Source organism: Impatiens glandulifera, chromosome 4 (genome assembly GCF_907164915.1).
Source record: "Impatiens glandulifera chromosome 4, dImpGla2.1, whole genome shotgun sequence".
Classification (NCBI taxonomy): Eukaryota; Viridiplantae; Streptophyta; class Magnoliopsida; order Ericales; family Balsaminaceae; genus Impatiens; species Impatiens glandulifera.
Window position 1 is genome coordinate 58,275,719 of NC_061865.1, and position 70,466 is coordinate 58,346,184.

The 70,466-nt window shown below is 30.9% G+C and overlaps 9 protein-coding genes across 14 annotated transcripts in view; 7 read left to right on the forward strand and 2 right to left on the reverse strand.

The window, feature by feature from the left end:
- LOC124936192 (rhicadhesin receptor-like) overlaps positions 1-413 on the forward strand; it is a 1,238-nt gene extending 825 nt beyond the window's left edge. The window contains exon 2 of the mRNA XM_047476670.1: positions 1-413. This exon is cut by the window's left edge and continues 183 nt beyond it. Within this exon, the coding sequence (XP_047332626.1) occupies positions 1-356 (356 nt within the window). The 3' untranslated portion in view covers positions 357-413.
- A 2,271-nt stretch (positions 414-2,684) lies between these two features.
- Positions 2,685-3,667, forward strand: LOC124935540 (rhicadhesin receptor-like). The gene is made up of 2 exons (XM_047475969.1): positions 2,685-2,802; positions 3,003-3,667. Exons 1-2 carry the CDS (start codon positions 2,685-2,687, stop codon positions 3,614-3,616), a joined length of 732 nt encoding a protein of 243 aa, XP_047331925.1. The 3' UTR covers positions 3,617-3,667.
- A 6,258-nt stretch (positions 3,668-9,925) lies between these two features.
- Positions 9,926-19,711, reverse strand: LOC124936065. The gene is made up of 14 exons (XM_047476521.1): positions 19,213-19,711; positions 19,040-19,124; positions 17,679-17,718; positions 17,336-17,584; positions 16,554-16,650; positions 16,267-16,341; positions 15,696-15,794; positions 14,919-15,035; positions 14,726-14,841; positions 14,456-14,555; positions 13,403-13,761; positions 11,484-13,233; positions 11,013-11,150; positions 9,926-10,826 (listed from the first exon to the last, which is right to left on the reverse strand). The coding sequence occupies exons 1-14, from the start codon at positions 19,342-19,344 to the stop codon at positions 10,164-10,166; spliced, it is 4,020 nt and encodes a 1,339-aa protein (XP_047332477.1). The 5' UTR covers positions 19,345-19,711; the 3' UTR covers positions 9,926-10,163.
- A 2,856-nt stretch (positions 19,712-22,567) lies between these two features.
- LOC124936648 lies at positions 22,568-28,003 on the forward strand. 4 transcript variants are annotated; one of them, XM_047477164.1, is made up of 14 exons: positions 22,568-22,792; positions 22,942-23,027; positions 23,145-23,364; positions 23,458-23,587; positions 23,689-23,791; positions 24,358-24,481; positions 24,883-24,957; positions 25,393-25,431; positions 25,579-25,659; positions 25,774-25,821; positions 25,911-25,961; positions 26,050-26,118; positions 26,340-26,588; positions 27,454-28,003. In XM_047477164.1, the coding sequence occupies exons 3-14, from the start codon at positions 23,215-23,217 to the stop codon at positions 27,691-27,693; spliced, it is 1,359 nt and encodes a 452-aa protein (XP_047333120.1). In that variant the 5' UTR covers positions 22,568-22,792; positions 22,942-23,027; positions 23,145-23,214; the 3' UTR covers positions 27,694-28,003. The 4 variants fall into 4 exon arrangements, with proteins under 4 accessions (XP_047333120.1, XP_047333118.1, XP_047333121.1 ...); XM_047477162.1 differs by having other exon boundaries at positions 22,568-22,767; XM_047477165.1 differs by lacking the exon at positions 22,942-23,027.
- Positions 28,004-28,857: 854 nt separating this feature from the next.
- Positions 28,858-32,948, forward strand: LOC124934176 (MLO-like protein 13). Of its 2 annotated transcripts, none has more exons than XM_047474662.1 (14): positions 28,858-29,132; positions 29,597-29,654; positions 29,764-29,990; positions 30,630-30,746; positions 30,923-30,983; positions 31,092-31,186; positions 31,270-31,344; positions 31,418-31,506; positions 31,596-31,645; positions 31,778-31,818; positions 31,919-32,128; positions 32,204-32,271; positions 32,362-32,422; positions 32,579-32,948. In XM_047474662.1, the coding sequence occupies exons 3-14, from the start codon at positions 29,769-29,771 to the stop codon at positions 32,804-32,806; spliced, it is 1,317 nt and encodes a 438-aa protein (XP_047330618.1). In that variant the 5' UTR covers positions 28,858-29,132; positions 29,597-29,654; positions 29,764-29,768; the 3' UTR covers positions 32,807-32,948. The 2 variants fall into 2 exon arrangements, with proteins under 2 accessions (XP_047330618.1, XP_047330617.1); XM_047474661.1 differs by lacking the exon at positions 28,858-29,132 and adding an exon at positions 29,231-29,386.
- A 1,148-nt stretch (positions 32,949-34,096) lies between these two features.
- Positions 34,097-36,223, forward strand: LOC124936534 (glutathione S-transferase zeta class-like). The gene is made up of 10 exons (XM_047477041.1): positions 34,097-34,245; positions 34,328-34,424; positions 34,526-34,582; positions 34,692-34,777; positions 34,845-34,919; positions 34,997-35,050; positions 35,139-35,214; positions 35,341-35,402; positions 35,660-35,719; positions 35,889-36,223. The coding sequence occupies exons 1-10, from the start codon at positions 34,243-34,245 to the stop codon at positions 35,994-35,996; spliced, it is 678 nt and encodes a 225-aa protein (XP_047332997.1). The 5' UTR covers positions 34,097-34,242; the 3' UTR covers positions 35,997-36,223.
- Positions 36,224-38,876: 2,653 nt separating this feature from the next.
- Positions 38,877-40,680, forward strand: LOC124936535 (glutathione S-transferase zeta class-like). The gene is made up of 10 exons (XM_047477042.1): positions 38,877-38,934; positions 39,022-39,118; positions 39,226-39,282; positions 39,434-39,519; positions 39,585-39,659; positions 39,736-39,789; positions 39,867-39,942; positions 40,044-40,105; positions 40,178-40,237; positions 40,324-40,680. Exons 1-10 carry the CDS (start codon positions 38,932-38,934, stop codon positions 40,426-40,428), a joined length of 675 nt encoding a protein of 224 aa, XP_047332998.1. The 5' UTR covers positions 38,877-38,931; the 3' UTR covers positions 40,429-40,680.
- A 418-nt stretch (positions 40,681-41,098) lies between these two features.
- Positions 41,099-42,743, reverse strand: LOC124936111. Of its 2 annotated transcripts, none has more exons than XM_047476572.1 (5): positions 42,419-42,743; positions 42,185-42,348; positions 41,599-42,118; positions 41,426-41,517; positions 41,099-41,340 (listed from the first exon to the last, which is right to left on the reverse strand). In XM_047476572.1, the coding sequence occupies exons 1-5, from the start codon at positions 42,728-42,730 to the stop codon at positions 41,202-41,204; spliced, it is 1,227 nt and encodes a 408-aa protein (XP_047332528.1). In that variant the 5' UTR covers positions 42,731-42,743; the 3' UTR covers positions 41,099-41,201. The 2 variants fall into 2 exon arrangements, with proteins under 2 accessions (XP_047332528.1, XP_047332529.1); XM_047476573.1 differs by having other exon boundaries at positions 41,192-41,335.
- A 4,323-nt stretch (positions 42,744-47,066) lies between these two features.
- LOC124935541 (uncharacterized mitochondrial protein AtMg00810-like) lies at positions 47,067-47,816 on the forward strand. Its single transcript, XM_047475970.1, has 3 exons — positions 47,067-47,198; positions 47,243-47,440; positions 47,523-47,816. The coding sequence occupies exons 1-3, from the start codon at positions 47,067-47,069 to the stop codon at positions 47,814-47,816; spliced, it is 624 nt and encodes a 207-aa protein (XP_047331926.1).
- The last annotated feature ends 22,650 nt before the right edge of the window (positions 47,817-70,466 follow it).

The window sequence follows — 70,466 nt, forward strand, 5'->3', positions numbered from 1 at the left end:
CCGGAGGCATAAACCCTCCTCACACCCACCCTAGGGCTACTGAGATAGTCTATGTTCTCGAGGGAGAGCTCTACGTCGGATTTATCACCACAGCCAATGTTTTGGTATCAACGTCAATCAAGAAAGGCGAAGTTTTTGTTTTCCCGAAAGGGTTGGTCCATTTTCAGATTAACAACGGTTATGTGCCCGCGGCCGTGATTGCTGCCTTTAACAGCCAGCTTCAAGGGACGGTTTCAATCGCAGTGACACTGTTTGGCGCGACCCCTCCAGTACCCGATAATGTTTTGGCAAAGGGCTTTCAGATTGATACTGCGGATGTTGTGAAGATTAAGGCCAAATTTGCACCCAAGCCCTAAAATGTAATATTGTGCTTTGATTCTTCTTTTGAATTTCATATATGTTTGTTTGTAATTCTTCTCAATTGCATTGTTATGTTCTTCTCGCATTTTGAAGTGGGAGAAATGAAATAAAGAATTCGTAAGGAGAGAAATTATATAATATTGAATGAATTTGTAATTGGCCAATTTGATATCCAATATTTCAAATATAATGTCATATAAAATTTTATGTTCTTCAATATATTATTGGTTTTTGAGATGTTATTTAAAGGATATGGATTTTTGGGCATTTTGGGTAAAGACATAGTAGTCTAACTTTACATGTTTTGTTGATATGAATAGAAGGATAATGTTTTGCTTTATAAGAAAATAAATTGAATGCAACGGAATCATCAAAACATTGTGCCACTAGCTCGATGTTAATGTTTAGTTTGATTCATGGTCTTTCTAGTCGTTAAGGAAGGTTTGTAGCCAATGGAACAATGTTGCACTAACAATATGGTGATGAGGAGAATAAATTTATACAAAATGTTTTTTTTTGGGGGGGAAAAACGACTTAGCGTCATTTCATTAAAAATTCTCAAAAACGGGAAAAAAAATCACGAGTTTAAGAGATCATTCTAGACAGGCCTAAAATAATTTTGAAGTCGTGACATTATGAATAAAAGCTAAATTTATACAAAATGTTTCTTTGTACTATTTGAGACTACGATTTGTCAAGATGCAAACGTAGAATAAATATTTCATCTCGGATGACAAAAGGTCGGTAAAAAAGATGAGATATGTTCAAAGACAATTTATACTTTTCCATACCAAATTTGATCATGAGTACTCTTTGAGATGGAGCGACTTGGATTCCTTCTGTTAGTTGTTGTGACTCATCCTCAAAGGCGAGCTTGACGTCGGTTTTATCACCGGAAAGGGTTTTCTCATTGATATTGCGGATATTCTAAAGATTAAGTCTAATATTGCACCCCAAATTCTAATTGTGATTTTTTTATTATGGACTTCCAATGGTTGTTTAAGGTTACAAGTCAAAGGAGTATGTCATCAAATGTCTCATAAACAACCAACGAGGTTTAGAGTTTCTAATGGGACGAATTTGAATTTCCAATGTGTTCCTATAAATAAAGGAATGTAAATGAAAATCGAATCCTTTAGGAATTTTTAAATATACGTGATAAATGTTTAATGAATGATTCGTTGATGAGCATGCCCATCCTTCATGTGTGCATAGGTGTGACAGAATGAGGTATTTTATCAGATAATGGAGATTAATGTGAGTCTTATGTTAACAACAACTATCACTATCGGATCTATGAGATGATATTCATTATTTTCACTTAGAGGTGAGGAGACTCATAGAATTTCGGGAAAATCTAATTTAAATTCTATAATGGGTTGAATCAAATTGTGAAATATGATAAGGAAAATGGATAAATATTGAAGGTGATACATTTACAAATAGATATGAATCAATGAATTGTAAATGAAGAATATTTCTCAAGTTGACCTGGAATGGTAGAAGAAGGTGCATATTATAGGTGAGACTTAGTCACCATTAAAATTTATTAAAAATTTAGATTCAAATAAGATCGATTTGATCAATCTCAGTTTTGATTAGTTGACTTGAAAAGTTCTTATTTTTATGAAGACCCTCTTAATTAGTTACATGCATAACAACCTCATGATTAAGTTTGTCTTAACTTACATAAAGGATATATATTATACTTAAGTCAACTATTTTTAAAAAAATGAATATTACTAGTTGAACCCTAAATTTCCTATGATAAAAGAAAAGATTTAAGAGTGTTTTATTTGTATATTTAACCTTTTTAATTAAAATAATATTAAATTTTAATACACTCATTAAGATCACTTAAATGGGAAGAGTTTTTGTCTCTTAAATTAAAACCAAAACTACAAATTATCAAAAATGTCTAAAAATACTTAAAGCAATTAACGGTCTCTAAACAAGCGCCGCTACGCATATACCGACGCTTATTATGTGTCACAATAAGTTTGGCGTGACATTTATTCTTACATATGAGAAAAGAGACTTGGTAAGTTAGAACCTATAACATCAACATCAAACATTCCCCATTCACACCAGCAATATCAAATTATAGTAGACTTTGTAAGGATAATAATAAAATAAAAAGGTTTTAAATTTGGATTATTGGTTGTTTCTTAGCATGAATATTGCCTTGTTTATTTTTTAAAATTAAATCTCACCTTCTCCCCACCACTATATAAGGAGGCCTTGATTCTCTTCCTCCATACCAAAACAAGTTCTTTGAGGCTCTCGATTAAATCTTTCTATTGCTTCGATCGATCTCTTCGGCTATGGCAATTGTTGGTAAGATGGGTATGTTTATGATGATGATGTTGGTGGTGGGCATAACTATTGTTGTTGCTGACCCCGATGCACTTCAAGATGTTTGCGTCGCCGATTTCAACTCTAGTAAGTCGACAATCTCTTCCGAACACTCAAATCATATCGTTTTTTATATTATTTTCTTTTAAAAGAATAAACGCGGGTAAAAAAATTATGATAACTACAATTAAAGTTGACTTGCAAAGAGATTTTTCTTTTGTTTCTAATGATTGCTACTTAAACATCTATATATGTATTAATTTATTGTTACTATGACTTATAAATAGACACATTGATTAAAATTACTATTTTCAATAATTTGTTTAATACTCGTTATAATACATTATTACAAACAAATTCAGCTGTGAAGGTGAACGGATTTGTGTGTAAGGCTGCATTCAACGCAACTGATTTCTTTTCCGACGTTTTGGCCAAGCCCGGGCTCACAAACAACACGAATGGTGCGGTTGTAACCCTAGCAAACGTTATGAAAATACCGGGACTCAACACCCTCGGAGTCTCTCTTGCCCGTATCGATTATGCCCCCGGAGGCATAAACCCTCCTCATACTCACCCTAGGGCTACCGAAATTGTGTATGTTCTCGAGGGAGAGCTCTATGTCGGATTTATCACGACCGCTAATGTTTTGGTATCAACTACGATAAAGCAAGGTGAAGTTTTTGTTTTCCCGAAAGGGTTGGTCCATTTTCAGATTAACAACGGTTATGTTCCCGCGGCCGTGATCGCTGGCTTTAATAGCCAGCTTCAAGGGACCGTTACGATCGCTACGACCCTTTTCGGTGCGACTCCTCCTGTGCCGGATAATGTTCTGGAAAAGGGTTTTCAGATTGATACTGCTGATGTTGTGAAGATTAAGGCCAAATTTGCACCCAAACCCTAGAAAGATATATTGTGGCTTTAGTTCTTCTTTTGAATTTCAATAATGTTTGTTGGTATTGTTATGTTATGTTCTAATTAAATAAAGAAAGAGAGAGTGATACAGAAAGATTATAATAAATGATATTGAGTGGTAGTTTAATTACATATTAAATTATTTCAAATACAATATAATATAATGATCATATGATGTGTTTGTGTTCTTGAATCATTCTATTCAACCATTATTATTGGTTTTCAACTATTTTTCAAGTAAGTTAAAACTTAAAATGAATTAGTTGTAGAAGCTTCTCTAAATTCTTAGTCACACGATAAACATGATAAAAAATAAAAAATATATAATTGATTATCCTCAAAAACTTCTTAAATTATTAAAAATGATTGAATGGAGGTTATACATTGAAAATTATTAGCTAGAAGGAGGTTATATTAGATTAAGTCGTTTGATGAGAGTTTTTGGGATAAAACTCAGTTTTTATCCTAAAAATCAAATATCTTATCGACCATCAAACTATATAATTTTATTATTTAAATATTAAAATTATCCTCTAATTTTAACTTCTCTCTAAACCATCATTCTCTTATCTACACCATATCCTCTAAAATCAAAAGATAAATTAGTCTTCAAAATTTAAAAACCATTTTTTCCTAACTTTTACCAAACAAGGGTTTAGAATAAAACTCAAGTAAAACCCAAAAAACTCTTTCATTAAACAAGCCCAAAAACCCGTCTTAAATTATTGAAAGGAGGTTATATACTAATTTAAATTATTTTTAATATAAAAAAATCCAACTTAAAGAAAAAATAGTTTAAATGATATATGTCAAAACATTAATATGATGATAGGAAGAAAATTAAGTAATGATTTTGATTGTGAATAAATTATTAATTATTTAAATTTTAATACAAATTCAAATATATATAGAGAGAGAGAGGAATAGACTATGAAGCTCACATTATTTGGAATAAATTTATATAAACTCTTCATCAAAACAACTTAATAGTTTATTTGAGTTATTAATCTTTTATATTATTCTCATCAACTAATTAAAATATTTACTATTATCTTAGAAAAAAATATTTTTTAATTATATAAATGCTTTGTTTTATTTATTTTCACTCAAATAAATTCACATTTTTATAATTTAAGTTATTTGTTTGTTTTTATTTTTATTATATTTTTTTAATATAGTTTTCTTTTCTTTATCCTCGTTAAAAAAAAATATCATTTCCAATAAAATATAAGTTTTTTTTCACACACTCGAGATAAAATAAGATTAATAATTCAAATTAAAGAAATATAAACAAAAATATTAATCAACAAACATTAACGAACTCCAAAGTTCTCAACAAAAATTCCAATAATTTATCCATAGGTAATGATTTTTCCCATAAGACTTCTCCTCCCTAGGGATGACAATAGGGCATTTATCATTCTTGTTATTGTTATTTTTAACATTCCTACACAGTTTGGTTTTAGGAATTCTCGTAGATACAGTTATACTATATTCTCTAAAAATATATATATATATATATATATAAAATCAATTAATAGAATTTTATAAATAATTTTTTTAATATTATATTGTAATATATTAAAAATTTATATTATTATAAAAATAATAAACTTAAAATTTTTAATATTATATATATTTAGTTGTGTTTATTAGTGCTGGTAAAAGTACCGACACAAATTTGGTAAGAACAGTACCAACACAAATATCTCCCTTCCATATCCAATCGCATAGAAGATTATAATTGATGAAATAAACGAATTGATTCATAACTGAAACTTGTTAAATTTCTTTGGAACTAAATTACCCATCAGGGATAAGACTTCATGGACTCAATTTTTTTTTAACATATAATAATAATAACAATAAATTTTCCTTTCTATCAATACAGCTACCCATACCCATATATCTTATCTTCATCATGGGAGAGGAGATAAAAAAAAGTCCAAAAAAATGCCCAATATCCATACTAATTTCCTTCAAAAACAGATTCTTCATCAATCCCACATTACAGATATCCAAATATCATACTTACTTCAAATGATTCTTCCCAACGAGATCATATTCCTCATCCTTCTTCATCTCCCCGCCCAAATCCTCCACAACACAATGAAACTCGTCAGCAAAACATGGAAAAACATAATCAAATCTCCCCATTTCATCCAACATCATCTTCTTTGTTCAACCCCTGTAATTCTCCAACATAAATGGACTCAATCAGGAAACCTCAACTTCCAATTCATCACCATTAAGGATGATAATTCACTTGAATTTATCGATTTGCCTAATATTAAATCTAAATTAACAGCTCAAGGAAGCTGTCAAGGTCTTCTTTTGTTACATTTATTTGAAAATGTTTATTGTGTTATGAATCCAATCACTGGAGAGAAAGTAGTTCTTCCTTGTCATCCGATCGGTTCATTGAATATTAATCTTTCGGTTAATGGGTTGGTGTTTGATTCTTTGTCTAGGAGATTTAAAGTGGTGCATTTTTATGAAGATGGTGAGAATTTTTATAAGAGGTTTTCGATTTTGACGGTTGGAGTTGATGATCAATATTGGAGAGATATTGATAGCCGGAATCTGATTGGAATGATCGGAAAATTGTTCAGACGGCCGGGACATATCTTTGCCGGAAGATTCTTTTATCTATTTACAGAAGGTTTTTGTGATGTTAGCATAAAAAAGATGACTTATTTTTTTTTTTTTTTACCAGGGGAGGGGTTAAAATAACTTTTTTTAATTAAAGTTAATTTTTTGTTTTTAGCGAAAATTGAACCTTAAACATTTGATTTAACCTAGAAAGCGTTACCAATGTTGTAAGAACAAAGTATTGTAGAAGGTCGTGTTTTCCTAAATCTAGAGTTCTAACTGGAGTTGAGACTAGTTAGTTGAATTGAAATTAGATTAACAATATATTTAAGCTAAAAGACTATAAGTATTTTAAAAGGAACATTTTTAAGGCATGGATTGTAGATAGCTTGTTTTATAAGTTATTTTTTTTGTTTGTTTTTCTCACAATCGCTTCATATCCCGGTTTAAAACATTAAATTTAGGGCATAGATTGTAGTTTGGTTGTTTCGTATATTATTTTTAGTCTATTTTTCTCACAATCGCTCTATATCTTGGTTTTAAGTCTTCAAATTTAGGGCATGGAGGGTAGGTCAGTTGTTTCATAAGTTATTCTTAGTCTATTTTTCTCACAATTGCTCTATATCTTAGTTTTAGGTCTTTAAATTTAGGGCATGGAGGGTAGTTCGTAGTTTCATAAGTTATTTTAGTTTATTTTTTCATCATTGCTCCATATCCCGGTTTTAGGGATTTAAATTTAGGACATAGATGGTTGCTCGATTGTTTCATAAGTTACTTTTTAGTCTATTTTTTCACAATCGCTTCCTGTTTTAGGGCTTCAAATTTTGGGCATGAAATGTAACTCGATTATTTTATAAGTTATTTTAGTTTATTTTTTTAACCATAGCTTCATATCTCAGTTTTAGGGCTTTAAATTTGAGCCACAAATGTAACTCGATTGTTTTATAAGTTATTTTTCTCGTAGTTGGTTCGTATCATGGTTTTAGGACTTTAAATTGACCCAATTACAAGAATAAAGTGTGCAAAAGTCATTTCAAATCTAATGGGGAATAAAATGTCACTTTATTTTTTTGTGCAATAAAGTTAAGTACTTTTATTTGTACTTTTTTAATACATGGGTTATGAACTTATGGTGCTCATTGTTATCCAAGTTATTTATAATCTATTTTTTAGTTTTGAGATTAATAGATTATAAATAATTTGATGGGTTTTACAGATTTTGAATACCAAGTGATCCTGGACGTGGAGACAGAGAAAGTCCAAGTTGTGCCGGCGCCGGAAAACTGGCGGCGGCAAAGGCGTTTAGAGGTGGCGGCATTAGTGAAAGGGGAGTCTTTGAATCTTGTGTTCTTCGTTGAAGAACATTTATGGGAAATATGGGTTTTGGAAGATATAGAAAATGGGATATGGGTAAAGAGTATGGAAATTGATTTGAATGGAAAGAAGGTGAATTTTGATGGCCGGATTTTGAACGTCGGCGCCGGAGGGAATTTGATGGTTCTTTCTCCTCACCGGAGAGATTTAGGGTTTGATGATGATCATGTCTATATTTGCTTAAATGTCAAGACAGGGGAGATATGGAGGTGGAATGCTGAACCAGAGGTTTTGTTTGGATGCAGTCTAGTCCATGTTAATAGCTTGATTTCTTTGAATAGTTCAAATAATAAGGTTTAACCAGAACTATTCGAATCCAAAATACTAATTTGAACCGTAACTAAAAAAATAGGAGGTTAAAAAATTTAAATTAGTATTTCAAATTCGAATCGAAATCAGATTTTGTTGAGTTTAAATTGTACTAAATTTGGATTCAATTAAAAATATATAAATCACTCAAATGTATTCAAAATTTAGAAATAATTTTAGCATCAGTTTCTATTATTTTATTTTTTACTATCAAATTTTCTATTTAAAATATTCATCAATAAATAAAATTAATATTTATTTACTACGTTATCCTATCATTATTATAATATAAAATAATTAACTATAACATAGGTATTATTAAAAAAAAATAACAATAATTTTTTTCCTTGAATGAGGTGGTTTATAAAATATATGAAATAAAGGGAGACAAGATTAATTAGAAAAAAAAGATTTTCTTTTTTAAGTGAAATCCCTAGAGATAAAAGAAAATTGTTAATTGAACTATTTAAACCATAATCAATTCAATATTTGAGTATTTATTCATTTACTTACCTAATTGTTGAAGAGTTCATAGAATTTAGTTGTAAATTTTAGTGTATAAATATTAATGGGAAGAATGTCAATTTTATTTATAAAGTTGGATTGAGATGTCAAATTTATTGATAAAGTTGTAAAATTCTATTTTTATGTATAAAGTTGTCAAAATGGGTCAAAAATAAATAAAATAACGAAAGTCATATAACGGAGTTAAATTTGTATCCACGTGTCATCCATTTTTTTTAACTATTTTTCTTTTTCATTTTAAACTAACCTAAACTTAATAAATAAATAAATAAAATTACTTTTTTCTTTCTTTTTTACGGAGCTAACTTATCTCTTCCTCCTTCACCCGTATCTGTCGTCGCCGACCTCTTCACCAAAGTCGCAATCGCCAACCCCTCTTCACGAGCAAGGCATCTCCGACAATTGCCTCTCTACACGATTTCTTCCGATTATATCTCCGACAACTGCCCCTGCACGGTTCAGTTCCACCGGAGATTACTTCCTCTCCTCTTCAATCGCTGCCTCCAGATTCATCTTTAGCCTCAGATAGACTTCTTCTTCTTCCTTGTTCTTCTTCTACAACCTTTAGACTTTGAGAGGCAATGTCAATGTTCGAATTGCTACCTTTTCTTATTTCTTCTTTACAATTGTCGTTCTAGTATTCAAGTGATTCTCCGGCCCATACAATAGACGAATTGATTCAGATATTGTTGATACAGTTGGTGACTGTTGTGGTTTTGGAGATTTTTTTGGCTGAACCTTAACAACTTTCCGAAGTCAATGAATAACTGTCCTCCCTTGATTTTCACCGTCACAAGAAACAACATTCTTTTCTTTATTAACAAGTCCCACCCGCACCCGTCCAATTTTTGCACATCGAGTATATATGTTTGATGAATTCAAAACTGTTAGATTCTATATGGGCAAAATAGGAGGAAGATGTTCCTTTTGTAACTGTACTAAATCGTCAAGATCAAGTCCTAATTTGATGTCTGTGAGGTGAGTTTGGAAACGAGATGGTCCGGAGACAATGGTCGTTGGTGAAGAGGGCGGCGACGGGCGACTACCGGTGAAGAGGAAGAGGTCAGCGACTGATGTTGGTGAAGTAAAAAAAAAATTACTGGGTTAAGTTTGTTTGAAATGAGAAAGAAAAATAATTAAAAATATATATATCAAATATATACGTGGATACAAATCTAACGGAGTTAGATAGCTCCCGTTATCTTATTTATTTTTGACACTTTTTAACAACTTTATATACAAAAATAAAATTTTGCAACTTTATAAATAAATTTGACACCTCGTTCCAACTTTATAAATAAAACTGACATTCTTTCCAAATATTAATCGGAATTAAAATATTTGCGACATTAATTCAAAACTAGAGAGGACCTTGGACTAATTTTTATAATTTATAATAGTAAAACCAGAAAAGAAAAAACAATATAGTGAGTTTGTTGAATTACAAAAGTTATTTTAACAAATAAAAAACCACACAAAGTACCTATAATAATACAGATTTAAGATCAAACAAACTCTCTTAAACCAAAGAATACAACTTTAAAGTCATAATATCACTATTATAGTTCCAAACAAACGTACTAAAAGGATGGATTTTTTTTCTGTTAATACAACAAATGAAACCGTGTTCCTCCACTCTTATCATCAATACACAATACAAATAGCAAAACACAGTGAAATGTTCACCAAATTTCATAAACCCTAAGAAAAAATAACCAATCTTCGAGAATTACCCGTCAAGAAAAATCGATCATCGGTGACATTACAGGATTGCTCGGCCCTGGCCCTTGCCCTTGCGAATGCTGAACCTCTTGTGGGGCCTCCATGATAACCGGAGCACTCGCAGCTGAAGTCAGAACCGATTCAATAGAAACACCTGCTAAGGTCAGATTAGGATCGGAATTTGAATTACGTTTACTCGACTCAACCGCCAACGAAGAGCCCAATTCGGAAGGTGGTTCATTAACCAACTCTGCAGTTGGTTGACCGTTTGCTTCTTCAGGACCTGAAACAGGCTGAGGGCTCGTGGTGGTATCTGAAGGAGGTGCTGCACCAGATTCTACTGGCGGAGTAGCTGCTGACGTGGTGGCTGTCGGAACTTGTGGTGCTGCTTCTAACAGCATGGGCTTCCCAGGTTGCTGCGATGATCCTATTGCGGCGGGAATGGGTTTCTTTGTCTGACCAGGATTTGGTCCGTATAAGGATGCCATTCCTGGAGGAAGAATTTCGATTGGAGGTTTCTTAGCAGAATCGGCTAAGCTTGAAAGCTTTGTATCTTCGAGGGAAGCTAGAAAAGCGGATGCAGCATCTGTTTTTGTGGATGGTGTATGTTCCATTTCCTTCTGCAGGACTTTGTTCCATGTTTGAACTAAGGTTCTTAACGACGTGCGCCCATGAGCCTACAAATGAAGATGACTTCTCATTTATCAAATCTAAAAAATATGTGTTCGAAAAGTGGTCTAAATCTTAGGTCTACATTCAAATCATCAACCATAATGAATTTTTACCTAAAATACCTCATTTTCAATAACTTACGTCAAACAAGATTATTTAGAAATAATCAAACAGATTAAACAAGGGCTTACGTGGGAGTGAAGAACAGCCTCTGCAAGCATCCCAGTTTCCTGCCAGGCCTTCTCCATTAGAGGATTGTCGCCCAGCACAGCAGCGGCAAATGCTGCCTCTCTTCCCGATCCAACTGAGATGAGGTTATTAACTAAACTCTGTAAAACCAGGAAAGATGAACAGTTAAATGCCAAGCAGAATGCAGAAATTGTTATAGAAGGAATATAACAGATTGACTATGTCACAATAAAAATATATGGGTGGTACTTATTTGATTAATTTCAAATAACCCACCACCCAATCATCATTCTACTTTCAATCACATCATTTAAATTATCGACCACTTGATTGAAAATTGCCACTTGGTTATTCAAATAACCCTAGATCAAACAATGCCGCATTTTTTTCAATCAAATGGACCCTCTTAGTTTAAAAAGAAGAAGGAATTTAAACAGAAAACCAATTAATTGAATAATAAGCAATGTACATACACCGAGTCTTGTTAACTCTCCATGATTCGCAAGGCGCAAAGCAACACCTCTCAACTCTTGTCCACGTAAAGCTCCTTTCAAAGAACCAGCAGCTGCTAATCTCTTAAGAGCTTCACGAGCAATGTCAGCTTGAGCAGTTGCATCGGCCGCATCAATAAGATCCATAAACTCCTTAACAAACTTCACAACCCCTTCAACCGCATCCACCACAGTTTCTTTCGTCTTCTCCTTCAAATTGAGAATATCAGTCAAGTCCAACCCAGTAGCTTCTTGCCCTATATTCCTACTGTTACTCATCGTCAGAAGACACTGAAGCGCTCTTTTCAAATCATTACTCTGCATTGCCAAATCAAACTCCAATCTCTTTGATATTCCCGGCAAGTGAAGTGCTTCGGTCGCGTAACCCATTCTCAGCATAAATTCTGCCAAATCATCGTGATGTTCTCTCCCGAGCCTACTCGCCCATTTAACCGCACTGACAGCATCTCCATAAGCAGCAAGACAACGACAACGAATACCTGGATGGCTAAGTGATATCGCGTGAGCACACATGTATCTGTCGATCAGCCATAACACCCCATCTCGAACGCCAACAATAACAAGAGGTCCGATAGGTCGTTTCTGCTCATTCGGGAAACGAGTAACTGCCACCGAAACCCCTCCACCGCCAACAGCTATCTCATTCACTCTTCTTTCCTCCGTCTCCTTCGAATCATCGCTAACAGCTCTAGACTGTTTAGGCATCGTCAAGAACGGAGGAATAGAAGGAGAGTGTTGAAAAGAAGCCAACCGGACCACTTGTAGCATAGGTGGCCTCAATTTAATCCTCTCATTTTTAGCTGTCTGTGGACCGTCAACTGTAATTAACGCCAACTCTCCGTGTTCTGCAATTGCGTTCGCCTGTAAAGCTCGTAACCGCATCTCTTCTTTCCTCTTTCTTGTTTCCACGTCAACCTGAGCGATTCCCGCATCCACGAAAACACATTCGATAGTAGTCGGCGTAGCGACAAACAGTTGCCTCCGTTGCCAAACAGCCCCAGTAGCGTGGGGGATCGCCACGTCACCCAAGTAACGATACTGAGGGCGTAAAGACGATATAACAATGTAATGCTGATAGGCGAAAGCACAATACTCGACGGTTTGATCCCAAGCAGTCCAGTCTGGCTGAGGAAGAAGACTACCAATTGGTTCAAAGGATTCCCAACTGTATAACTGAAAGTTCTGCACAGAAGCTTCCGTGGGAGACTTCTGAGAAGAAACTCCATCGTCCAAGGCTGTAAAAGACGAAACTCCGCTGCTTCCGAATCCTGATAACGGCATGGATTGGATCGTAGAAATAGCTGTTGCGGTAACAGGGCTAATTCTTCTAGACATTCGATAGGCAATCCCGAGCAGAGCGCCACCATGTAAACCCACGACTGGTTCACTTCGGCTACCTACAGATCTCATCAGTATATTAGACGTGCCATCGTCAAGCAATATTCGAACCTGAACACTAGCGGAAGATGCAGCATTTGCAACTGCTGCTGCAGCAGCAGCTTGTGCAGCAGCTGCCTCTTTTGCTTTTCTCGATGACCCTCCCTTGGGAATTATGGGCATTCTTGGAGGTAATGCCGATTCCAGTATTGCAAATCTGTCCTTACATGTATCCCAAGCCAGAAGTCTGGCACTACCTGTATCAACTATTGTCCAGTCACTTACCTTATAGATAGAGAAGTATGGAATATCCGGCCAAACAATAGCCACATACCTAAAAATTGAAAAGCACAAGTCAGGAATTAGCTGCATTAGTAAATGAAGGTATAATTGACCCAAACACGAAGATAAAAAAAACTAATCAGAGTTTCTTATCCAAGAATCACAGTAGTTAAGACGGAACATAAGCAGGTTTTTAGTTATGATTTAAGGTGCCGACTTACTTTCCTGAGGCGCTAACCGACACAACTGAATATGAATCATGTGGAACCGGTGTACTGATATGCTTTTTAATTTGTTTAACATGAAGTTGTTCAATTGCATCTCCCCTGATTCTACCAGTCTCTGATAAAGAGCCATTACTTCCAAGAGATGGATTTGCAGTGTTAGACAGCTGGAAGCGTAGCAACTTTAGTTCCCTTTCAACAACATAAACTGCAGAATGTTCTCTGCTATCTAATGGTGTTGGTAAGGGAGCAACAGGAGGAAGTGATCTAGCATCAAACTCGCAGATAATAACACCAACATTGGATCCAGTAGCAACAAGATGTGGTTGCAAAGGATGAGCGACCATACAATAGACCTAGAACAGAAAGTTAGAGAGCTCAAGCACATTGCCAAGATATGTGAGTAAATAAAACTGGCTAGTAAGGAATTGTACAATTGACACCATACATGCACAAACAATTGCTTCTTACTAGATGCAGATAGAAGTTATACACTATAGGGCTTAATTATCAAACTTTAGTCTATTATGAAAACATTTTAGAGAAGAGACTACTCAAAAACTTGGTAGGACAGAACAGGAGTATTGGGCACTTCAAGTCTAACACTTTTTGTATAGTTTATTTATCATAAAAAAAAAGAGAAGCCGTGCTGATCCTTAGCAAATTGGCTTATAGGTACATGACAGTAAAGGTGCTGAGTTAAGCATCATAGGGGATCAATACAATTTGTTCATGGAAATAACAGGATCTGTAAGGGAAACATATGAATTGATATACTTAAGTAGAAGTCCACCTTACTGGAGCCATGAAAACAAAACAAAAATCTCAAGTTCTCTCTCAGCCGTTTTAAGAATGAATTCAGTCAGTACATGATGTTCATATGACGAGTCTATGATAGATCCATTTTATCTTTTCAGAATAAAGATGAGACTTTCTCAGCACCATATTCACACACATCAGCTAAACATGTTATCTTGGAACCATATCCACATCCATGCTGTAAACAGTCCTTAGGCTAAAATGAATAAATATAAATTAAATGCAACCTACCCGAAGTTTTTTATGAGATGCAAGAACTTGTGGAGGAATTAGAGAGGAAAGTTCACACAATGGTCTCGTAAGAGCTGAATAAGTGGGGTGTTCAATGGCCCTGCAAGATTTCAAGAAAAGAAAAAATACTTTAGGAGTTATCATGTCTCCTAAAGCCTCCTTTGCACACAATAGCATCTCTGACAAGCTGCTGAACTGTTGCCCCTTAAAAACTAGCCATAGTTCTAATAAATATGAAGTTACAAATTGCAATAATATTGGTGTGCATACCATATATGAGAGTCCTTGACACAAGTTAGTATGTCTAGGTTTGGAGCACGAGGATGGCACCATGATGCCACGCTGTGGCACGCCAGTTTCGGAACTGGTTTAATACGGCGCAGCTCCTGGTAAGAGAAGAGGTAAATAAATAAGGAAAACCTGAACATTATGCAAAAAATTGATGTTGTGGTATAATATGAACCTTAAATGAGATTGTGTCCCAGATAGCTAATGCCTTATCTGCACCAATGGTTATGAGTTGTGGGGAACCTCCAGTCACTCTAGAAAGTTCAACAGCCACAACCCCTCCATCATGAGCCTTCAATAATAACTCATGTTAAACATAACACTGTAACATTCTTATGAAATATAACAGAGAATACATCAGTATGAGTGCAAAATGGAACAATCTGCATTTTTCTATAGTTATCATGGGTAAAGGAAGAATCGGCTATCAGAAAATTGTACAATAGTATACTTTTAAGAGACCATTTCGAATCTGGATTTGGAATTTATGGTCCGTCTGGAGAAACATTCTCCTGACGAATTGTCTTAGGTTTAGATTCAGGGGCACTTGAAAGTATTAACACTTTTTCCTATATTATCAATCGGAATAAGGGAATTGTATATATAGTGATATGAAATACTTAAATCATCTAAATAACATGCATAGAACGTAAGTGTAAGACTAAACACCCAATGCAGAATAAATGGGTTTAAACACCATTGAAGCTAAACAAACAGTAGAGAATTAAATGAGGAAAGTTAAGAGAAAAAAAATTAATTAATTTTTTAAGATTCTTGGGATTATATGCAGACATGTACAAATTTGGGCATAGTTATACATTGCCCAGACACATTATTTCCTGCAAACTATTTCTCTAGCATGTCAAATATCTGGTATCAATCTTCAAAAAAGTAAACTTTTAACCAGAGCAAAGAAACAAAAAATGACAGGATGGGTTGAGAGGGTTGCTACTTTTAAACTCAGCTTGGGTACAAGTTCCCGTGAATCTTGACTATGGTCTGCACTCCAAAGTACAAGTAGGCCATCGCTGCCACCAGAAACCAAAAGCGCCTACATTTGTAAACAAGCAAAAAAAACTTAAAATGTGTATGCTAAATTCCAGATTGCAAATGAGTATTTAATAAAAGAAAAAGTTAGCCAGACACTAACATCTGAGACATTAATTTGATAAATAAACCTTTGATTCCACAAACAAAGCAGGTTTGTAATTCTGACATCTTTTACCCATAAAAACTTTACTAAATTGTTTGGAATTGGTGAAATCACATCTTGGATCTTACATAATAACACAAGTTACAGTTGCAACAGATTTGGAACAGTATGACCTCTTTATAATGAAGTCTATTTTACAACCTGCAATCTGTATCTCATATTAAACAGCTAATATTATCCTCGTGATTTCATGAAACTAACTATAAATTATAACACCAAAAAGAGCAGTCCATTTTTTCTTGAGAATCTCAAACTGCATCTGACACATAAATCACCAACTTCCCGGATACACACACAGTCAAAGAATTACCTCGCCAGAAGCAGCCATGAAAGTCATCAAACAAGAAATTGATCCTTTGTGCCCTCCCGTATACCTTCGAACAAGCTAAGAACAAATTGACTTGCTCAGCATTTTCAATCAAAGTAAAAGTACAAAAGAATAGTGCAAAGCATGTTCTAGAAAAAATTCAACGGACTGATAGGTATCTAAGATATGAAAATAAGTTAATGGCAACTTGGAAAAAATATTGAACATAAAACTATTTTGGGTTTGATAACTTCATTCTGTCAAAATCAAAACAAGCATGTATTGCATACCTTCCATGTTATCATTGACAGCACCCTAATAACACCATCTGATCCCCCAAAAGCCACAAGTGGACCATCTCCACTAGATCTTGAAAGGAACTCCATACTGGTTAGAAATAAAGATACTAATTATTACGAAGTTCTTGTATCACCAGTTCCGTGCAGAAAATAATATAGCACATGAAAACACGAAGCTTTTATAACGGAAAAAATTAAAACAATCGACAATTTTGTCCACACTAATTAATTCTTTTTCCAAATAAGTTGATTACTGTTTCTGCGGTAATCAAAAATCTAGGGCAGACCCTCAAACTTAATAAAAAAACGTGCACAAGTGTGATGCAGTGAACTAGGAAGCATAGCCTAAACATTTATCTACAAGAGAAAATAGTTGGAGAAAGATTATTGTGCTAGGTAGCATATGAGAGAAGCGACAAACCATGAGTTGTCAGCAAAAGAATGTAGCTTATATACCAATACTCGTGAACGTTTAAAAATACAGGACTGATTGCTCTAAACTAGGATGTAATCACAGTGTTATGATACTAACCTCATAATAGTTTGAAGAGAAAAAGAAATGAAGTGCTATCCTATTTGCTTTAATGGCTGCATCAACACCACACTTAAGAGGACAATCTAAATAGTGGTAGCACAAAAATAAAGAAAATTTAAAAACAATTAGGATCTACTAATCCTAACATATAATGTAGAACATGAATGGTGATTATGATCAAGGACTCTTTAGTTATTCAAAGCGCAAGAACATAATATTAGAAGCATATTGGACTTGCCAGATAAGCGATCTATTGTCCAAATCCTGCTTTGGCACATCACGCCCTCGCATAGTCACCAAATCTAGGAAAATTGCTTTATTCTCACAGCAAATGACGAGAAAATGCCTCCCTTTTGTTGATGGGGCTGGGGAGTTAAATGTGGAAGCAACATGATTAACTGCTGAAGGAGCTTCAGCTGCAGCAGCCCGGTTATTCGAGAATTGCCAATAGCATACATCATCATCATAAAAGCTAACCTGCTTAACACTTGAGAAAATCACACAGAAGTGTGGGTTTAGTTGTCAACAGATAAGGAAGAAATTTCCCTAGAGTATGAAAAGACATAGGACAGAAGCAGTACCTCCCTCCTCGCATAGCTTCAGTTGGTTTCCCTCTAACTTCTACAGAAAATTAAGGTGTCAATGAACAACAATGGAGCATTAAGATAGTTTATGAACCTTGTCACATCTAATGCAGAAAAACACAATCACATATACTTTCTCTAGTCATTCATCACATAGCAAGCAGGTAAGTTTCATGGAACTTTTCTAACCATAAAATTAACATGGCAATGAACTTGTCTAAAACAAAGGTCCTTCATCTTGAAACATAGCATATTGGACCTGTTTTTGTTCTCTGACTATCATCTAGAGGGAAAAGGGTGGAGATATTCACCACAAGATCACCTTGTGTTTGAATTGAAGTAGTTGATACACAACATATGTCCTTTTCCAAGATAAATAACAGTAAAACATGGAGAGAATGACAAAAACACGGCCTGCAAATCCAAGTCTCGTTCAGCATTTCCATAAGGAGAGCACAACTTTATCCACATCATGGTTATTTCTTAGCATGAGAGACAGCAAATCTTAACAATAGCCATCTTCTTACAAAATGAGTTTAAAATTCTGGTATGTTGATGTTTTGAGCATAATATTATTGAAATACGCAGAAGATGGACACAAACATGTGTAGTGGACCCACAATTTTGATGAGTAAAGGGGTAAAACATGGTCAGAAGAAAGAATGAGAACAACAAATATAATAGAGAAAGATTGTCTCTTTAATGACATGTAATGAGCTTTTAACGGCTTAGGTTAGTTTTAGGCTATGTTTTGGTCCAATCCTTTTGTTGACCCAAAAATAAAATAGACTATGTTTGATAGCTTGACTTGTCACTTAATCTGAATAGGTTAAGCTGATTTAAAACAAAATTGAGTAAATAGCTTGTTTCATTGAGTATAACTGAAAACATGTCCAAGTGTTTGTAACACCAAACTTACTTAATGTTGAACACTTAATTTGTAGTTTTAATGCAAAGATAGAGAAATGCGATCACCTCCAGATGTTCTCAAATGAGGCCATTATAAAACATAATTTATGTGAGTTGTACAATTTCTATATGGGTCGTCCCTTCTTACTATTAAACTGCTGGTTTTGCAAATGAACAGAGAAATTATAATAATCCCTAATGAATCTCCACATTAACAGAAACAATGTCAAGCACTGATCAGATTCTGTATGCTCAAATTACACTAGCTATCTGATAATATCATTTCCTTCTGTTTTCCTTATTGAAGATCTATGAACAAGTTCTTAATTCATATAACAAGACTAAACTAATATGACCTTATGTTTGATCTTTTCCCAGTTTCAACTACAATCAAGCCACCTTCAAATTGTACATAGAAAATGAATCGTGAATTTATGAAAGTCACTCACCTGATTCACCTTCAGCTAGCTTCTCCAACTTAGCACCCACCAAGCGCCTCTCATCAACTCCACCAGCTTTTAGCTCATAAATTACCTAAAATTCATAAACAAATATCCAGTAATTTCAGACTTCAAATTCAAAATTGCATAATCAACAGCCATAAATAAGGAAAACAAAAGACCTGTCGGTGTTCCCAGTTCCACACAGAGACACGATCAGTCGCATCAGCCGTTACAAGCCATGGATGCGTTGGATGCAACTGAATCTTGACGATCTTGTCGGACGTTGGACGAAATGCTCTCAATCTCAGCATCGCTAGTGAACGTGAAGATCAGAATTGATACAGATCGGATGAATCTACCACCACTTGAGAACTACTACATCCATATTGAAGGAGCGAATAACAATCTGATTAAATCAGCTCGTATTGAAGTTACTAGTGTGTAAAATCGAACTAAATCTGTTGCCGCAACCGAATCTAGGGTCCTAATTGCTGATGTAACTCATTTGAAGATGGATATCAAATCTGTTGCCGATGAGAAATACGCGTCAATAGCTCTGATTCAATGGGAATCGTGAGAGAAAGAGATGAAGATTCAGACTTTCAGAGAGTTTATCACTGTTCAACTTGCCGGAAAATTGAAAATTCGCCACTTTCCGGCAATTTGTAGAAAATAGTAAAAATAAAAGCTTTGCACTAGTCTATATGCGCCAATTTTATTTTTATTTATTATAAACATTTTGGAATAGTAAAGATTATTCCCAAATTCTTAATTTGTATATATTTTATTTTTTTTAATTTACGAAGTTGAAATGTTCTAACGCGATTAAATACTTAAAAAGTTCTTAATGAGGATCGAGATCTATTAGACCATACTCTTGACAATTGAATTACTTGGATCGAATCAGATTAATTCATTATTTATAGTGGGGATCGTTTTTGGTATTTTGTATTGTCAAACATTTTATTTATTTTATGAAACTAGATATCTCATTTTAAAAATTTAATTTACTGAAGTTATTATTATCTCACATTACTCTATTGACTTAATTAAAAGTTTTTAATAAGAATCGGGTATGAAATCATTGATCTTTTAAATAAGACTTGTGACACTTGAAACTATTCGGATCGACTTGTTTTAAATCATTATTTGCAGTGTGGATCTTGTCAAAAAAAAATATTATGAAACCAGCTATCTCTTTCAATATATTATTGAAATCATTATTTGTAATGCGAATCTTTTGTGATATTTTGTGTTGTCAAACATTTTATTTAATTTGTATGAAACCAGTTATCTCACTTTGTAATTTTAATTTACGAAATAATATGGTCTACAACGTTAATATCTTCATTTAAATATTTAAAAAGTGAATGAGAATCGAATTGGATATCTTTTAGACAAGAATATTGACACTTGAACTATATCAATTAGTTTGAAATCACTATTTGTAATGTGGATCTTTTGTGCTACTTTGTATTGTCAAAATTTTTATTTTATGAAATCAATTATATTACTTTAAATTTTAAATTTACGAAATTAACATGATTCACGTTAATGTTTTCATTTTAATATATAAAAAAAATGAATGTGAATCGAATTCGAAATAGAGAAGACTCTTGTCATTTGAACTACTTGAATCGGTTAATTTGAAATCATTATTTATAGTGTGAATCTTTTGTGGTATTTTACATTGTCAAATTTTATTTTTATGAAACCATTTATTTCATTTTAAGTAAAACGCTTTTAGTGAGAATAATCTTTAGTTTTTAATTTATTAAACACAACACTTACTATTTAAAATATTTTTAAGAAAAAATGTAAATAAATATTTTTTAATGTGAAATATATTATAAGTAATTACATATTCATCATGCTGTAGAAAAATATCTTAATTGCATTTTTATTAAAATAAAAATTAAAAAAGAAAAGAAAAAGAATAGGTAAAATTATAATTTAATATTATTTGGGAGAAAAAGTAATTAAATAGATGATTGTACATCAACCAGATTCCATAGTACATCATTTATGTTCCCTCATAAATTCCTATATTATCATTATGTCCATTGGACCTAAGTTTATAAAGAAAAAAAAAACAATTAGTTCTTTATTTAGTTAAATATTATTGCACCTATGTTGAGAATTTGATAGTGATATTGAAAATATATATAAATATTACTATTTATTTTTTAAATAAATAATAAAATTTTAAATTTTTAAAATTTGTTTTAAGCTTACCGCTAGGGTAACTCATTTAAAAAAATAAAAATAAAATTTTGTATCTAAAAGTACAAATGTAACGAATTTAATCTCCACTAAAAACGTTTTAAATCATATAACAAAATATAGATAGATCAAAATGTTAAAATATTTCTTACTTATAAACATATTTTCGCTAACAACTCAGGGTTAACATCTAAATATATCTAAATTGTTATACCGGCTTAATTTGAACATTTAATCGATCGAATATAAAGTTTTGATATGATAAAAACGATATATTAGAATCGGATAAATGATTAAGTATATTAGATAAAATTGTTTAATTTTACTATTTATTTGTTATTAAAATAACAAATATAATAATTATTTTGAACTCATCACTAAGATAACTCAGGTAACAAAAGTTGTGTCTAAAATACCGAATATCAAGTATTCAATCCTCATTAAAATAGTCTAGGATAATATATATAGTTTAAATGCTAAGAGTCTTACTTACTTTTAAAAAAAAATACATATTTTCATCTAATCCGTTGAACATTGGGTAGAATAAAAGGTTTTAATATGATAAAAACTGATATATTATGGTCGATATATTAGTTAAAATTGTTTAATAAAAAGCCTAATTTGATCTTTCATCTTTATTTAATAAGAATTTTTGTTTGAAATATTTAATATGATATTGTTATTATAGTTAATTTTTGTTTGATTAAATCTAAAAAATAAAAATAAAAATAAAAAATACATATTTTTTTTCTAAACTCACCACTAAGCAAGTATCTATTATAACAAAGGTCGTGTCTAAAATATCAAATGTCACAATTTAATTCCACTAAAAACATTTTAAGTTAGAGTAAAAAATCTAACAAAAATATATACAGATAGATTAAATGTTAATGATATTTCATACTTGTCAAACATATTTTCAATAAAAACTCGATATTAACCTCAAAATCTATCTAAACCATTAGAGAGACCCAATTTGAATTTAACTAAACATTCGATCCATCTTAGTTACAATTCTTTAATTAAAAATAAAGAATTGAAATTATTGTACGAAGTTGTTATTAAACCTAGAAAAATGATTCAACCAATTTCAAGATGATCCCTATTAAGGACACTCTTATTTAAAACGATTTTTTTCCGAAAAAACCCGAGTGAAAAACAAAAAAATATAGTTGTTAAAATCAATCATAGATTTGAAAAGAATTAAATAATATATAGAATAAAACAAATACAGTTAATGGACAAATGGAGCAAAATATGGGTTTTACCCAAATTACAGTAGCAACCAGATTTTCCAAACCGACTTGAATTTGGTGGATTCGGGTCTGAATTACCTCTCTTCTTCATGCCCTCAATTTCTCTGCTTTCATCTCCTTCCTTTCGCCATTTTCACCATTCACAAGAACCTCTTCTTTCATTTCTATTACTTCTCTCTTTCGTTTCCGTTTCAGAAATACAGAAACTCCATACTTTCTATTCATTTCCCGGATCTGGTTATCCCTTCTGTCTTAGTAAGCAACAACCCTCTTTCTCTCTGTACGTTTTCGTAACATTTCTATTTGTATAATCATCTTCTTCCTTCATATTTACGTTTGCACGATTAGGGTTCGAATATTTTAGGGTTTCAAGACACTTTTTGTCTGAAATTCATGAATAGTAATATTCTAGGGTTTTTTTTTTAACAGTTGGGTTGTCATCAAAACTCACTAATTTTGCAATGGGGATGTTAATATGGAGTGTAAAATGAGGGGTTTACGTCCAGTTTTGTTGGGTATGTAGAAATTTAGTTGATATTCAAATTCAAGCTCAGTGATTTTTCATTGAAGTTGTTAATTTCTGTAAGTTGAATTATTATGGCCGGTTGAGTTGTTGATTTTGTATTACACAGTGTCATTTCAAATGTTCTTGCCAATGCTGACTTGAAAGAAGAAACAGAGGATAGTTTTTGATGAGCTGATATGAGTAGACTTTCATTTAGGCCTCGTCCACTTGATATTCACAAGAAGCTTCCCATTGTAAAATCCTTTAAGGATTTTGAGGATGATGAAACACCTGCATCCACCCGTAATTCGTATTTCCATCGCATTGTTGCTGAGGCTGATATCGAGGTGTTGTTTTCCAACAATTTCATACTGTTTATTAATTGGATTTTGCACATCATGCCTAACTTTTGGAACTTTGAATTTTTTTTTTATCTTCAGGTGCAGCATGTCACGACCAAGAAAGTTCTCTCTGAAATACCAACTCCACAGTTCAATATTGTAGATACTTATGAAAGAGATTATTCCCGCACATTTAATCAACCGAATTCATACTTACGAGCAAGGGGAGGTTTGTGAACTAAGAAGATTCTTTCTTGTTTCTTAATTGATAACTAATATATATTCGTGTCAGTTTATATTGAAGATCACGGTTTTCTGATTATTCCCCAGCTCGATCTGAGATTGGAGAGTTTGTCGAGTATGACTTGGACAATGAAGATGAGGATTGGCTTGAAGAGCTCAACAAGGAGAAGAAGCTTCTTTCTCCAGAAATGTAATGATGTCCTTTTGTATATTTTGCTTAATATTTATTTTTAATTAAAGCTGCAGACACATCTTCCTTGCCACTTATTTATTATGTTATTTTTATAAGGCATTGCCTTGTATATTAATTACACCAAACGGCACTTACAAAGTAAAATTGCACAAAAAATAAAATAAAAGGGGGAAATATGTAGCACGCTTTAAGATTCTTATTGACGATGCAGAACTGTTGTGTTGGTCATCGTTTGATGATTCAAATCATTTGCGGTCTCAATGAAAATTTCTGAGATTGAAAAGTTCATACCCTTGAATCTATTCTTTATTTTTATAGTTTTGATATATAATTCCATCCTGAATAGGTTTCTAATTTCCGTTATGCATGCGGCATGCCTTTGGTGACACATTAGGATAGAAGCACATGAAAAATCAAATTGACAATACTTTTACTCTGTATATCTGTTTGGATGTTTTAAACAGCTTCATTTGTGTAGTTAATTGTCATTACAAGAAGCAGAATGATATGTTTTAAGATGTATTTAACTCCATGGCTGGTCTGATATGTCATTGTTCATCCAGGTTTGAACTGATTATGTTCAAACTAGAGGTGTTCGATCATAAGGCGAGGGAGAGAGCAGGGATTATAACACCAACCTTTGGATCTCCAATTCTTGCACTTCTCCAATTTGATTCAGCTTTTGAGGTGACAGTTATTTCCTTGCTGTAGTACAATACGAGCATCAAATTGGAATTGCAAAAATTTATGCGGAAGCCTTTTTAAATCCTCATAATTATTCTACAAGATTAATTGCATCTGGACTTCTAAATTCCTTAGCTATTTTAGCCTGTGGTCAAATATCTATAAATAATCATGTATTTGAATCGACTCAGATAAGCCTAATGCATTGGTCCTATTTCTATTTGTGGAGCTGGAAATCTGTATTTCATTTGCCTAAATAACTTTATTAACTTGGCATTTGTAGAATCGTTTTTGCAATTTTGTTAAATTCATAAAACAAAGGGTATTGCTGCCTTTTCCATCTTAAGGGTCTTTCTTTATTTATCAGAATATACTGATTGCTCAATTGTTTCCTTGTATTCTAGGCACTTCAAGCTCTTCCAAACATCTCAGTGAGATATGGAGTTTTCCAATCTATTTATAGTTACTGGAAAGAGAAGGTCTGTCTAAATTGTTGTTCACTTATACAGATTCATTTTCAGTTCTTATTTTTTGTGCTCGAATATTGGTCATAAATTATGCAGAACCTATTTGCTTATTTTCCCAGAAACTTGTTATTATCATTTTCATTTGTCTATTCATAATTGTATTGCTAGAAATTCTTTTAAATTTCACAAAACCTTTTATTTCCATTTGTTTTCTCTAGCTCCCTTGTGCTTGTTTCGATGTTGATTTGGCACATATATAAGAAGAAGCTTTCAAAAGTTAATGGATAAAATTAAAGGGAAACAAACCCAGGCTCCTCTTGTTAAAGATTTCCAGACACATAAGAGCCTATTTGGAATCTTTTTCTTTTATTCTGTTAAAAGATTTAGCTCATTTTTCTCTATGATATGATTTCTAGTTAACGTTCGTGTTCTTATTCTCCATGCCAGCGTGAGCGGTGGCAGAAGCCAGTTTTGCGTCGTTTACAGGTTCGTTTATTTTCCCCTATTTTATGAGAGTTACTTCCGAGAATTCTTAGCAATGCCTTATAATGAAGTTATTTCAACAAAATCAAAATTTCCATCTCCACTTATGTTGGTAGAATGAGTACTTGTTTAATTGCCCTTGTTTTGCAGCCCCCTCCACCAGTTAACGATACAAACCCTTACAATGTTTTCAGACCACGGGAGAAAGCACACAGACTACACACAAGAAGGGTACGTATTCACTCACTTGGTGTTTATTTCTGTTGCTCTGACAAATCTTGAAGTATAAGGGTTGATCATATCTGTTAGATGTTTTGATTGTAAAATTCTTATTATATATGTTAGATGCAAAGGAGAGAGAACAATGTGCAGTCCTTTGAGAAGCTTAGGCAGGTAAGTCCAAATGTCTTGTTCTTATTTTCTCTTCTTCGTTTGACTATTGCCATCTGCTGATGTTACATGTTTAAAATTGTCTATTTCAGGTCAGGCGGAATCTTGACCAAGCCAAGATCTTATTGGATGCTCTGATCAAGGTGATTTTATTTCTCATTGGTGGAATATGGAAACTTTATTGTTCTCCGTGTTTGACAAATCGTTTGCTTGCATGGACACCTTATGTAGAGGGAAGAAAAGAAACGAGAAGTTATGGAGAGTGAAGTAAGCCTTCAGAGAATTCAAATGAAGTACAAGGTATGCAAGAGGGTAGTGTCTGGCTGTAAAAATCAATAGTTAAAGGGTGGATTTCAAAATTGTCGAATACTTTTAAGTGGTTATTTATGAGTTTACTCTTAATTAGAGCTTCAGATGGCATTGCCATGACTTGAATTATTTATGTGATATCAAAATCAAGAAGTAGTTCATATCTGTATAGGTATTGTAGTTGATCACTATGTTGATTTTTGTTCTTCCAGGATGAAGCTGAGCTTCTAGAAGATAGCTTAGGTTTGCCTGGTTTTCCTTCCTTCAATGGAAAATTCGTTTCAAGTGAGGAGGAACTTGTGGACTCCGATGACATTGCAAATAGTCTTTCACATGGACGACACTTAGCTGCACTTACACCATCTTTCACAAACTCTAAGTCAGTTATGGTTTCGGGTGAAAGCACAAAGCAGAATTTAAGGCATCGAAATGGTGGCCGTGGAGGATGGCTTAAAAATCTGGTGCGTTTTTTGCTCCATTTTATTTTTTTATATTCTTGTTTCACACATCTAAGTCTCTTACAAGAAAATCTAAATTATGAGGGTAACTCAAGTGGAAAGAGTCTTGCCTAAAAGACAAAAGGTCTTAAAGGTCTTAGGTTTGATTCCCACCAAGAACACCCTTATTTAAGTGGGATGTCATGGATCGAAAATGAAAAGGAATAAGACCGGGAAGGGGGAGATTAGAGGGTTTAGACTTGCAATTATCTAAAACTATTTTATTTCATATCATGCATAATCCTATACAAGTCTATCTATCACCTATTTATTCACCTCACTAATCAAGAATATCAATTGTACCCCGTCTAACTTGTGCACTCTATTAATAGACTAACTAATACTTCGGAGACTACTTCACATATTATATCGTCAAGAACAATCCCCTTCTATACCCCTGACCTTACATGTTACAAAGAGCTCGGAATATTGTTGCATGTTGGATAAGGCTCATTTGGAAACATCATTTTGGTTAGATTTATCATCCTCAACGTGGATTCAGATTGGATTACTTTTGGAAACGTGATATTTCTGAACTTAGTATGATTCAGATAAGATTACATTTGGATATGTGATATTTGATGGAAAGGTAGATTATTTGGGTTAAATGTCTAAAATATCGTTTGTAGTTAATAATTTAAAATGTTATGGAAATTATAGTACGGGTATATTAGTATTTAGCTGATGATTGATGAAAAACAAGGCCTTAGTGTGACACAAATTTAGAAAGATATCGACAGTTTCTCTATGAAATCCTGATTCAAATTCAGATTCAGAAACTAAAGTGTTTATCTTATTATTTATATATATGACTATGGTTTGAATGCAGGATCCACTTGAGCCAGTATTACTATTTACTAAACCGTTAGATCCAGAAAAAATGGCTGGTGTGGGCATTATACCGCCAACAAATCCATCTTCGACAGGAGCTAGCCCTAGCGCGTCATTAAACTTCCGTGGTAGGATTGGGCGAGGTGGAAGAATGATATTCGACAGATGGAATCCGAGTAATCATACACCGATTGACTTTGGGGATTCTCTATATGCATTGCCAAGAAAACGCCCTTAAAGATGAAATGACTTGAATTGGAGATATAAGCATTTGCATTCCTGGAATGAACCTGCTTTTATTGTTTTGTGGAGAACTCGATGAAAAGAAGAAAAAAAATTCCAGGATTTGCGAGATTGTATCAAGAACTCAAAAGCATTTTATACAAGAAAAAAGAAAAAGAAATTTGCAGCTTCAAATTGGCCTTTGGATGTAGAATTATTCAGTTGTGAAAGTCCCTTTCCTTCTGTCTATGTGAAGTAGTTTAGGATAATGCCTTTGTACAATTATTTTCTATAACTAAATGAAGATCTCTTTCTCTTTGTTTCAACTTTAAAACACTATTCATTCTTTTTCTTTTCTTAATTTATTAATTTAGTTATTATGTCTATCCTTTATATATAAATTGATCAAATAAAAAATTAAAATATAACGAAGTTATGATTTGAGTAACAAAGTTATAGTGAGTAACAAAGTTATAGCGAAAGTAAGATCATAAAGACTGAAATGGTGAATTTTTGTTTTTGAACATGACCAAGAGATTTTTTTTTTTTTCTGAAAAATGACCTCGAAAAATTTGTCCTAACATGAATTTTTTTTCGAGAGAATTTTTTATTTGTTTTTTTTTCAGGAAAATTGTCCACAAATGCCAGGCTGCTTATCATCTATACTAAATAAATTAGACAATAATTTAAATCAAAATTTATTCTTTTTTTTAATTACATAAATTATATAAAACTCATGAAATTTATTCAATTTAAGAAATTCTTAACTGAACAAAGAAACAGTTATGTTTTTTTTTTAATTTGTGACATTTGTTATTTTAAAAATCATACTAAAATAATATTAGTTATATATTATAATAATAATTATTTGTATATATATTTAATCTAAAAATAATAATAGCTAAATGCCACTTAAAAAATATTATAATTACAAAATTAATTATGTGGATTTATTTATTTGAATAAATTATAATTTTTTAAAATTTGTAAATACAAATTCAATTTATTTACCCGTAAATTCGTATAAAATTAAAATAATTTATAAAATCATGAAATATTAAAATGATAATTAATTTAAAATATGAGTTTATTTATTTTTTTATAACAGTATTTAAACTGTATAGTGAAAGAAAATAAAAATAGTATCTTTCTCTACCTCCATGCGGCTGCGATTCTTGTTTCTGCTAGAAGGTGTGGAAGTGTAATCCTTTGGGCACAGTTTGAATGAAGACGATTGATAGTTATCTTCGATCGAAGACTTGTGTTTCTTCTATCTGTGAAAAAATTGATTCATTTCGTCTTCAAATTGGTGTTGGATAGACCATGTTCAACAATTTGCAATCAAAAACTGTAATTTGATCGAGAAGACAGCTAGGGAATGGCGGCAAGGTTCATTGATAACGTTTTATTCTTTCCTTGGTTTCTCTATTACTCTTCCCATTACTTCCCCTTTCGGTATGCTATTATTCCTTACCCCAAACACTATCCTTTCTTTCTTGCTTGCTTGCATATATTCTTATTGTCACTTATGTTTCATTATACATTGTCTATTGTGATTGTGGCTAATGGGTATTCTCTAAACTGCTCTTAAAATGGCTGAGGAGTCTCGTTCTCTTGAGTTCACACCAACTTGGGTGGTTGCTTTTATCTGTTCTGTCATTGTCTTCATTTCTCTTCTTGCTGAACGTGGTCTTCACCGACTTGGAAAGGTTTTAATTTGGGAAACTTCCAGTTTGTGTGATTCTTCTTAACACTACTATTTGTGTTTTATAAGCTTATTTTGCATTCATGGTTTGGATTATTTGAAATGGGTTGATATGTACAGAACTAAAGAGTCTTTGTTGGTTATCATATCTATCTTGATCTGGATTCGGATGAGGAACTGTCAATAATTGATTTGTAATTTTGAATTTGTCTAGCTGTTCAAACACAAGGATCAGACTGCTCTATTTGATGCATTGCAAAAGTTGAAGGAAGGTTATAATGATCATATATTTCCTTCTTCTTCTTATTCTTCCCCATTAGATTTGGTTGTATTTGGAAACATAAATACTAACTTGCCTCCCCTTGTGTGTTCTAATGGCAGAACTTATGCTTCTAGGGTTTATATCCCTCCTCCTGACAGTCTTCCAAGGTCTAATAGGCAAAATGTGTCTTCCAACTCATTTTGCATCTTATATGTTACCATGCAAGATGGAATCTACTTCTGCGAGTGCTTCTGAGCCAGAGCATATGCAATATTTTAAGGAAACAATGTCAAATGGAAGGAGGCTTTTATCCACAGGTGGTGGCGGTGCTTATTGTGCGAATAAGGTATGCTTTTGCATTTTCTTTTTAGAGATCTAGATTTGTAGAAAAGATGTAGATGAGAATGACCCTAAGCCTTTAAAGGAGATAAAACCAGATTTAATACTATTTCATTCATTCCTCCAAATGATATATCATATTACGACTGTTATATAATGGTCAAGGATCAAACTCGTGGGCTGCAATCAAGGTTGTGAAAATCGATATTTTAGTCGAAACGTAAAATCTTAAGGATTTACCAAATATTTAAATATAAGACAAAATGATATAAAAAGTCTTGTATGTCTAATTATTTAAAATTTCAATATAAATTATTCTGCAATTTTTCTACAATATGGTGCATATACTGCGGTGTTTATAACACAAACAGTTAGGTGTAGGTGCTGATTTGACTTAAGTTCATTTCATAATTGTTATTTTAAAACAATTTAAACCCCTGAAAATTATTCAAATTATTATAAGGGTAAAATGATCTTTAAATACTTTCTCTATATTTGATCATATCAGGTACTTAAAATTAAGATGTTTTCAATTGGTCAAGACACTTAACTAGTTTGACAGTCAAAGTTCATTATCTATCATTCAACACTTAAATTTCAGTTTTATCGAACGGACTCTAAGAGTCAATTGTGTTATTTATGTTAGGGAAAAGTTCCTCTAATGTCGCTTGAAGCATTACACCAACTGCACATCTTTATCTTTGTACTGGCTGTAGTCCACATGATCTTCTGTGCAAGCACCATGGTTCTAGGAGGACTGAAGGTATCATCATGGTTTCTTTCTTTTTTTGAAAAAAGTCCATGCATAGTATGAAAGTGAACAAATATTTCTATTATCATGGTTTCTCAAATGAACTAAATTGGACAATGTATTATTGAGCCTTGAATGAAGATGAGTTGATCTTAAGATTACCCTCTGGTGTCCTCAATCTTATGTAGATAAATGAATGGAAGAAATGGGAGGACTCTGTTAGAAGTGAGATAGTCAAGAAGCGACCTGGTGTGTTGTTCAATTTATATTAGTTATCTATGGGTCGAACCAGCGACCCTTCGCTTGAAGCAAACACTAACCATAAATTCACATTATTTGACTGACTGTTCTGCATAGGCCACGGTCATCATGACATTTTTCATCATCATCAACTTTTTAAACAACGTGCAACTGGTGGATATTGGAGAAGGGCGGCTGTTGTCAGTTATCTGGTAAATTTCTCTCATCTTATATTCCTAATTAGGTTTCCCATGTATAGTAAGTAGAGTTTGATAATAATTGGCTCGTTTTGCAGAGGGCGTTCTTCAAACAATTCAAAGGTTCAGTCACTCAATCAGACTACATTGCTTTACGATCAGGATTTATAAAGGTTGATGATTCCTTTGCTGTTTATTCTTTATTTTATCAAAACCAAGCTGCTAATTCATATGTTTTCATTTCAGACACATTGTCCTGGAAAGCCAGATTTTGATTTTCACAAGTATATCCTACGTACTCTTGAAATCGATTTTAAGAAAATTGTTGGCATCAGGTAAATCTGTTGAATATTACATATGATTGATATATTTGATTTGATAAATTCTTCTGATTATTATTAGTATTTACTACTTTATTAATCAGCTGGTACCTGTGGCTTTTTGTTGTGCTGTTTTTGCTGGTGAACTTGGCTGGTAACTTCTGATCTTCAATAGTGTAAATATAAAATTTCAGATAAGAAACTGAATTGAAACTTTGTATTATTTCAGACTAAATATTAAATTTTAATACAAACTAAACTGTAAAATCTGTTCATTGAATTTCAGGATGGCATACATACTTCTGGCTGGCGTTTTTGCCCCTTGTTGTAAGTAAACTTACCTTAGGTTCTTCGTTAGTGCAGTTTTTGTTTTTCTTTTATGAAGAATCACTTCTAAAAGTTATGAGCCTGCCTGCTCTAATGGCAGCTTGTGCTTCTTGTGGGAGCCAAACTTGAACACATCATATCACGCTTAGCTGGAGAAGTTGCGGAGAAGAAACCGGGGGATCAAGAAGCACAACAAGTAAAACCTTCCAATGATCATTTCTGGTTTGGAAGACCCAAACTCATCATCTATCTGATTCATTTCATTTTGTTCCAAAATTCTTTTGAGATGGCCTTCATTTTCTGGATCTGGGTATGCAATTATTTTTTCATTATGGGTTTTTCTTTTCCAAAACATTTCATTTTCAATATTTATTCTATTTGCCAGGCCACATATGGTTTTAACTCCTGCATGATGGAGAATTTAGGTTTCACAATTCCAAGACTTGTTATAGGGTAATGTTATTCGTTTCCATTTTTTTTTTCAAAATTTTCTTTTTGGTATTTTATTCATGCAATTCTGGTGTCTGGATTTTTGTTTTACAGGGTGATTGTTCAATTGCTCTGCAGTTACAGCACATTACCCTTATATGCCCTTGTTACTCAGGTGAACTTTTTAAGGATAAAAGGGCATGCAAACTTTCTTAAAAGATGCAAATATGTACATCAATTCCTTTTAATAAAAAAAACATGAAAATGTCAATAGTTAACCACTATTTGTTCTCAATCTTCCCATTCTCACTGTTTTTTCTCGAATGTTTAGATGGGCAGCATGTTCAAGCAGGGAATATTCGATGAATATGTGCACGATCTGATCTCCAAATGGAGATCTGGCGCAAGCAGAGCTGACACAGACAGCATTAATAGAATGATAAGAGAACCGATTGAAGATAATCAAATTATCGAGCAAATTCATCATCCTGACTCGGTTGAAAGAAATCTTGCTACAACATCAGTGATTGAGCTTTCTTATCCTAACCCTAATACTTAAATCTCATTCATGTGAGCTTTTAATCATTTAAATGCTCCTTGGCCACAACAACCTATAATGTCATTCAATTAATATGTTATTGCGATAAGACTCTGAAATGGATTCGCGTTCAACTATTGTTTGTTTCTTTATGATTTTTCAATGTAAACATTGTTAACGTGATAAAAATATAAATAACTGTAGCAAGCCTAACAAGTCTAACTTGAATGTCATTATCTCTATAATTAGTTAACTCGTCCCAAAACAAACCTAAACCTTTAAGAAGATGAAGAAAATTTTATACACAAAAATAGAAAAAATTTATGTACAAATAGCCTAAGATGTTTGGTAAAGTACTATAATCTACAATTGTCTGAAAAATAACTTCCAATATAGGAATGATTTCGCCCTCTCAAATATAAATTGAAGTTATAAACATGAGTTTATACTAACTTTCTTAATATAAATACTAATTATTACTCAATTCATATAAAACTATTATTATTCTTAAACACTTATAATACATAAAAGTTTATAAAGTAATAATTTTTTTCATCTTATTTAAGCTCGACATGAACTTTACATAAATCCGTCCTTTAATGTAATATAATTTTAAAAATATAATTCTGGAATATAAAAAAAGAGTAAATAAGTAACCAATGATATATTGTGTTGAACTCAGTTTAAAATTTATTGAAGTTAATTGAGTTAAACAAATCACCATTAACAGTTATTGGTTAATGTGGTGCAAAATCGTTGGGTTAAAAAAAATAGATTCATATTTTACTTGAAAAAAAAATGAGATTATTTGACAACAGTAATAAGCCCAACAAAATTTTAAGTAACCACCCTTACGGAGATTAAGATGGCCAACACCGTCATTTCTACATGACATGATGCGCGTGGATCCTTTTTACGAGATAAAAAAGAAGTAAGATTTTTTAGGATGTATTTAGTCATCTTTTTTTTAATTTTTAAAATATATGTTAATCGGTTTGTCCCGAATTTATAGTGTTATTATTTCTTTAGTTTGTAAGATGTTTGTTCGGTTTCTCTTTACTTAATTGAGTATAGAGGTAGATTATTTCTTTATAAAAAGAAAAGAAAATGATATATAAAATAATCATAAAAATTATAATATAACCAAATTCTTTTTTATATATATATGAAAAGAATAAAAAAATATAAATTTATAAATAAAATTATTTATTTTAAAATATAAATACATATTTATCCATAGAGTTAAAACTTAAAAGTTATAAAGGTACTATAAATATAAATTCAAATGAAAGCATGACTCAGCTTGTAAGCTGTACGTGGCGTGGCGGGAGCGGTGCAGAAGAAGCCATGCCATTTTATCATCGTTCTTATAATCAATCGGAGGCTTCTATAAGAAGATTGTTATAGCCGGAGGAAGTAATCAAGTTTCTTATCCCGACGATCTCATTTGGACGGCAATGGTTCGTTTCCTCTTCTTCTTCTTTTTCTTCTGCATATTATACTTTTGTTTTGCCTAAAGTAAGCATGATTACCGATTCTTAGGCGAGTTCCGGCGCGACGGAGGTGAAGAAGTTGAAGTTGTATTCCTACTGGCGAAGCTCTTGCTCTTTCCGTGTTCGAATCGCTCTCAACTTGAAAGGTTTTTTTCTCCTTTACGCCTCAATTAAGTTGGACTACACTTCTCACTTGCTTATCTTCTGCTAAACAAAAAACCTAATAAATGATTTAAACTATGAACAGGTCTCGATTACGAATATTTGTCCGTTGATTTACTCAAAGGAGATAATCACGATCCCGGTGAGTTTCACGGCGTTTTTGATTACTGATTTATACTGGTTTCATGTAGAATTAATTCTATGATGAACCCATGTGTTGATTCTGATAATTATCTGATTCTTATCTATAGAGTTTAAGAAAGTTAATCCAATTGGTTATGTGCCTGCTCTGATTGATGAGGATGTACTCATTGCAGACAGTTTGGCAATAATACTGGTGAGTGAGTCTTGTAGATTATTTGTTCTTGTAGATTATTTACATATCCATTTTCATTTGTTGACAGTATCTTGAGGAGAAATATCCTCAACATCATCCTTTGTTGCCAAGGGATCTTAAGAAGAAAGCGATTAACTATCAGGTGATTGATCAGGTTTTGCTTAAGACATTCTTTTGAATCTTTTGATACTCATGCATGGTTAGTTAACTAAATGACAGGCTGCAAATATTATTGGATCAAGCATCCAGCCTCATCAGAATCTATCTGTTCTGGTTTGTTTTGCTGAAATTTTATATTTTGATTGCATTACTCTAACTAAGTTGATATTTCTTGTTTATTTTTCCTACTATTATGGTGTAGAAATTTATTGAGGAAAAAATTGGTCCTTATGATAAGGTTCCTTGGGTTCAAAGCCAAATTGAGAAAGGCTTCTCAGGTAAATTTACCTTAACTTTCCAACTTCTGATTTTGAATTAGATGAAACATTTTCATCTTTTTTATGCTGTGGAAATGAAATCCTGGTAGTGGGAGCTTAATTTTATATATCATTGTAATTTCACAGCTGTTGAGAAGGTATTACATGAGCATGCAGGAAAATATGCAACTGGAGATGAAGTTTGCTTGGTTTGTTTCTGCAATCATAACTCATCTTGGTTTTTTTTTTTCAAAAAACCCATTTTCATATCACTTAATATTACATTTCAACCATCAAATAATCCCCCAAAACTCACTTTTTCATGAAACAAGATTTACATTGCATAACCTAGATTTTTTTTCAAATAACCAACCCCACATCAAACAATCTCTTAACAACAAATATACATTTGACATAAATTTGTGGCTTCTACATTCTGAAATATGGAGTGGCTGCATCGATGCAGGCCGATGTTTATCTAGCTCCTCAGATACATACAGCTATCGACAGATTCGAAATGGATATGGTATTTATTCCTTCCCCTCTTGTTTTTTGTTCTGACCTAGATTCTTACAGATCAAAATATTTACAAACTTAGAATTAAATATAGAATTTCATAGGTTTTCATTCAGTGTATGATTTTAGAAGAATATTATCAATCGTTATGTACTAACAGCTTTAAGGAAACATGGCAGAGCAAGTTCCCCCTTCTGTCTAAGTTGTATGAAGCTTACATGGAGCTACCTGCTTTCGTCAATGCTTTGCCAAAAAATCAGCCAGATGCCCCTCCTCCTCAGTGTTAAGGGAAACAGGTAATCATCAACCTTAATCAACTGTCTCAAGAGCACTTTTCCTTTTCCAATAATACTAAACCTAATAAACAAATGAGCCAATGTTAGGGTTTGTTCATATATAGGGTTATTTGAAAATAATCTTGTTTCATGAGAAACTGTATTATTTTTGTCAAAATATCCTTGTATAGTTGTATTCTGTATTACTTAATTTAAAAATAGTTGAATAATAAATCTAATAATATATAAAAGTGTTGTGCAAATCTAGTCATTGTTCTAACTTGACATTTCTTTAACAAGCATATATAGTAGATATACACAAAAGAATTACTGCCCCAAGAAATTACATTCCTCTTTATCTTCTTCTTCTTTGGCTTCATATTAGACAATTCACTCAGCTTACCAAAACCATCTAATTCCTTTAAGCTGCTCGGTTAACTCGACATAGTTTTCTAAGCTTGGCGACAATGGCCATTTCCTACGTCAACACTCTCATCCATCGGACGCCTTATAAGTTCATTTTTGTCCCACATTTTTTAGCTTTTAACCTTCTTTTACTATTTTTTATATGAACACAAATAAAAATGATTGAATCTTACATAATCATAGTTCATTATGCAAGTTTTTTGTTTCATTGGCAGTGGGTTCAATCTCCGTACTTTAAAACTTAGGTATATTACATCTCTTTAACTCGAGTTTTATGATGGAAGTGTAGGTTTTTAAATTATTTAGCCAAGAATATGGTAGTTGGAAATAACTAACCACATAAGCCTATTTGGAAACATTTTTTAGACATAGGTTTTTGGTTTTAGTGTTTTTAGAATTTTATTGTTACAGAATCATCGAGATACAACCAAATAAAAGAAGATTAGAGCGAAAACGTGTTTTAAATGGGCTCATAATCTTTTAACATATTGGATTTGAGTTGTTTTATATATAATTAACAATAATAGATAAGATAATATAGAAAATAGTTGTGAAGACTTTTCAATTCATGAGTTAGTAAATAGAGAGTTGAAAGTGAAAGAAATAATAGGAAGAAAAAAGTGAATTGTATTATATACTCTATGTATCATCATCGGACCAATAAGATCTCTTCTCTCCTTCTCTATAAATGAGTGCACATTTCTACCTCTTTCTCACCACATTTATGTTTTACTAACTATATTCAAATAAACTATGACTTTTCTTTCTTCTATCTTTTGTTGCTTCTCATCTCCATCTTCTTCTTCCCCGCAGTTTTCCGACACCTCACTTGGCAAGAAAAAACATCCCGAGAAAATAAAACTGCCATCCAACATAAGGTCAAGCTCGGCACCTATTATTGTATCGTATTTTCCAATCGGTTCTAATCTCTCCCGTCTTTAATGGAAGAGATGATTTGAGTTGTTTGGATCGATCTCCGATAAATGAGTTGTTTGTATGTGTCGTATTTTGTTTCAAATGTAAGGAAGTTTTTATCTTACAATTATATTGTTTTTCTGAGTTTAGTTTTATCTTACAATTATCTTCTTTTTCCGAGTTTGAGAAGAATTGTACACTTAGTTTATAATGTACCTTCTGAGAAGGAAGTGTTTTAATAACACTATCAAATAAATTTAAATGAGGTCATTTAAGCATAAAATAAAAATATAAAGTCAATTAAATCTCCCGCCAAAGTATATGTTTTTTTTATCATCTCATGTCTTTATTTTGATAAAATATAATCTGTAATTACTATTTTTCCATATTTTATTTTGATTTATCTAATTTTTTACAAAGTGCTACAAACTATAGGTTTAGATGGTTGGAAACTGAACTTTTGTTCATAGAATTTCTACTCAAAACGTATTTTTTTTGTTCAAATGAATATATATCAAAAGAAAAGAAAATAGTATATTTTTGATAAATCTATCATTAATCAAAATAAAGGACAGATAAACTATATAAGATACTTTTATGCTTATAAATGCAATCCTCAATATTTCATATTTAATTCATTATTTAAATAAATGTCTTGTTTAACCCAACAATCTCATAGTTCACATATTCAAAGTTAGCTTGTGTTATTTACACAGTTCTTTTTATAAGAAAAATTGAATAATATATAATTATAGTAAGCAAAGCACAAATAAAATAAAGAAGAGCAAAAACAATGTTTAAAAAGGAATCCCACAAAAACATAAGAACTTGCTAATAAGATGCGTTTAATTTTCCCAACTCGCATTATTTTAAGATTTATTTTTAAAATAATACCCAACAAAATAACTTAATCTACAATTAAATTTTACCATGGCTTTACTGTAAAACTATTAGGCTGGGTTCGGATTGAGGTTTTTTAAAAAACCTAGAGAGGGAAAAAGGTAATGATTGGTGATAATTTTGAGGAAGTGATGATTATTTTTGGTAAAAAGACTTAAAGGGTATTGATATATGAATAAAATAAAAAATAATAATTTAAAATAGAGGGTGTTTTAGTATTTTGGTTAATGAAATGAGTAATGTGATTGTTGAAAAGTGATTGATTAGAAAATTGATTTAAAATGGGTTTTTTAGAAAACCTAAAGAGAACAAGGCCTTAGTTTGTTATATATTTGCGACGTGTAAATCTATGTCCATATAGACATATATCATAGTGAAAAAAATGTATTATATCGAATCTAATTATTGTAGACGCATTATTTGAAAATTCAATCTTAATATATTCATATTTAATTAATGTTGTGTATATATATTTGAATAAATTACTTTATTTTTTTTACACATTTTTTATAAATCATATATCAAAAGTTGCAACCACAAAAAGGATATTGGGTTTTCGTTCAGTTTAAAAATAAATAAAATTTATTAATTATTAAATTTGTATTGTATCTGATTTTTTTTAATTTTATAAATAATTAGAAGTTTATTAACAGTCGGACTCTAAGTAATCGAGCTTTCTTTATCCCGTCGAGCTTATTTCACGAAAATGGTTAGTTTCTTCTTCTTCATCTTCTTCCCATCTGGTTCATTTTATACATTCATTTTGCCTAAAGTAAGCATGATTTCCGATTCTTAGGCGAGTTCAGGCGCGGCGGAGCTGAAGAATCTGAAGTTGTATTCTTACTGGCGAAGTTCTTGCTCTTTCCGTGTTCGAATTGCTCTCAACTTGAAAGGTTTTTTCTCCTTTACGCCTCAATTAAGTTGGACTACACTTCTCACTTGCTTATGATCTGCTAAACAAAAAACCTAATCCTCGATAAATGATTTAAACTATGAACAGGTCTCGATTACGATTATTTAGCCGTTGATTTACTCAAAGGAGATAATCATGATCCCGGTGAGTTTATCGGCGATCTTGATTACTGATTTATACTGGTTGCATGTACAATTCTATGATAAATTATGTTCAATTCGATTGTTGAGTGTATGGGAAATTCTTCTAAGTTCTATACATCTGTTGATTCTGATAATTGTATTCTTATGTATAGAGTTTAAGAAAGTTAATCCAATTGGTTATGTGCCTGCTCTGATTGATGAGGATGTACTCATTGCAGATAGTTTTGCAATAATACTGGTGAGTCTTGTATAGATGATTTGTTCTTTGAAAAGAAAACACTTATCAATTTCATTTGTTGACAGTATCTTGAGGAGAAATATCCTCAACATCATCCATTGTTGCCAAAGGATCTTCAGAAGAAAGCGATTAACTATCAGGTGCTTGATCAGGTTTTGCTTAAGACATTCTTTCGAATCTTTTGATATTCAATCATGGTAGTCAACTAAATGGCAGGTTGCAACTATTGTTGGATCAAGCATTCAGCCTCTTCAGAATCTTCCTATCCTGGTTTGATTGCATTACTTTAACTAAGTTGATCAATTCTTCAATTTCTTGTTCATTTTTTCCCTACTATTATGGTGTAGAAATTTATCGAAGAAAAAGTTGGTCCTGATGAGAAAGTTCCTTGGGTTCAAAGCCAAATCGAGAAGGGTTTTTCAGGTATTTTGAATTTAGCTGAAACATTTCAATATTTTTGAAACCCTTTTGCAAATCCTAGTAATGGGAAGCTCAATTTTGTATATATCGTTGTAATGTTGCAGCTGTTGAGAAGGTATTACATGAGCATGCAGGAAAATATGCAACTGGAGATGAAGTTTGCTTGGTTTGTTTCTTCAATCACCCATTTAACTAGTAATGAACATTTTGACATAAATTTGTGGCTAAATTGATGCAGGCCGATGTTTTTCTAGCTCCTCAGATATATGCAGGTGTCAACAAATTCAATGTGGATATGGTAGTTACTCTTTTCGATCAAAATATTCTTTGTGGAGTTTAGAATTTCATGTTTTTTGTACTAACAGCTTTAAGGAAACATGACAGACCAAGTTCCCCCTTCTATCTAAGTTGAATGAAGCATACATGGAGCTGCCTGCCTTCGTCGATGCTTTGCCAGAAAAGCAACCAGACGCCCCTCCTCGGTGTTAAGGGAATCTGGTAATCCTCGATCTTAATCAACTGTCTTTCAAAAACACTTTTCCTTTTGCAATAATACTAAATCTAATACTTAAATGACAGTATGTTGCCAATGTTAGGGCTTGTTTGATATATAGGGTTATTTGAAAATAATATTGTTTCTTGAGAAACCGGATTATTTGAGTCAAATTACCAAAATACCCTTGTATGTATTACTTTAAAAACAGTTTTTAATATTAAAGATACAAATATTATAGTGTTTTAGTTAATGATTCAAATTATTTTTTGGAATATTTCAGCCGAATAAGTAGTTTTTTTAGAATAGTATTCTTAGTGCAAGACTTTGAACACAAATATTATAGGGTTGGATATATAGTTTTGATATAGAAAAATATCTATTATGGTTGGATAGGTAAGGTTTTTGATATAATAAAAAATGATTTATTAGGGTCTATTCAAATAACCGAACCAATAAGATATACCAACTTGATTCTTAAGTTTTATTCAATAAGGAAATTTGTTTAAAATTGTTATTTATTGATGTTTGGTAGTTGAATTGCTTAATTAGCTGTTTTAAAATTAATTTAGAACATGTTGACGTTGAATTATTTGATATCATCAACTCAATATCTTATACATTCAATTCGCACTGACATATTAGTGTCGAATTTAAATTTATCAAAATAACTGACTGATTACGATCAGCACTAGTATTTAGATCCAAATATAAGAGTGGTGATCTAAATATAAGAGTGGTTTGCAATCCATACAAAATAATTATTGCCCTAAGAAACCACATTCCTCTTGATTTTCTTCTTCTTCTTCATTGGCTTCATATTAGCAGCAGTAATAAGCTTATAATCACAATGAGACATTTCACTCATCTTACCAAACCAATCCTCATAGAAATTCCATACTTCTGACCTAACCATGTTCAAGAACAAACTTGTTTATAAGTTATAAGTGAAAATTAAATTAACAAGCTTATGTTCACTAATAAACAACAAACCAGTATGCCAAGAACTGAAATGGTGCATATTTGTTGTACATTTCATTCACATCCTTCGCCACTGTTCTTAGTGTGGAATTCCTGCCATGAACCTTGGTCCAAAAATACAAAAACAATAACCAATTGAAATTTTAATTGCTTTAGATATCTGATTAATAGAGAGAACTGCAGACCTGTTTTAAATGCCTAATGGTTTCTGAATCTGTAGGAATTACATGGTAAAATCCCATGCACATAAGTGTATTTGCACAAGTGAAAGGACCAAACCCATTGATTCCTTTAAGCTGTTCAATTAACTCGACATAGCTTTCTAAGCTCGGTTCAACACAAGCTTCTTCGAGTTGATCCAATCTGACACTTCCATTGACAATGGTCTTAGCAAGTTTTGATATTCTACTTGCTCTGTAGCCAAGTTTGCAACGTTTCGCTAAATATCCCTCGTCAATTGCTGCTAGTTCTCTAGGGCTTGGAAAATTACCGAGAGTTATACTGTCCATCAAATCCATTTCTCCTTCATGCTCTGTAAATTTGTTCTTGATTGATGTTCTTCCATGTTTTCTATTCAATTCCTTTGCTCCTGGAGTATCCGGAGCAAAATGATGATCGATTTCTATCCTTAGTTTCTCAGTTGAATGATGAAGTTCATACTGAAGTTCACAAAGTGAGTGAGCCATGGTTAATGTCCTAGACCACCTGCAAAAACCTAACATCTTAATCAAAGGAGAAATGACGAGAGAGATAGAGATCTCTGAGATTTACTGGCAGTTGCAGAGAAGGATGCACTTAACCATATCCTCAAACAAAGTAGGCGATCTAAAAACTCTACCGAATCCATTAACCTTCGATTCTTCATGTAAATTCTGGAAGTTTCTCACATTTTGTTCATCCGTTTCTGACAATCTCAGCATTCTCTTCACTTGATCCTTAAAATTTACCAGTAAGAACAGTTAATTAGACAAGACGTTAGAGAAGAGGAATAATGTCGATCAGTACCTGTAAGAACTGTTGTTGTTTAGGCGAGAGTGATTCGACTCCCGAAATACTTAGATTGAGACGATCAGGAGATGAAGGAGAATGAGAAATGCGAACGAATGCAGAAGATGATTTAGGATCGGAGATTCCATCTCCATCACCGTAACCGGCTTCGCGAGAATCGAGGAGTAATGGTCGTAGTAGAGTTTTAGAGAGAGGATCCCATATATTTGGCGCCATCATGAACAAACCATGGCTACAAACTGCCTTCTCTAGATTGAAGGTTTGAGCTTCCGTTTCTGAGAGCTTCAGTTCCATTTCAATGGCGGCCATTTCCTTCTTCACCACTTTCCTCTAACTGAACACCTTTTTTCGGGATTTTAAATTTTAATCGTTGAAAAGAAATAGTTCATTTTTGTACACATTTCTTAGATTATTTCGATTTTTTACCCAAAAATATCTTATTTCTTCAAAATACCAATATTATTTTACAAATAACTCATGTTTTTCAAAATTTATTTGTCGTGAAAGTTATATTTCAACTCGACAAGAAAACTAACTTTCTTGTTTTATAATTTTATCCTAAATATATTTTGACCTAATAAATAGTAGATTATTTGAATTTTTAATTAATTTAATTATTAATTTTTTTTATCTATTTAAAATTTAATAAAAATAAAGTAAATATATTTTAATATTTTAATTAATTAAATAATTGATTTAATAGTTAAAGTGAGACAAATATTGTAAAATCTAAAAAAAAAATATTGTACTATTGAATTATAATAAAATATTATAATTTTTAATTAAATAAAAAAAATATAAATAATATATTAAGGTAGTATTTGGTGAGTGGTACTAGTTATATAGGTAGGGGTGGACAAACCTACCGATCCGATTCGGTATTTCGGATTGAATATCCGACTTTATTTTTTTCAAAAATTGCGATCCGTATTTGATCCGGCATCCGACTACTATTCGATTCAAAAATATCGAATCGGCCAGCCGGATACCCGCTGATCCGATTTTTTTCATATGCTAGAAAATTGAAATTGTTTATTAAAGATCTCAAAATTCAACTCATAAGTGTAATACATATAAAAAATATGTCAAAATGAAATCAATATTTTTTTAAAACAAAAAGACATTGGTCCACCCAAGTGAAACAACATTTTAACGCTTACGATAAATACAAGATAATAACTATGAGGTACTAAACCAACAATAATTAACCAAGACCAAAATCTGTTGTTCATAATGAAATTACAGATTAAAAACATTAATGTTGTTCAGGTATGCCTTTCTAGACAACATTTAAGAGAAATGAGTGTTATAAATTAAAGTAATAATAATAATAACAATTAAGGAATTTTTTTGTTATGCAAGAGTCTCTTGGATTGTCCAAGCCTCTTGGTCTTATCTCTAGTAAATGAGACTCTTCATGTCTCTTAATTATGCTTTACTTTATTTAAGTTTTGTAATCGTGTTCTTATTCTAAGCAATTTTCAATATACAGATTTTCATTCAAAGTTATTTTCATTATCTAAATTTTCTATTCACTTTCTAATATATTTCTTCACGGTTCGATCATTGAAGTCCTGATTGTGACTTCGTTACATGGTATCAGAGCTTTGGTAACATTATTGAAGAAGGTGTCGTTGTTATTCGATATGGAAAGTGATGGTCGTGTAACTGGACTCGGTTTGGAGTTGTTAAACCAGTCAAACTACCGGATATGGAAAACATGTATGAAATCGTACCTGGTTGGGGAATATTTGTGGGACATCGTCGTAGACGATGATGATGTAGCTCCTGAGGATGTTGTTGAAAATGCGGAAGCATCGAAAAAGCGGAAGAGACTCAACGCGAAGGTAGAATTTGTGTTGAAGAGGTCAATCTCCCACAATCTGTTTGAGCACATCATCGGTTGTGGATCTGCTCGTGAGATCTGGGAAACGCTTGATCGTCTTTTCAATAAAAGAACGAGGCTCGTCTCCAGATGCTTGAAAACGAGTTGGCAGTCGCAAAGCAAATTAGATCTGTCTTGGAGTTCTTTCTTAAGGTAAATAATATTTGTTCAGAAATTTCTTTATTGAACCCAGATGAGAAAATCTCAGAGGCTCGAACAAAGAGGCATATTGTTCGAGGACTTCGATCCGAATATACACCATTCATCACCTCGATTCAAGGTTGGGCTCAACAATCTTCACTCGAAGAGTTTGAAAATCTCTTGTCGTCTCAAGAGTCGTTGGCCGCACAAATGGCTAGAACGAGTATAAATGAGGAGTCGAACAGTGCGTTGTTCGTGAAGAAATCAAGCTGGAAAAAATGAAAGTCGAAGAAGGAAGAAACATGTTAAGATTCTTCAAATATTCCTAAGAAGTCCCTTAAGTGTTTCAGGTGCGGCAAAACTGGACACTTCAAGAGAGATTGTCGAGTAAATTTGAATGAAAATTTTGTTAGTTCAAATCTCGGAGAAAAGTCTAACCAGCGTGTTGAGGAGGACTGGGACAAGGCTTTTCATGTCGATGTGACGACTTCGAAGGAAAAGAAAACTGAGGCTTCTCATGGTAAACAAGAGATCGATCAAAGGTGGATCGTCAATTCAGGGTGCGGACATCATGTTACTGGAGATGATTCTGTGTTCTCGTCGAGTCGAGTTCATAATGGGGACGGTGGCATTGTCACGGCAGATAACTCGGTTCACGAAGTTAAAAAGGAAGGATCGATTGTTATTGAAAGTGACAAAGGATAATTTATTACTCTAAAGAATGTCTACCACGTCCCAGGAATTCAGAAGAATCTCTTCTCGGTTGCAAATGCTGTAGACGTTGGAAATCTGGAGTTGTTCGGTCCAAATGATGTGAAGTTCTTAAGGAACGTGAAAGAAATCAAGGCGGATGTGGTTCATACTGGAACTCGGGTAAATAATCTCTTTGTCCTTTCATCTTCAAATTCATACATAGAAAAGGTGAACGACAAAAGCACCTCTTTTCTATGGAATGCAAGACTTGGGCATGTCAATACGACTAAGCTCAGTGTTATGTCTCGAAAGAAACTTGTCGAATGTCTACATGAAGATCTGAGAATTGAGGAGGACAATGTGTGTGAAGGATCCTTTGGATCGAGTTCATAGTGATTTGATGGGACCAACTCGAACTGCCTCATACTCGGGAAATAAATATATGCTGCTGTTTGTGGATGATTTCTCCAGCTTCACTTGGGTGTACTTTGTGAAAGAGAAGTCTGAAGTGTTCTCTAAATTTTTCGAGCTCAAGGAGACGGTAGAAGGAGAACAAGAAAGGAAAATTCGAGTATTGAGGACAGCTAATGGTGGGGAATTTTGTTCAAAAGAGTTTGAATTGTTTTGTAGGCAAAATTGCATAAAAAAAGAACTCTCCTGTCCTGAGACCTCACAACAAAATGGGATAGACGAAAGGAAGATTCGACACCTTACAGAGACTTGTAAGTCTTGGCTGCATATGAAGAATATACCAAGGCAGTTATGGGCAGAAGGCATGAGTTGTGTTGCTCATGTCATCAATCGAGTTCCGTTTAGCCCAAATGAGTTCAAATCTCCATTCGAGATGTTTTTTGGTTTTAAGCCAAATGTTAAACATTTTCGAGTTTTTGGATCTACTTGTTATATCCATATTCCAGACTCGAGAAGGAGCAAATTGGATGCGAAGGCAGTCAAATGCGTGTTTGTCGGCTATGACCAGAGAAGGAAAGGGTGACGGTGTATGGATCCATCAACCCACAAATGCACTGTGTCGAGAGATGCTGTTTTCGATGAAATTTCTTCGTACTACATGAAGGATGTTGAAGAAACTATTCAGACTGATCTTTCCATTCCCACGTACATGGGAAGCTCCTGTAGTAGTAATAATAGTGACAGGGGGAGCCCTAACTTAGTTCAAGATATTTCAGTCGATGAAGGAGCCAAATGTGAAGGTTACCAGGAAGTCCACATCAGGAAGAATCAAGTCAACAACAGAATGGGGAATCTCGACCAAAAAAGAACATTGTAAGGCCCCTTCGATTTAGGGATGATAATTTTGTAATAACCTTCTCTTGTTTCTTGGCAAACGTAATAGACGACGAGGCACCCACTTCTTATAATGAAGCAAAAAATGTCAAGGAATGGGTGGCAACAATGGAGGAGGAAATGCATGCTCTCAAGAAGAATGAGACATGAGACGTTGTTCCAAAGCCTCCTGATACTCAAGCAGTCACATGTAAGTGGGTGTATCGAATCAAGCGAAAGACTGATGGAAACATAGATCGATACAAAACTAGATTGGTCGCTCGAGGATTCTCACAGAAGTATGGAGAAGATTACGAGGAGACATTCAACCCAGTTGCGAAGATGACGTCAATTCGCACTGTGTTGGCCTTAACAACAAGTTCTCGATGAAAATTATGGCAATTGGATGTCAAGAATGCATTTCTTTACGGAGAATTTGATCGTCCAATATATATGGAACAACCACCTAGATTCGAGAAGACTGATGGTCCCCAGTTGGTCTGTAGACTTAAGAAGGCACTATATGGATTAAAACAAGCCCCGCGTGCTTGGTATGGAAAGATTGCAGAATATCTTTAATTTTGTGGGTATAAAGTTTCAGAATCCGACTCAAGTCTATTTATAAAGAAGAATCATGGACAGATGGTGGTGGTGCTTCTTTATGTGGATGCCATAATCTTGACGGGCAGTAACTATGATGAGGTTGCTCGTCTACAAGATGAGCTCTCGCTTCGTTTTGAGATAAAGAAGCTTGGTGAACTTGGAACTTTCTTGGTCTGCAAATCGAAAATTTTGATAAAGGGTTGTTTGTATCGCAGATCAACTACGCAAAGAAGTTGGTAGAAAAATTTGGTATGACTGATGGAAAAAAGAGCTATACTCCTCTCGACGTAAATCCTAGACTTAGTCGAGACGAAGGAACATGTCTACCAGATCCTCGTCTTTATCGTGCTCTTGTGGGAAGTTTGATTTATCTGACTATAACAAGGTCTGACATTGCTTATGCAGTTGGAGTGGTGAGTCGATAAATGCAGGAGCCAAAGAAATCACACCTCGAAGAAGCGAAGAAAATTTTGAAGTATATTAATACCTCACTAGATATTGGTCTACTCTACGAAAAAGATGCAAAATTCGTCTTGCAAGGATATACAGATGCTGACTTTGCTGGAGATCGAGACGATCGAAGGTCCACATATGGGTTTGTTTTTCTTTGTGAAAATACTAGCATATCTTGGAGTAGCAGATAACAAGGATCGATATCCTTATCTACAACAGAAGCAGAATACAAAGTATCAGCTCACGCAGCACAGGAGTGCATATGGCTTCGTAGACTCTGGGAGAATTTTAATGTCAAGTTTGATCAGCCGGTTCCTATCCATAGAGATAATTTGAGTGCTATTAAATTGACTTTAAATCATGTGTTTCATTCGAGGACAAAACACATTGAGTTGGAACATCACTTTCTTCGTAAAAAAGTACTAGAGGGAATCATTGAGATGGTTGTAGTAAGGAGTGAAGATAATGTTGCTGATATCTTTACAAAAGCACTTCCTAAAGGTCTTTTCAAAAATCTACGATCTAAGTTGGGACTAGTTCATCGGACATCACTTTAAGGGGGAGTGTTAAAAATTAAAGTAATAATAATTATTAAGGAATCTTTTTGTTATGCAAGAGTCTCTTGGATTGTCCAAGCCTCTTGGTCTTATCTTTAGTAAATGAGACTCTTCATGTCTCTTAGTTATGCTTTACTTTATTTAAGTTTTATAATCGTGTTCTATTCTAAACAATTTTCAATAGACAGATTTTCATTCAAGGTTATTTTCATTCTCTAAATTTTCTATTCACTTTCTAATATATTTCTTCACGGTTCGATCATCGAAGTCCTGATCGTGACTTCGTTACAATGAGTTCCTAAGTATGTCACACTCTAATGAAATAAACAAGGAATTCTTAAACAAAATTATCATGGAAGACTTGAAGTAACAATAAATGTGGTTAGCGATCTAGTTCATTCGTATCCGATTCAGAATTCATACACAAATTAGCTTATGGCAGCTGAATGTAACACTAAAGAAGCAAGAGAATGGAGATTTTGAACTTAGTGTTTGTAATTTTTATATAAAGATTTAGACTTACAAGTTACATAGCTCCAGCCTCCAATGAGGCAATGACTAATGACGATTTGAGAAATTCACAAACAAATATGGAAAACGGGAAGAAGAACAAATGGAAAAAGAGATCTTTGATTTTTGTTTGGGTTTATAAAGAGAACGGGAATGAAAAAAAAGGAAGAGAGATTTATTTAATAATATTTTTGTTTAAATTTATTTATTTAATAAATTTTAAAAATCACCGGATCGATTTCGGGTATCCGATTTTTTTTTGTCCGATTCGTATCTGATCCGGAAATCCGGTAAAATTATCGGATCGGCCGGATCGGGTCTTTCGGATCGAATTTTTTGGCCACCCATATATATAGGTATAAGTTGTAAAGGGTATAAATTGTAAGGAGGTATTAAAACCTATAAATTATATATGTTATTAGTGTTTGGTTAGAAATATAAAATATGTATAAATTATATAAGTTTTTATTATTTTGTGTTTAGTTGGTGATATAAGAAAGTAGTAAAAAATGTAAAAGACTATTTTATCGATATATAATTGATGTATAAATTATATAAATTATTAGTGTTTGGTTGAGAATATAAAATATGTATAAATTATATAGGTTTTATTATTTTGTGTTTGGTAGGTGGTATAAGAAAGTAATAAAAAATATAAAAGACTATTTTATCCTTATATTTATATAAATTATTTTTAATTATTAGTTTAATATTTATCTTAAAAATAGTTTTAATTATATTAAAATTAATAAAAATAATATTTATTTATTATATAAATTTATTTTTAAAATAAATAATATTATTATATGATTTACATTATTTTATATATAATTTCTCATAATTTAATTTATATAGTTATATAAATAAAACTTATATATTAATTAATATTTAATAATTATATTTATTTATTTTTATATTATTATAAATATTTTTATTTAAAAAAATATTAATTTTATAAATTAATTTTTTATATGACTAATTATAAATATAATTTTATTTTATAACTTAATTTTATATATGACTATTATTTTTTAATTAACATTATTAGCTTCTTAAAATAATTAATATATTTAATTATATATAAAATTTTCACATTTAATTTTTTTACACTTAAAAAAATATTAGTTTTTATTTACTGAGATAAATAAAATAAATAATTAAAAATAAATAATTAAGTATTTATTATTATTATTTAAATTAGAAAATTAAACATGGTTAAATATAAATGAGTATCTAGTTATAATTTTATATTATAATTATTATATTTTAAATATAATAAAAAATTAAAATTTTATAATTTTATAAAACTAAAAAATAAAAGACATATATTAAAATTTATATATAGTTGTAACCATTAAACCCTTTAAAAAAATAAATTATATCTAATTAATGTAGATATAAATAATAATTAATCAAATAATAATTCTAAATTAATTCTAAATTACTGAAGATATCTTATATTTATATTCTTATACCTCATCATACCAAATATAGTCTAAATATACTAAATTATTAAATGTAAAAAATATATATATTCTGAAATTATTTCTCTATTTATGATTATTATTAAGGTTTTGTGTGGTGGGTCCCTAAGCGGCTTGTCTGCTCGCATCATCTTAGGGCTTGCTAGCATCACCTAGGGCCGATCCTATCTGCAATTATTCATGTTTTGAATTTTTTATTTTATTTTTTTATGAAGACATATGCTACTAGAAGAGATCAATTGTGTTATAAAAATGGTTGTTTAAATTGAAAAAAAAAAGTTCAGAAAATAATAAATCATTCATAATAATAGATACATACTATAAAAAGAATGCTAGATCTTATATTTTGAGTTATTTAAATAACTCAAAAAAACAAAAAATATTTTTTATTTAAAATTATTAATTTTATTTATAAATATTAATATTATTTAAATTATTTTATAAAAAAAATTATAACCTACTCAAAATTATCATACATCATTATTTCTTTCCTCTCCTCGATTAATTACAACTCAAATCATTTTATTTCATTTCTTTCATCTCCATGTTATTCGCAAGAAGGTTATTCAAATAATTACAACTCAAATTATCACTTTATTATTATTATTATTTTTTATTTTATCATTATATATTAATAAATTATTTTTATTCAAAAAAAATAAAATAAAAATTTCTATTTTTCAAAATCATCATCCATCATTACTTTAAAAATAATCAAATTATTTGGATAATCCCAATCCAAACCACCTCTTATGTGTATTTATTATTATTATTATTATTATTATTATTATTATTATTATATATATATAAAAGAAATAGTAGTTACGTGTTCCCAACAACTCAAAATAAATAAATTATTTTATACAAGTTCATATGTTACTAATTCATACGAAAAAGTCCAACCCAAAACGTTTAAATCACAATTTTATTTCATTTATTAATTTAACCATAAAACAAAATATTCAATCAATTAAACTATATTACTTTTACTTAACTATATACAAAAAGTTTTAGAGTAATTTTTTTTATTAGGCCCCTCAAACTTTGGGGTTGGTTGTGTACATATACATTTGACGTTTTTATTTTATTTTTTTGTTGTATGTTTAACTTGCATCAAATATTATATATTTGTATATTCAAATTTTGCTTACTATATATAATAATAATAATAATAAATGTATACTTGTTAATAAAAGATAACATTCTTAGAGAAAAAAAAATAGTAATATCTGAAGACTTTTTTCATTCAACTTTACTAAAAGTTATAATAAAGTGGTAGGGATACATATCTAGGAAGAGTAAAGGGAAATGGCTTCTGCTTTCTAGTCATTGTTAATTTCATCATAGCACCAATAATATCTCTTATCCCCTTCTTTATAAATAAATGCTTTCTTTCTCACCATATTCATATTACATTAACTATTTTCAAATAAACCAAATATGTCTTTTCTTTCCTCTTTTTTCGGTTGCTTCTCATCTTCTTCGTTATCATCGCGGATTTCTGACACTTCGTTTGTAAGAAAAAATCATTACGAGAAAAGGAAGTCGTCATCCAACATATCATCAAGCTCGGCTCATATTGTTACGCCATATTTTCCTGTAAATTCTAATCTCTCCCGACTTTAATGGGAGTGATGTGACTAGCTCGGTTCCTATTGTTATGTTGTATTTTTTCTAGGTTTTAATCGCTCTCGTCTTTGATTGGAGTGATGTAAACTAGGTTGGTTGGTTGTTTGTATTTATGTTCAAATCAATTATATAGATTTATTTATTTAAATTGTACTCATTATGTGTTATATTTTGTTTTAACCTCAATAAATTTATAATAACAAACTTAGGTAAGTCACACTATAAATTAACAATATTTTGTTAATTGGTCATCAAGGCATGTAATTAGATCAATTAATTTAAATTAATTAATTCAAATTATACATTTAGACCAAGTTTCACATTTTAATTCACGTTTGAACTTCATGTGAATTTGATTTTATTTTATTACCCACATTCTAATTTTCATTCATAAATTAAATTTATTAAACTAGTTTAGATATTTCAAAAGTTCTTTAATACAACTTATCAATAATTTAATACTTATTTAAATTTAATTAACTTTGTAAGTGTTATCAATATAATTAAATTATTTAAATTTAGTTTAAATTAATTTAAAAAATGTTTTGTAAAGAGAAGTTGTATTGTTTCAAGAAAATTAGCACAATTTTTTTATTTTTATAATTCTTCATTTCTTCTTTTATAGTGAAAATCGAATTAGTCTTAGCTATATTAGCCCTACAAGAATAGATGTCTAATAAAATAAATGTCACTGTTTCAATTTTTATTTACGACATGTTAAGTAACTTATAATAATAATATTAAAAAATTATAACTATTAATATTTAATATAATTTTTAATTATTATTTTTTTTTATATTTTATAAAAAAAAATATACATTTAAAATTTAATATTTCATTTTGATTTATTTAATGTTTATTTTTTTTAAGGATTTCATCTTTCAATACTAATTTTGGTTTATTAGCATTTCTCCATTCCCACAAACATTTTTTTTCTCTAAATGATAAATCATATATAATATATAAAAGTATAAGAATAGAAATAGTATATGTTGCAAATTGTAAAGAATATTCATGAAAGAATAAAATAAACAAACTTTAAACTCTATTATTGGTTGTTGGTCCAATTATTATCATACTTTTTAAATGAAATAAGAGTGACTTTTTACTTATTTCTATTTTCCTTTCATTTTTAAACACTTTCAAAATGAGGTCATATAAAAGTATAAATGACTAATTTCTTATATTAAAGAAAAAATAATTAAATCAAACAAATATTCAAACTCAAGTAATCATCATTCATGGAGTATTTTGTTTGATCGTCATTTTTTTATTTGAATTTAGGAGGTTAATATTACTCGCAATTATTTATGTTTAAATTTTTTTATAAAAACATTTTTGGTGGAGATTAGAACATTAATGGAAGAGAATGAGAAATTGTGTTATCAAGACGAGAATATGGTATTTTAAATTAATATTTTTGTGTTTTTGAAAATGGTCTAAAATATAAAAAATCATTCTAATAAAATATACACATAAATAGGTTTAAGATTAAAAGAAATGTTAATATATATAATTAAATAATTTTGTCCCTTGAAAAAAAACTTTAATAGTTTGAAAATGGTCTAAGATATAAAAAATCATTCTAATAAAATATATACATAAATAGGTTTAAGATTAAAAGAGATGTTAATATATATAATTAAATAAATTTTGTCACTTGAAAAAAAAACTTTAATAGTTTAATATACAATATTTTTTAATTCTCAACTTTAGTTTTATTAATTTAAATAAAAAAACTAGTTATACAAATATGTTTTAATATAACATATTATAGTTAAATAAAAAAAAAATAGGAATAAATTATTTTTTTCAATTCAGTCCCAAACTTCAAACTTTGGAGTTAGTGTTTTGAGTTGTATCTTCAAATTCTGCTTATCATATACATATACATATAAATATATATATACATATAAATATATATATATATATATATAATAAATTTATAGTTGTTATAAAAGATAACATTATTAATAATATCTCAAGACTTTTTCAATTCAAGACTTTTCTATTCAACTTGCTAAAATTTGAACTTAATACGAAACATTTGAAAGTGATAGGATTATTAAGAGTTAGGAAATGGTTTCTAGTTTCTAGTCATTGTTAATTTCATCATAGGACCAATAAGATCTCTTTCCCTCCTTTATAAATAAATGCACATTTCTACCTCTTTCTCACCATATTCATATTACACTAACTATTTTCAAATAAATAAAATATGTCTTTTCTTTCCTCTTTCTTCGGTTGCTTCTCATCACCTATTTCTTCCTCGCAGATTTCTGACACCTCATTTGTAAGGAAAAATCAATTGGAGAAAAAAAAATCGCCATCCAACATATCATCAAGCTCGGCTCCTATTGTTAGGTCGTATTTTCCCATAGGTTCTAATCTCTCCCGTCTTTGATGGGAGTGATGAGACTTTGATTGTTTGCTTTGATTCTATGTATGTTTAGATAGATCTCTTTAATATACATAATTATTTATTTTTTAATAACTTACTAATTTAGATCAATATGTTTGTTGTATTTTGTATTAACGTCATTAAATTCAATATATATATATAAAGTTATAATAGTTTATGAATGAGAGTACTTGGCATTTACAACAAACTATATTATAAGATTTGATGTTCTTTAATACAATTTATCAATAATTTAATGTTTATTTATAAAAAAATTAGTTTAAACTAATTTAAAAAATTATATTATTTCGAGAAAATTAGCAAAATTTCTTACGTTGTATCTATTCACTTTGTCATTTTAGTGAAAATCGAATTAAATTTTCTTAACTATATTCACATAACATAATTCACTATTATAATCAAGTGTCTAGAATTAATGTCTATAAATAAATTTTACTATTCGATTCATATTTATAATGAGTTATAATAATAATTTTTAAGAAATAATATTAACTATTAATACTTAATATAATTTTTAATTATTATTTCTTTTATATTTTATAAATAATTATACACTTAAAATTAAATTTATTAATTTATTTAATTTTTAAAGAATTAATTCTTATGTTTCATCTTTCAATACTAATTTTAGTTTATTAGCATTTTTCCTTTCCCACAAACATTTTTTTTTTTAATATAAAAAAATGAAAGAAAATAAATATTATAAAAAACATGAAAGAAAAGAAGTATTTATGTTGCAAATTGTAAAGGCAAATTGTAAAGAAAATATCAAACTTTAAACTCTATTATTGGTATTATTGGTTGTGGTCCAATTATTATCACTGTCTAAATCAGATAATGTATAGTGACTGTTACATATTTTAAATTTTACAACTTTTTCTTGATGCTACTAATTTCTGTTAATTAATCCTAACACTTATTTACTTTTAACACTAAATAAAAAGGAGTTATATAAGTAACAATGACTAATTTCTGATATTAAAAACACACAAAAAAACTATTTCCAATAACTATCATAAAAAACAAATTAAACACAATATTAAATCTCTTTTCAAATAATAGAAATCTGTCTAAACAAGTAGAATAAAATTATTAAGCAAATTTAAAAGATAATAAATTAGAACGTATAGTAAAATAAAGATTGTGAAGTTATGAAATAACAATCAAACTTTCCTACTTGATTAATTTTCTTATTATTGTTTTTAGTACATAGAGTACTAACCTCTATGTATTATGTTATATATATAAAGATTTTGATATTAAGAGTTGGTATTACTTGTATAAGATAAGTGATTTTAAAATTCAAATTAATTGTGTTTTTGTGTTTTGAGATTATTTAAGAATTTAACCAGGTTTTATAAATTCTATATCACCTTAATATCAATGTAGTCTTCAAAAATCACTAATTTAATTAATTAAAATACTTTAAAATTTTAAAATATAAATAAATTCTAAAAATTATTTCTAGATCAATGTTATATCTCGTTTACAATATAATATTTTGATACATTTAGCATTACAAACTTTTTACAGCAACAATTGATTTTTTCTTTTTCTAAGTTATACATCTTCAAAGATAAATCATAATTTCTTTATCATCTAATTCATTTAAATAACAACATAATCAAATATTAAACAGTAAATTAGATTAAAATAGATAAAATTAAATTATATTATTAATTTTCATACAAAAATTACCACATTGATTCTAAGTTAAAAGTTGGTTCATCTTTTTCAAATAGAATTCTTAAAACACTTAAAGTCTTCATCGTCGTCCATCCTCCATTGTTGTTGTTGACAGATAAATTGATCAGAAGTAAATCTTCATATGAATTAATCCAGACAGACAGAGAAATGAAAGAACCCTAGCTAGGTTTTGTCAAGAGCTCATATTCGTAAAAGAGTGAAGCAACTTCTAGCTTAGAAACGATGGTAATGGCTGGATGAATGGATCTGACTTCAATATTACATACAGTGTTTGAGAAGATACATATAGAGAGAGAAGGACGCCATTGATGAGAGCTTCGAAGGAGAGAGGAGAGAGAAGAGGATGCTGTGGAAGATGAAGGTGCTGCTAGGGTTTATATATATACGGGATGGCGGCGGTTGCTAGGTTAAATATTGATTAATTACAAGCTAGGGTTATATAGATAAATAAATAACGGGCTTATTTCATAAATTAAATATTTGGGGGCCCAAATAACTTAATTAGTTAATTAAATAAAACAATTGTACATTAATACGGATAGAGTTTAAAAATATACATAGTTTATATAGATTTTATTTATTTATTTATTTACAAAGTTGAATTATTTATATAGAACCTTTTTTTTGTGAATAATTTTTTTTAATGATTTTTTTCAAAATTATTTTGAGTGGTTTATTTGTAACTTTTAGTGTATAAATAATAGCTTCATAAAATGTTACACCAATATCTAATTACATTTTTTATATTTTATTTATTTATTGGTTCAAATGAAATTATCAAAAATAATATATTTTAAAACATACATAATATTAGTGTTCACAAAAGTTAAGCAAATAGCCCGCAACACATTTAATCATCTAATTAGGCGCAGAACTTGGCCTGATGGGCTCGAACTCAAAAACCTTTCAAGAAGGATGAAGATATTCACCTCTTGTAGCAAAGATAACAAAAGGTGGATATTCTCAGCCTTCTTGAGATCATGAATTTGAACCCGTCAAACAACAAATTATGTGCCTAATTAGATGATTAAGGATGTTTGCGTGTTATGTGCTTAACCCTTTGTCCCATTTTAACCTCAACAAAGTAACAACTTCACCAAAGTAGTACAGTGATAAAATTTCATCTAAAGTATTTTAAGTTTAAGGTGACATTCTATTTCTCGTCTAATTAAAAAATAAAAATAAAATATTAGTAAATTTTATAAAATATTATTGATAGTTGAACAAGATTTAAAACAAAGTTAAATAAGAACCTGAGTACTTGAAAAACACATTGAATAAATGTATTGAAAACATAGATTCAATGGTAACAGATTATAATGAAGGAAGAAACTACGAAAATCAAATAAGGGCAGCTTTGTTATATATGAAGGTTGAGGTAGATGTGATAGAAAATGAAGGTACCGCTGCTTAGGGTTTATATATGATGATTAGCTGCTAGGGTTTATATATGGATTAATGGAGGCGGCTGCTAGGGGTTCAAATATGAATTAATGGAGGCGGCTGCTAGGGTTCAAATATGAATTAATAGAGGCGGGTTGATTCTAGGCTTACAAAAATAAATAAAAAGGCTTAGTTTGAGAGATAAAGATGGGAGGCTTACAAAAATAAATAAAAAGACTTAGTTTGATAGATAAAGATGGGCTCCCTTAAATATTGGGCTTATCGATCATTTTAAATTAGTTTAACTTTTACGATTTATAATTTATGATAAGTTTATAAATTTTAAAATTATATATTTATAAATTAAATTAGTTATTATTTATTTATGAAATAAATAAATAAATTAATATAATTAATTTTATAAATATAAATTTTGTATAATGTTATCTTATTTAAATATATATAATTTTTTTGAAGTTGTTATAGTAAAAATAAATATTATATATATATATAACAATAGATCCTAACTAATATTCTTGTAAATTAAATTTTTATAATTTTAAATAAACTCTTTATTTTACTTACTTGTACAAAACAATTTTAGATAATTTTTTTATTTTTTTTTGCATGTATTAATGGATTGTAATTATACTTATAAATGCGATGGTCGATTTTAATCTATATAGATATATATATATATATATATGATGCTTAATTTCAAAAGTTTCCAAATTGTTGGGTCGAGAACTGTGGTTAATTTTGATATATACATGAGCGTAAATGGATATTTGAATCGGATTTTGGGTTGACCCGCCCATAAATTTAAAAAAGTTAAAAATAAAATTAAAGATGTTATATGTATATTTCGAATTTGCAACATAAAAAAACAAGTACAACCTTTTAACCAACTAGACAAATAAGACTTTATATTTTAAATTTAACACCAAATTTTATGAACGCGATACATTTTATAAATATAAGTTCAACTTTTTAACTAACAAATATATATATATATATATATATATATATATATATTATGATGCTTAATTTCAAAAGTTTTCGGATTGTTAGGTCGAGAGCTGTGATTAATTTGGATATATATATATATGAGTAAATGAATATTTGAGTCGAATTGTGGGTTGATCCGTCCATAAACTTAAAATGGTTAAAAATAAAATTAAAAATGTTATATGTATGTTTTGAACTTGCAACCTAACAAAAAAAAAATACATTTTTTTAACAAACTAGGCTAATAAAACTTTATATTTTATATTAAACACCAATTTTGATGAACGCGAGACATTTTAATAATAAAAGTTCAACTTTTTAACTAACTAATATATATATATATATATATATATATATATAATGATGATGATTAATTTCAAAAGTGTCCGAATTGCCGGGTCGAGAGCAGCTCATGACCCGATCTTTTTCGATTCAAGAGATATAGAGTGAAGTAACAAAAGAGCTTTAATTTGGATATATATGTGAAAGTAAATGAAGATGGTTGATTTGACAGAAGTAATATTGTAAGGTCACATATTAGAGGTCGATTATTGGAGTTGATAAATGTGGAATGAGATGGATAGTTAGCCGAATTGAGGATAAAATAGGTCGGGTTGTATGTGAATGATATTGATTAAAATTTGCGATGAAATTGGTGAATAGGTAAATGAAAGTGTTTTATTTTTTATTTTAATATATTATTCGTGATTTATTAAGAGTTTTAAACTTTAAAATTCATATTATTATATTTTTTTAGTAATTTATTTTTTAAAATATTTTTATTCGTGTGTATCGCAAAAGAAACTTCCTAATTTAATTAGTGTGGTATATATTATTTTATATAAATAACTTATTTAACACCTCTCTTATTATATATTCAAAACTAATTAACTAACATGTTATTACTTATTTTTTTAAAACAAATGTAAAAATATCAAAAGTTTTATCCTTCCAAACTAATTAATCATGTAAAACCTGGTCAAGGAGATGTTGTAACAAAAGAATTCATGTATATCAAGTTTAAAAACATCCTACAAAACAAATGCATTAATTTATTTAATATTATAAACATTATAAGAAATAACAACGAGATAATATATTATTATTTATCAAATGATTTCCTTTATAATGTTCATATGTGTCGTATTTATAGGACTAGATACATAGAAACCAAAGTCTTCAAAATGGTGGAATATGAAAACCAAGAGTCTTACACAATGACCTTTATTAATTATATTGCATTTATAACTCCCCCTTGAATGCCATTGGTATACTACCTCATTATAAACCTTATCAGGAAAACTCGTTGGGATAAAACCATGATTAAGGAAAAAGAGTGCAGTACGTAAAATCCCCCTTTTATTACATCACTTTAAACTTTTGAGACTCCGAATGTCAATATTATACAATAGTTTTTCAAAGGTCGTAGTAGGCAATGCTTTTGTAAATAGATTTACTAGATTATCTGATAAACAAATTTAATGAACATCAATATCACATTTCTTATGGAGATCATGAGTGAAAAAGAATTTTGGTGATGTGTGTTTCGTTTTATCGCCTTTAATATATCATCCAATTAATTGTGCAATGCAAGATGCATTATCCTCATATAAAATTGTTGGAGAATTCTTGTTTACAGATAAGCCACATGACTCTCGAATATGATGAATGATTGATCTCAACCATACACATTCTCGACTTGCCTCACGAATAGTGATGATCTCGGAATAGTTTGAAGATATGGCGGTAATTGATTGTTTCATAGATCTCCAAGATATAGCTGTACCACCATATGTGAATACGTAACCCGTTTGAGACCTACCATTATGAGGATCAAATAAATACCCTGCATCTGCGTACCCAATCAATTCGGCTTCACATATATATGGATAATATAATCACATGTCCATAGTTCTTTGAAAGTATCGAAAAATATTCTTAACTCCATTCCAATGTCTCCTTGTCGGTGAAAACTATATCTCGCTAATAAATTTACTACAAATGATATATCAGGTCTAGTATGAGTAGTCAGATATGTTAGTGCTCCAATAGCACCATATGGTATTTCAGGACCAATTAGTTCTTCATTACACATACGAGGTCGAAATGGATCTTTATTTATATCAAGCGATCTCATGATCATTGGACTACTAAGGGGATGCACTTTATCCATAAAAAATCTTTTTAGTACTCTTGATGTAAAAGCAGATTGATGGACAAGAATTCCATTATCTAAATGCTCAACTTGCAAGCCAAGACATAACTTTGTTTTTCCCAAATCTTTCATCTCAAATTCTTTCTTAAGATAACTAACTGTTTTAGATAGTTCATCAGTAGTTCCATTAATATTCAAACCGTCCACATAAATTGCAATTATTACAAATTGTGATCCAGATCTCTTAATAAACACACATGAACATATTAGATCATTTTAAAATTCATTCTTTAATAAATATTCACTAAGACGTTTATACCATTCTAGTATAATTTGCACAATTACCGAGAATTAAAATCGAGAGCGAAAGAATTCTCTTGGTAATATTATTATCACAGAGAGAAAATGATTGCACTCGGCAAAAATATTATTATCGCCAAGAATAGAGGGTTGTTCTCATTGATAATATTATATTTGCCCTAAATTGACCTTTAGCCGCCCAACACTTTCTTCCTCTCTCTCTCACTCTTCTTCTTATCTCTCACTCTTCTTCTCTTCATTTATGCAGATCCATTCTCTAAACCATCTGATGACTCTATCCATGTCTCAACAAGAATAATGGCAACAAGTATAGAATCTTTATAGCAAGCCTTAAAGTAGTATTCCTAAAGTGATTTAATTTAAATCAAGCTTGAAGAGTCTTTTCTCAGTTACATTTCTTGTTGTGAATTTCCTTCATTTGGATTTATCATTATGCAGGCCATCTATATCAGAAAACCGATTTATTTGGTTTTGGTGTCGTGCTCCTGAGATCTTGACTGGTTTTCGTGCTTTAGATCACAGTCGACCCCAAAGAACGCAGAGTTTGGTTGAGTGGGTAAGGCCCTATCTTGGCAAGAAAACGAAGATTAAAGATCTGGAATATGTTATGGATTCCCTCTTTGAGGGTCAGTATTCATCCAAGGGAGCAATGACGACATCTAACATTACCCTATAATGTATGGAAGTTCTTTCCTCTCGTCTTTATTATCAGCCAAATTGTTACAGATCCATTTCTAATTATAATTTCTACAGGTATTCACACAAATTGTTACAGATAAATTTCTACATTTCCATTTTTTCTACAGGTATAAATTCCTTTTCATTTTTGTAGATCCATACTTATATTCCTCTTCATTTCTGCAGATCCATTCTTATGAAGTCGTTACAGATCTGGAATAACATTGATATTTTGTTTGAATATGTATCTGCATCTGGAATATATCTTGTAGAGATTTTGAAATATATAGTGAGCTCTAATTTGTTAGAGAGGGATGGAGAAGAAGGTGAGGTCGGAACTGCATTTGATTGAATAATTTAATATTATCACCAAGAGCATTGACTATGCTCTCAGGAAAAAATAATTAATTATCTCCGAGAGCTATAACTGCTCTCGGTGATATTTATATTTTCTTCACCAACAGTCAAATCACCGACACATTTCGAGAGCATTTGTCGCCCTCGGCGAAAACAATCACCGAAGGTATATTGTCTTTCTTTAAGGGCTTATACCCTCGTTAAAAATCATTGTTTCACTAATGCCACATACGTCTAAATTGTTTCAATCAATATAGAGATCTACATAATTTAACCGAGTAAAGGTCTCGACGATCTGAATTAAATGCTTCTGACATTTTAAACCCTTCAGGGAGTTTCATGTATATGTTATTATCAAGGGAGCCATATAAATATGTTGTAACAACATCCATTAATCTTATCTGCAATTTCTCGTGTATTGATAAACTTATTATATATCTAAATGTTGTTGCATCCACCACAGAAGAATATGTTTCCTCATAATCAATATCAGGTCTTTGCGAGAATCCTTGGGCAACAAGTCGTTCTTTATATCTGACAATTTCATTTTTGTCATTTCTTTTTCTTATAAACACCCATTTATAACCGATTGGTTTAATACCTTCAGGGGTACGGACGATAGGTCCAAAAACTTTATGATTTGTGAGTGATTTTAATTTAGTTTCAATCGCATCTTTCCAGTTTGGACAGTCATTTCTCCGTCTGCATTCTTCTACAAACTTTGGTTCATGATCCTCATCTTCTTTAACAATATCGCATGCTATAGCATATGAAAATTTTTCATCGACGTCGATTTCATCTCGATTACATCTTTTTCCAGTCAAAACATAGTTTATAGAGATCTCTTTATTTTTAGGTACTTATGATTCCTCTATAATCATTTTTTCAATGATTGGATACTCTTCTAGAGTAATTGTTTCCTCAGTTTGAGCCATTACTTCTTTTCTTTTTCGAGGATTTTTATCTTTGAAACTGACTGGTCTACCACGCTTCACTTGCATTTTAGGTTCGTTAGCAGTAGTGGGTTATCTTTCATGGACATGAATCATAATTGGAGCATTTGCAGCTGAAATATAAGATTTCGTAACCTTTTTAGGATTAGTAAAAACATCTGGCAATTGATTTGCTAAATTTTGCAAGTGAATAATTTTTTGAACTTCAAGTTCTGATTGCTTTGTATGAGGATCGTAGTGAGCTAATGATAACTCACACCAGATTATTTCCTTTTCCAACTACTTATTTTCCCTTTCAAAGTCGGCAAACTGTGTCGTGAATGAGTCACCCGTCAATGACTTAAGATATTTAATTATAGATGGTGATTCATATCCAACATATATCCCCAATCTCCTTTGTGGTCCCATCTTTGTGCGTTGTGGTGGAGCAACTGACACATATACTGCACATCCGAAAATTCTTAGATGAGAAATATTTAGTTCCTAACCATAAACCATTCTAAAGGGGAGACCTCATTATAATGTGTAGGTCTGATACGAATTAATGCTGCTGCATATAAAATAGAATGTCCCTAAACTTGTATCGAAAGTTTCGTTTTCATAAGCAACGGTCTTGCAATTAGTTGAAAATGTTTTATCAATGACTCTACAAGACCATTTTGTGTGTGAACGGTCTTGCAATTAGTTGAAGACGTTTTATTAATGACTCTGCAAGGCCGTGAACATGTGCTACTGAATGTTCAACACTTATCCCAATTGACATACAATAACTATTAAAATCTTAGGAGGTAATTCTCCAACATTATCAAAACGAATAGATTTAATTAAATAGTCTTGGAAGTGAGCTCGTAATTTGATAATTTGAGCAAACAATCTTGCAAATGCTTGATTACGAGTTGATAATAAATACACATGTGATCATCTTGTTGATGCGTCAATTAATACCATAAAATATCTGAATGGTCCACATGGTGGATGAATAGGCCCACATATGTCACATTGTATTCTTTCAAGAAATTTCAAGTGTTCAGTCCTAATTTTAGATAGTGATGGCCTTATTATTAACTTCCGTTGTGAACAAGCAGCACAAGAAAATTAATTGGGTAGAAAAATCTTTTGATTTTTCAGTGAATGCCCACATGAATGATTAATTATTATTCGTATAATAATAACTTCAGGGTGTCCCAATCTATCATGCCATGTAATAAAATTATTTTGATCGACAAATTTCTGGTTTGTAAATACATATACTTCGCCAACACTTATGTTTGAGAGATATAATGCAGAGGAAACTATGGGTAATTTTTCTAAATAACATTTTTTACCCGAGATGATACTTGTGATAGATAAATATTCTTTATTGCTTTCATTTGAAGTCTCGATGTGATATCCATTTCCGCGGATATCTTTAAAACTCAACAAATTTCTTCGAGATTTGGACGAATACAATGCATTATCAATACAAATATTTGTTCCTTTAGGTAATATAATATTTGCTCTTCCGGAGCCTTCAATAATTTTTGAACTACCCGATATTGTATTCACATGTCTCTTTCATCACCAAAGAAATAAAAAAATTTATTGCTTTTCAAAATGGTATGTGTTGAGACACTATCTATGAGACAACTGCATTTTTCATTCATCACATGTCGCTTCTAGGAACCTTCATTTTCTTCATTAAATAAAATATAATATTAATAATTAATAACGAACAAATAATAATAATACAAATAGAATCATCAAACTAAATATATATATATAAGACATTAATTAATACTGCTTTTATTTATATATATTTATTTATTATTGTTATTATTTTTTTTGAAATTTTATTAAATCTTATAAAAAAACACAAAATATCAAATGACCTAATTCTTATTTTCACGCTCGACAAGAAAATTGGCTACGTCAAACCCGGAGAAGTCATCGAGTCCAAAGTTATTTTATCATCACTAGGAGCCGAAGTCGAGTTGGACTCATGGTCCCTTTTCCTTTTAGAGATGCTGGATAAATATTGATAAAATACTACGGCGTACGACATGTACGTGACCAATGACCTTTCATGCCGCAACGATAACATTTGTTTTCCATGGTCTTATTAATTTGATCCTTTTTATCATCGTTGCAGATACTATGTCGACCACCACCACTACGTTCATGACCATTTCCACGGGCACGACATGAAAAATGACCACGATCACGACCAAGACTACGATGTTGCCCTCTATAATTATATGATACCACATTCACTTCAGAGAATGGGTTCGATTCAGTTGGACGGACCTCATGATTTTTCATCAAAAGCTCATTATTTTGTTCGGCCAATAATAGACATGATATTAATTCTGAATATTTCTCAAAACCTTTTGTACGATATTGCTGCTACTGAAGCACATTTGATGCATGAAATGTGGAGAATATTTTCTTTAACATGTCTCAGTTAGTAATAGTTTCTTCACATAGTTTGAGTTAAGAAGTAATTCGAAATAAAGCAAAATTATATTCACTCACTGATTTAAAGTCTTGTAGGCGCAAATGCAGGCTATGCAGCCATTAAAATTGAGCTTTTGGAAGAATGGTAGTTTTTAAATGATCGTACCTTTCATTCAAGTTGATCCATAGGACCAATGGATCTTTCATAGTAAGATACTCAATTTTTAAACCTTTGTGAATATGACGACGAAAGAAAATCATTTCTCTGGCCTTATCTTGGTCGGACACAGTATTTTCATCTTTGATGATATTTCCAAGACCATTAGCGGCAAGATGAATTTCAGCATCTCGAATCCATGAAAGGTAATTCTTTCTGGTGATGTCAAGAGCCGTGAACTCTATTTTTGTAAGGTTCGACATGAAATTATTAGATGAAATAGTTAAGATTGAAAGTATAAGAGAATACTGTTGTCAATCTTGATCGATTTGGTTTTCACAAATGAGGTGCGAAAATTTGGCTACAATAGACGAGGAGGAGCTAGCCTTCGACCTTTGCTTCAGGATCGAGAGTTATTGTACTGATAACGTATTATAAACATACAAGATAATGAACAAAAGAGATAACAACGAAAGAATGTATTATTATTTATCAAAAGGACACCTTTACAATGTTCATATGTGTCATATTTATAGAATTAGATATATAGAAACCAAAGTTCTTCATAATGGTGAAATATGAAAACCAAGAGTTTTACCCAATGACATTCATTAATTATATTACATTTATAACACTTAAATATAATATAAACAACTAAATAATATTCACATTGAGAGGAAGTATAATTAATCCATCATCAACTTGCCATAGATTATTATTATCTATATATAATGGCTTTACGTTGCATTTTTTTTTTCATTTTCTTAAAATTGAATTTCCATATATATGGAAAGCACAAACACTCAAGATTTAAAGAAAAGAGATGGATGGATATATAATGAACTTACAACTTAGTTGAAAAAATGATCTAATGACATTGTTATTGCTGTTATTTCACTTTTTAAAGTTTTCAAATATTATTATCAACCTTGTATTCACAAAGTAGTTAAGAAAATCAATCAATCTCTTTTTAGATCCTTTATTAAATTTTTCAAAAGCATTTTTTAGTTTTTAAAAAATCTTGCACAAATTTCTTAGGCTCAATTCTTATTCATTTAAAGAAGTCTAGAAAATCCCCTCTTCTAGCCTAGCAACAATAAGAGGTAAATATTAACCTTAAGTTCCTGGTTTCGCCGTCAGGCGACAAGTTCTGTCTATGATTAAATGATTAAGTGTGATTGCGAGACTACATTACTTAATCCGTTGTCCTATTTTTTTTAAAAAAGAGTCTAAGAATGATCTCCAACTCATTATAATTTGTCAATTTCATTGTAATAAAGTCATAAACAAAGTTTGAAATTTTTACAAGTGTTTTTAAATAACGCGTGATTACTTAATTTCTTGATTTGAAATTAGATTGTTTGTAAGTTTTTATCGAATTCAATTTTCAATTCACTTTAAATAAGAAAATATTAATTTCAAATTATTTTTAAAAAATACAGTTGTTCTTGAGTTCTTTAGAACGGTCATTTAATAAGCTTCATAACGCATTCTAAATAATATTAGAATGTTTTCCGATTAATCTCAATAAATTAAGGCATGATGGTTCGAATTTTAATTTTTTCTAAACATTAACTCAAGTTTGATTTGTAGAAAGACTAAAATGTAGCGAGTTAAAATGAAACAGGTTGATTTTGGTTGGTTTTAATGAATCTAAGAAACTATGAATTTCAAATTAAAGCTTCGAAAATTAAAATCTATTTTTCTAATTGAAAATGACCTTTTCTGTCAGACTTCAATTAGAGTCTTAGTAGTTGAACGACGACACACGGCTAATATATTCTAGGAAAATGACATAGAGAGAAAAGAATTGACAGGAATATGTTGGGAAATGAACTTTTCATTGGATTGAAAATGAAATAGGAGAAAATTTTAAAATTTCAAACCAATGGAGAGTTGACACATCATTTCCTTACATATTCTTATCAAATTTTTACCGCTCTCTATCATTTCTCTATATTCTAAATGTTCCCTGTGTCTTGAATTCATGATTGAAACATTTTAAGACTAAAACCAAGAGTTTCCATTTAGTTAGAGGTTGGAGAAGAGGTTGACTTTGCCAAAATACGGCCTCCAACATTTGAGTCACATGTGCCTCGCCCAGTCCATTCGCATGTATCTCGTCACGCGTTGACAACGATTGAACCGCATTGAATCAAATCTCTTCCCTCGCCCAGTCCATCGAACCAAATCTCTTCCCTCGCCCAGTCCATCCGCACGGGTCTCGTCACGCGTTGACAATGATTTAACCGCATTGAATCAAATCTCTTCCAAACCAGCACAGCCGGCTTCCTAACCGCTCTCCGCGAATAGGCAATTCATTCACGTCCATACAATGACCCCTAGCCGTTTATTTTGATTTTTTGATTTGAAATGTTTTTTTTTATATTTAGAGACTCAAACTATTTTTTGAAAATAAAAAAAAATAAAAGTTGTCTTTCAAATATTTTAGAATATTTATAAATTAAAATATTTTATTAAATACTCATTTTGATTTATTTCTTAGGACTAACTTTTTTTTAACTGATATTTTTATAAATTAAAATATCAAATTTTAATACATGTATAGAATTTTGAAAAATAATTAGATAAATAAAACATAAAATTTAATTTTTTAAATAACCAAAATTTTGTGAGGTAAAAACTGTTTTTTAACGGACACAGGGAATATAATGCGTAATATTTGATCAAGTGTCACGAAACATCAAGTATTTTCTTATTTTTTTTTTAAATTAAGTAACTACTCTACAAATTAATAAGTAAACCATCTAAAATTATTTCTTAAAAATATTAACAAGACCCTTATAATTTTTACTTACTTTAACACAAATGAGGTAAATAGAAGTATAAGGACTAAATTCTGATATTAAAGGAACACACAATTAAATCAACAAAAAAATTGTTAGTGTCAATGTAAAATTATCTTAAAAACAAAAGAGAAATGATTGAGAGAGTTAATTTTGATAAAAAAAAAATGAAAGAATAAAGTGTTAGATTCTGGTTGACTAAAAAAAATAAAATAATTTATCTTCTCTTTTTTTTTTTTCCATACTGACACTTCATTTCCTCACACATTTTTTCCTCTAAATTCTCCTCTCTATCACTATTCAAATCAAAAATTAAACCCAATACAAAATATCTATTCAAATAAGAGAAATTTTTAACATAAATTATAAACTAATTAATTAGAACTTAGGTAAAATAAAGATTATGAACATATTCAAGAATAATTTGATTGTAGAAAATTGATTAATTTTCTTAGCCGATATATTTATTAGGATAAGATATTTCAAAAATCAAATTAATTAATGGCGTATTTCAAAATAAAATCTTTAGTTACTTTTCATCTATTGAATTTTAATTTATTTAGCATCATAGCAATTTTAAACCATTTTTAGGCCAACAATTGTTTTTATTCATATAAATTTCTCAAACTAATACATTTTCAAAGGTCCATAATTTATTCTTCTTCTTGCTCTAATTCATTTAAATAACTAATGTAAATTTTAAATTAAATATTATAAGGATTAAAATAATAATGACGATGGTATAGGTATGGACAGATTCAGCATTTATAGTTTAGGTGAGTTTGAAAAAATATATATAATAAAAAATAGCGATTTTTTTTTAAAATAAAATGAGTAGATATGTTTTACCATTTTTTAATAATTAGATAAACAAACAATGAATTATATTAAAAAAATTAAAATTATGAGGTAATGTCACATTTTTACCGAAAATAAATAAATAAATAAAATTTCGGGACACACAAGCCTACATAGATCCTTAGTTGTTGGGTATCTGTGTGTAAAATTTGAAGGAATTAAAAATGAATGTTAATAAGCATATTTGAAGGAGAATGTTTTATAAAATATAATGATTTTATATCAGAATTGATTATATAACCTTAATAACACTACTAAAATATTTAACTATTAGACTATATTAGTTTTATTAATTTAAATACAAAAATATTTTATATTATTATATGTTTCAATAGTTAAATAAATTAAAAAAAAAAACGACTAAGTCTACTGGGCATGTCCTTTTGCATATAATATTTTATTTTATTTTTGTTGTATGTTTAACTTGCATCAAATATTATATATGTATATTCAAATTTTTCTTACCATATATATATATATATATATATATATATATATATATATATATATATATATATATATAATAAATTTTAGTGGTTAAATAAAAGATAACATTCTTACAAAAAAATAAATAATAATAGTAATAATAAGAGGAATACTTTTCAATTCAAAGTTGATCTTAGTAGGAAATATTTGAAAGTGATGGAGATAGGAAGAGTAAAGAGAAATGGTTTCTACTTTCTAGCCATTATTAATTTCATCATTGGACTAATAAGATCTCTCTCCTTCTTTATAAATAAATGCACATTTCTACCTCACCATATTCATATTACACAAACTATATTCAATTAACAAATTAATGTCTTTTTTTCATCTTTCTTCGGTTTCATCTCGTCACCATCTTCATCTCGAGTTTCTAACACCTCGCATATAAAGAGAAATCATTATGAGAAAAGAAAATCGTCATCTAACATATCATCAAGTTCAGCTTCTATGCGGGATTGTTGGATTGTGAAATGACCGGGAAAGATTTGTCGTACCTCAAATCCGGAAATTTGGGAATCCTCCGTACCGAAATACAGGGGTCCATCATTCATAGGTTTAGAGATTTGACGTTGTACTTTGATGTTAAAATGTAGGCAACGGTCGACTCTGATTTGTAGATACGTGTCGAATTTCTAGTGGTTGAGCACATGGTGGTAGTTGTAATAAGCTGACTAGAAGTCTGTTTATAACCAACTCTGATGTTCACTGTGCTGATGAGTTGTGCAAATAAGCAGAACGCTTCTTCAGACGACTACTGAAGTAAGACATATTATCGCGTTTCTTCATATCAACACGTCTGTTGAAGCAAGACGTTTTCTCGCGCTTTTTCAGACCAACACGTCTGTTGAAGCAAGACGTCTGCTCGCGCTTCTTCAGACCAACACGTCTGTTGAAGCAAGACGTCTTCTTGCGCTTCTTCAGACCAACATGTCTATTGAAACAAGACGTCTTCTTGCACTTCTTCAGACTAACACGTCTGTTGAAGAAAAACGTCTTCTCGCGCATCTTCAGACAACACGTTTGTTGAAGTAAGGCGTCTTCTCTCGCTTCTTCAGACGCCAACACATCTGTTGAAGCAAAA

Excerpts from the sequence above, each read along its gene's own strand:
- LOC124935540 (XM_047475969.1), top strand. The coding sequence starts at position 2,685 with ATGGCAATTGTTGGTAAGATGGGTATGTTTATGATGATGATGTTGGTG. Across the intron at positions 2,803-3,002 it reads CGTCGCCGATTTCAACTCTA|ACACATTGATTAAAATTACT; the intron begins GTAAGTCGACAA and ends ACTTATAAATAG.
- LOC124936065 (XM_047476521.1), bottom strand. The coding sequence starts at position 19,344 with ATGCTGAGATTGAGAGCATTTCGTCCAACGTCCGACAAGATCGTCAAG. Across the intron at positions 17,719-19,039 it reads GCTAGCTGAAGGTGAATCAG|AAGTTAGAGGGAAACCAACT; the intron begins GTGAGTGACTTT and ends AATTTTCTGTAG. Across the intron at positions 10,827-11,012 it reads AGGCTGTTCTTCACTCCCAC|GCTCATGGGCGCACGTCGTT; the intron begins GTAAGCCCTTGT and ends CTTCATTTGTAG.
- LOC124936648 (XM_047477164.1), top strand. The coding sequence starts at position 23,215 with ATGAGTAGACTTTCATTTAGGCCTCGTCCACTTGATATTCACAAGAAG. Across the intron at positions 23,588-23,688 it reads ATACTTACGAGCAAGGGGAG|CTCGATCTGAGATTGGAGAG; the intron begins GTTTGTGAACTA and ends ATTATTCCCCAG. Across the intron at positions 25,660-25,773 it reads ACAGACTACACACAAGAAGG|ATGCAAAGGAGAGAGAACAA; the intron begins GTACGTATTCAC and ends TATATATGTTAG.
- LOC124934176 (XM_047474661.1), top strand. The coding sequence starts at position 29,270 with ATGGCTGAGGAGTCTCGTTCTCTTGAGTTCACACCAACTTGGGTGGTT. Across the intron at positions 30,984-31,091 it reads GATAGTCAAGAAGCGACCTG|GCCACGGTCATCATGACATT; the intron begins GTGTGTTGTTCA and ends TGTTCTGCATAG. Across the intron at positions 31,345-31,417 it reads TACGATCAGGATTTATAAAG|ACACATTGTCCTGGAAAGCC; the intron begins GTTGATGATTCC and ends TTTTCATTTCAG.
- LOC124936534 (XM_047477041.1), top strand. Across the intron at positions 34,920-34,996 it reads AGAAAGCGATTAACTATCAG|GCTGCAAATATTATTGGATC; the intron begins GTGATTGATCAG and ends ACTAAATGACAG. Across the intron at positions 35,215-35,340 it reads AATTGAGAAAGGCTTCTCAG|CTGTTGAGAAGGTATTACAT; the intron begins GTAAATTTACCT and ends GTAATTTCACAG.
- LOC124936535 (XM_047477042.1), top strand. Across the intron at positions 39,283-39,433 it reads AGGAGATAATCATGATCCCG|AGTTTAAGAAAGTTAATCCA; the intron begins GTGAGTTTATCG and ends TCTTATGTATAG. Across the intron at positions 39,660-39,735 it reads AGAAAGCGATTAACTATCAG|GTTGCAACTATTGTTGGATC; the intron begins GTGCTTGATCAG and ends ACTAAATGGCAG.
- LOC124936111 (XM_047476572.1), bottom strand. The coding sequence starts at position 42,730 with ATGGCCGCCATTGAAATGGAACTGAAGCTCTCAGAAACGGAAGCTCAA. Across the intron at positions 42,119-42,184 it reads ATCCTTCTCTGCAACTGCCA|GTGGTCTAGGACATTAACCA; the intron begins GTAAATCTCAGA and ends AGGTTTTTGCAG. Across the intron at positions 41,341-41,425 it reads TTTCAGTTCTTGGCATACTG|GTCAGAAGTATGGAATTTCT; the intron begins GTTTGTTGTTTA and ends GAACATGGTTAG.
- LOC124935541 (XM_047475970.1), top strand. The coding sequence starts at position 47,067 with ATGGTGGTGGTGCTTCTTTATGTGGATGCCATAATCTTGACGGGCAGT. Across the intron at positions 47,199-47,242 it reads GTGAACTTGGAACTTTCTTG|ATCAACTACGCAAAGAAGTT; the intron begins GTCTGCAAATCG and ends TTTGTATCGCAG. Across the intron at positions 47,441-47,522 it reads TTGCTTATGCAGTTGGAGTG|ATATTGGTCTACTCTACGAA; the intron begins GTGAGTCGATAA and ends ATACCTCACTAG.